The sequence below is a fragment of the Nicotiana tabacum genome, chromosome 2 (genome assembly GCF_000715075.1).
Source record: "Nicotiana tabacum cultivar K326 chromosome 2, ASM71507v2, whole genome shotgun sequence".
NCBI classification, from domain to species: domain Eukaryota; kingdom Viridiplantae; phylum Streptophyta; class Magnoliopsida; order Solanales; family Solanaceae; genus Nicotiana; species Nicotiana tabacum.
This window is the reverse complement of record NC_134081.1, coordinates 79,038,058-79,110,146: the sequence shown is the minus strand read 5'-3', so window position 1 is coordinate 79,110,146 and position 72,089 is coordinate 79,038,058. Positions and strand designations below refer to the sequence as shown.

Sequence of the window (72,089 nt, the reverse complement as noted above, 5' to 3'; positions counted from 1 at the left end):
TATAAAAGCTCGTATCCTGGAGGCGTCTAACTATACGAGGATGGAAAGTGCGGTCCTTGAGAAAGCCCCACATATCATATACTCTCCTGGCGCGGAAAGTCCGGGCCAGTAACTGCCCCTCCCATATGTGGGACGACCTATGATCGCCTGTAACAACAGTAGCTCCAAGCTGGTAGGTCTAGGATGCAAAGACGGAACCTCCATGTCGTCTACTGTAAATTAAACAAGATTAATTACATTATTTTACTTTAATATGTTAGTTTTATTATTTTATATATTTTTTTGTAAATTAAATAATTAATTTTCATAATTATACAAGATTTAATTATTAAATATTTACATATGGGTTCCGGGCTCGATATTTGAGGTCAGTAGTACCAAGATATCCTCAATTCTTGTGTTCATGATGAGAAATTTTTTTCGATTTATCACTCAACATGTCTGTTATTTTAAATGTTAGTTTATTATTTATATGTTAGTAGTTTTATTAATTTATATATTAGTTTTATTATTATTATTATTATATATTTTTGTTTATGACTCACTTATTTTTTACTATAATAAAATTAAATAATTAATTTTTATAATTATACAAGATTTAATTATTAAATATTTACATATGGGTTCCGGGCTCGATATTTGAGGCCAGTAGTACCAAGATATCCTCAATTCTTGTGTTCATGATGAGAAATTTTTTTCGATTTATCACTCAACATGTCTGTTATTTTAAATGTTAGTTTATTATTTATATGTCAGTAGTTTTATTAATTTATATATTAGTTTTATTATTATTATTATTATATATTTTTATTTATGACACTTATTTTTTACTATAATAAAATTAAATAATTAATTTTCATAATTATACAAGATTTAATTATTAAATATTCACATATGAGTTCCGGGATCGATATTTGAGGCCCAGTAGCACCAAGATATCCTGAATTTTTGTGTTCATGATGAGAAAATTTTCTCGATTTATCACTCAACATGTCTGTTATTTTAAATGTTAGTTTATTATTTATATGTTAGTAGTTTTATTAATTTATATGTTAGTTTTATTATTATTATATATTTTTGTTTATGACTCACTTATTTTTTACTATAATAAAATTAAATAATTAATTTTCATAATTATACAAGATTTAATTATTAAATATTCACATATGAGTTCCGGGATCGATATTTGAGGCCCAGTAGCACCAAGATATCCTGAATTTTTGTGTTCATGATGAGAAAATTTTCTCGATTTATCACTCAACATGTCTGTTATTTTAAATGTTAGTTTATTATTTATATGTTAGTTTAATATTGTATTTATATGTAAGTTTTATTATTATTATATATTTTTATTTATGACTCACTTATTTTTTACTATAATAAAATTAAATAATTAATTTTCATAATTATACAAGATTTAATTATTAAATATTTACATATGAGTTCCGGGATCGATATTTGAGGCCCAATAGCACCAAGATATCCTGAATTTTTATGTTCATGATGAGAAAATTTTCTCGATTTATCTAACATGTCTGTTATTTTAAATTTTAGTGTATTATTTATATGTTAGTAGTTTTATTAATTTATATGTTAGTTTTATTATTATTATTATATATTTTTATTTATGACTCACTTATTTTTTACTATAATAAAATTAAATAATTAATTTTCATAATTATACAAGATTTAATTATTAAATATTCACATATGAGTTCCGGGATCGATATTTGAGGCCCAGTAGCACCAAGATATCCTGAATTTTTGTGTTCATGATGAGAAAATTTTCTCGATTTATCACTCAACATGTCTGTTATTTTAAATGTTAGTTTATTATTTATATGTTAGTAGTTTTATTAATTTATATGTTAGTTTTATTATTATATATTTTTGTATATTTTTGTTTATGACTCACTTATTTTTTACTATAATAAAATTAAATAATTAATTTTCATAATTATACAAGATTTAATTATTAAATATTCACATATGAGTTCCGGGATCGATATTTGAGGCCCAGTAGCACCAAGATATCCTGAATTTTTGTGTTCATGATGAGAAAATTTTCTCGATTTATCACTCAACATGTCTGTTATTTTAAATGTTAGTTTATTATTTATATGTTAGTAGTTTTATTAATTTATATGTTAGTTTTATTATTATTATATATTTCTGTTTATGACTCACTTATTTTTTACTATAATAAAATTAAATAATTAATTTTCATAATTATACAAGATTTAATTATTAAATATTCACATATTAGTTCCGGGATCGATATTTGAGGCCCAGTAGCACCAAGATATCCTGAATTTTTGTTGTTTTCTCATGTTATTTTCTTACTATCGTAGACTAGAATTGGACAGAGTTTTTGTTTGAACTATCAGTTATTTTGACGTATTTTTTGGTATAATAGATACTTAAATGATTAATTTCAATAACTACAAGGATACTACGCTAAAGGGAATTACACTTTACTACGCTAAAATGGCACTACATGACAAATACAAGCACTATATTAGGCCACAAGATACCACTAGAGGGAACTAAAGTAACAATTTATCTATTTTACTAGTCTTTAAGCAAATAAATAATCTAAACCAGATAAAAACAATAAATAAATTTAATCACAAAACATTCACGAAAATACATATACCTAAGTAAGAAGTAACTTATTAACATTTTTTTAACAACTAATAATAATTTTTCTATTTTTACTAATTTTTTTAGCACACTAATATCATAGTCCGGATAAAAATAACAAAATAGTTAAATCGCAAAATAATCACAAAATAACATAGAACACATTAAAAATAACTAATATGCATTTCTTATACGAGTTTCAACAAAAACTAAGTCGAAATATCTCGATTTAAGGTTTTAGGAAAGTTGAAGATTTGGCGATTTAGAGCCGAAACGAGCAACCCACAACAAGAGAACGCCTTAGCTAGGATGTGGGACCGAAAATCTTAACTTTTTGTGGGACGGGTGGGGTTCACTCGATATTTTTTTGTGGTCAATAGGGTGGTTGGAAGCCCTAATTATTTTGGTTTTAATTTGGGGGGGGGGGGGTTTCTGTTTGGTGGGGAAGGGAAGGGGACGATTTATTATGTAGGTATAACATTGTTTATTAAGGTATTATACTATAGCGCCTTAATAAACGACACTATACTTACCCGTCTTTTCATATTCAAGTATAACGCCCTTTAGCCCTTTTAAAGGGCGTTATATCTTAACGGGCAAACAACCGTTAAGGTATAGCGCCCCTTAAAAGGACGCTATATGTATTTTGGTCACTAAATTTTTTTTTTCACCTAATTTTGTATCTTCAAGTCCAAAAACTCATTATTTTGGTTGCTGGTTCCCCTCCGCATCCCCTTCCGCCTCCAAACCAGAATTCTATAATGTGTAACTCCCCAGCATTATATGACCCAAAATCATACACTAAATCTTGTATTCCGTCACAAATGCATCGTGAATGCCGTTAACTGTTGCCGTTTGCTCTAACTTGGAAAATTCAGTTGTATTCAAGGAATGTCAGTGTGGTAATTTGTCAACAAAGAAAAGTTTGCAGGTCGTATGCGTCAGAATACGAAAAATAATACTAGTTAATTGAAAGAGATTAAAATAAAATAGTACTTAAACAATATCAGTGAGGGCGGAGGAGATCATAATTACACATGTTCAGTGTCCTAATAAATTCATTAAACTGGTCCTTTTATGCCATGTGACACAAGTCAAACTATTACTTGTAGCTATTGATCATTGAAGTTAGTGATGAGTAGCTTTTTTTTGGAGCTTTTAGTCGACAAACGAAGAAAGCGACAATCGAATTATTTAATTTTGGTTTCACTCAAGGCTTCTCAAATACGTGTCGTCTCCAGTTAATCATTAGAGAGAGATGCACTGTAACCAGTCTTAACGGATAATCCGTTAACCCGTTAAGAATATATATATATATATATATATATATATATATATATATATATATATATATATATATATATATATATATATATCATTTTCTTTTTATATAGTTTAAACTTACATGTACAATTTGAACTGATTGAGTGCAACAAAATGAGATGGGATAGACCTGAAAATGCATGCGAAAATCTACAATATTTCAAATGGTATACTTGGTTTCTGAATGGCTGAGCTATTACCGTTGGGCCAATTCGCTTGAGTTCCTGAATGGGCCGGTAAAAATCTACCTTAGAATATTTAAGATAAAATAGCAATTAAATAAAGATTCTCGAGCCGTCGTTAGTCGAGGTGGACCAGGAAGTAACGAGACTCATAGCCGAACAGAGGACGAGAGCCGTGGACAAGATGTCGATAACGATGCAGGACGACACCGTTGATGAAGTTGTAACGGCTAGTTTTCGAAATAGGACATTAAAGGAAATATTCTAGTGGATATTATTTGTACTTGTACTATTAAGATTTACTAGGAATATGTCTCATATAAATAGAAAAAGAAACAACGATATGAGACATGTGATATTCATTTGTAAGAACACACTTTGACAAAAGATTCTCTCTCTTACTAAGATACAAACACTACCTTTTCATCAAGATTCTTGTCTATATTATTCCATACTTTTTCATCAAATCCGAGAATAATTCGAACGTTCAAGGATTTGTCTGTCATTTATCATTATTAGGAGGAACAACCATCTAGTTCATCATTTATTGGGTGAATCACTCCTCTTATTTACTTAAATGTCATTTATTGTTATTCATTGTTATTAAACGATACATTATTGCTCATACTTTTTGGAATAGTTATTACATATTGTTATCACTTTTTTACCAAATCTATTTGACGCTAATCACGCTTTCGGAAGTCACATATAAAGATATTATTATTAACTAGGTTTAACTTACTATCCCATGAATTTAATTATTTGAACCAAAAGTTAAACTATTTTTTTTGGTCAAACAGTTCTCTCATTCCTGCTTTCCCTTCATGGACTATATTTGCTTCAAACTGGTTGACCTCACTTGAGATCTGTTGTTTTAATTAATATCTCTCTTGTAATTTGGCCAGTTACAACATTTATTACATTTTCAAATTAGTAAAGATTTTACTCAAAAAGCAAAAAATAAATTAGTGTAGTGACGAAAAAATTAAACAGAGTGTCATTGATCACTGATGTCAATATGAATACTTTCTAAGAGAGGATGTTTGGATCCCTTTTGGCAATAAATGCTCCAAAAATTGAAACTTGCGCTCCTACCTCTCTGAAACAAAGGGCCAGTAAACCGGAGCAGCCGAGCCCGAGCGTCGGTGATAAGAGTCGGAGCTAGCATATAAGTTACGGTTCACTTAAATTTAATAACTTTTGCTTAAATTATATATATATATATATTAAGAAATTTACAAATAAATATTTAACTATAAACTCACTTATTATTGTATATTAACTTGAGATTGTCGTGAAAACTAATAAATTTCAAATCCTATATTTGCCACCTCCGAGGTCCTCTTTATTTTGTATCCAAATAAGCAGCTCGAATCTCCAAAATATACGGCGGCTCACAGTGTATTTGTTCGAAATCTCAATTCGACTGCAGTCTGCAAATATAGCAAAGCCAAACTTGAAGAGATACATAGTGGATGAGAAACAAATAGTAGTAGAAAAAATAATTTTATTTGGAAGAAGAAAAAGTCTCAAATAAGTGTTATCAGATCAGCACCTAGTCGATAGCCTGAATATTCACTGTGGTGCAACGTGCGCGCACAAGGAAAAATAAAGGAAAAAAGATCGTCTAGGACCACACAAACAATTGATATATTTGAGTGTGATTAGTTATGCTATTTCTTATTTTGATGATTTGCCAAACCCTCTCGAGGAATCAGATAGGGACCAGATGTGATCAGTTCCCTTGATCGTCGTACAATCAATTCTACAGTTGTAAAAGCTGTTGCACTGTACCGACTAGCAGCATATATGTTACTTGAAAATTGAAAGAGAGAAAACAAGTTCTTAGGGGGAATATGACTGATTCGTAGGGGGAACAATGTGCAGATCTGATTCTCAGGAGTAATATCAACTCTAAGCTTGCCATCATCAAAAAGAGTAAAACTGATAAGTTATGTGTCCTTTGTTTTTATGATTTAACAAAATTCATGAGAGAACCAGATAAGGAACCCGAAATAATTAATTCATTTGCGTTCATAGTAACTAGTCAGATATCTGGTTCAACTCTCAATGAAATCAGTTAAGGGAACAGAAGAGGGAACAAATAGGGATCAATTCCACCGGTCACAGTACAAGTCAACTCTAACAGTTGTTAAAGCTGTTGCACTTAGAGGCGAATCCAGAATTTTAGGTTTATGGGTTCCTACAAAAGTTTTGAGTTAATATACAAAACTAAATGGATGAACGGACTGGGTTCCAAGCTAAATATTCTTATACATTTAATAAAATTTTCAATACAAATACAGGTTCTAGACAAAAGCTACTGGGTTCACAGGAACCCGTAGCTATTGAACTGAATCCACCCTTGGTTGCACTGTACACGCAATAGTACAACAGCACTGTTGAAGCGTGCAGTGTACTAGACACTCCATTGCATCATCTTTGATGACCTCACACACACATATTATCAACATGGGGCAAGGGATTTCATTCACTAACACTTGCAAAACCTAAAATTGATTTTCTTTCTCAAGTTTTAGTCACCACATCTCTCAAGAACAAGTTGCTACAACCTCAAGGACCAGATCCAAAGATTAAAGATATCTTAAGTCCTTAGGTTTATTGAGTCTTTGTTATTTTGTTCTTAATTTGTAATCATATATTACTTTCAAGAAGTGTCTTTGCACGATAGATTTTAACTACTATTCGGTTTAGTTTCTTGACTAGAGTTAGTCAAGGTTTGTTGTTTTGTAATAGAGTTATTGCAAAGGTCTTACAATAGAGTTATTGTATGGGGGAGGGATTAAGAGTTTAATTCTTAGATTGCAATATGTTGTAATATGAAGTTTGCTCGACTTAGTGGAGTTGAAATCCTACTACTTAGGGATGGCAATGGGGCGGGGTGGGGCGGGGCTTAACCCACAAAATTTCTAACTCGCCCCGCCCCGCCCCGCACAACTTAATTTTGAAAAAAAAAATATTTTTATCTTTTTTTGCTTTCAGTTTTTTTGATCAGTTTACTACTTTGGCGTCTACAATTATTTTATAATTATTATATTTATATACTTGTATTAGTTAAAGAATTATTTTCTTCGTGTTTATATATATATACATATATATATAAACACATATATCAAATGTATCATCTTTAAATATGTTTTAGTATTATATGAAATTTCATTCTTATTATTTTCTTACACTTTAATGAGTTCTAGTTAATTTTATATTTGATGCAATTTCTCAAAATTTAATTTCACAGAAGGAAATAAATCAGCTAGTAAGAAAGCTAGAATTAAATGAAAGCAAAGTTCAATTCAATCCTTCTAAACTCACAAACTTGGTAAATATTAATTTTATTCACAAAGATATAAACATACAGTGAGGATAACGAGTCCAGACATTACGGATAGTAATGAATTTTATGGCTTTGATTTAATTTTTTTTTGAATGAAAAAGTTTGAGACATCAAAATTAACAAGAAAATCTGATATTTTCTTTCCATAAGAACCAGAAACGTTCATACTTAATTTCATTAACATATTGGATCAATTTTTCTTCCAAACATAGTTAGTTTCAAAATGTGCAAGGAGAAAACCCACAACCCGCCCCGCCCTGCGTTAGATTTATTTAGAAAAGGTTCAACCCGCCCCGCTCCGCACCCGTACCCGCATAATGCCAAACCCGCCCTGCCCCGCCCCATTGCCATCCCTACCTACTAGGGTGGGTTGTGGTCTTTAATCCCTTGAGCAGTGAGGTTTCCACGTAAATATCGCGTGTTCTTTATTTATTGCCGATTTACCGTGAGAACAGATATGAAACCTAGTTCCCTATACTATTTGGTTTTTCAACCTGTTTCTTATTGTGGGAACTGGTAGAGAACGTGGTTCTTTATACAGTTTGGTGGAATCTTAGTTTCTATCAATTGGTATTAGAGCAGGTTCTTTCTATAAGACTAACACCTAGAAGGGATCAACATGGTTGCTCCACCAAACTTTATAGAAGGACAATCAACCTACAGACCACCAAGATTCAATGGCCAATACTATGGTTGGTGGAAGACGAGGATGCATGATTTTATCATGGCTGAAGATTCAGAGCTATGGGATGTTATCTGTGATGGACCTTTTGTCCCTATGAAGACCATTGGCGAAGGAACAACTACAGTTCCAAAGACAAGGAAGGAATATAATGATGCTGATCGGAAGGCCATCGAGAAAAACTTCAAGGCAAAGAAGATCCCCGTTTGTGGTATTTGACCAGACGAGTACAACCGCATCTCAGCCTGTCAATCTGCCAAGAAGATTTGGGAGGCTCTCCAAACTGCACATGAGGGAACTACTCAAGTCAAGCAGTCAAAAATTGACATGCTTATCACTAAATATGAACTCTTCAAGATGAAGGAGGATGAGTCTATTCAGGACGTGCATACTTGCTTTACTTCCATCATCAATAAGCTTCACTCCCTTGGAGAAATTATCCCAAGGAACAAACTCGAAAGAAAAATACTCAGTGTGTTACTAGGTTCTTGGGAGAGCAAAGTCAAGGATCTACAAAAGTTAACCATTGGTGAACTCATTGGAAATCTGAAAACCTATGAGATGAAAAAGAAAAAGGATCTTGGACGAAGAGAACCCAAAAAGGAGAAGAACCTGGTCCTCAAGGCGGACAACAGTGACTCAAGTGGTGATGATGTTGACATATCCTATCTTACATGTCCTCTCAAAAGAAGTTGATATCTTTAGCTAATATATTAATTAATGCTTACCAGTCTCAAAAATGATAAAATATTTTAACTAAGGAAATCAGAGAGATAAAACATGAGAGAGATGATTTGTTGGTTGTAGTTGCTGATCTGAAGGAAACTGCAAAGGAAATAAAGAAAGAAGATATCCTCTTAAAAAATTCAATGGAAAAATGCATGAACTCCTCTAAAGGAAAGGAAGTGTCAAGTAAGGCACACCTTAAGCTTGAAATGAACTCAAAAATATAAAATTGAGTCTTGTTGCTGAACTTGAAAAAAATAGACAACTTCAAAAAGATTATGCAGGGTTAAAAATGATCTAGATAAATCTCTGAAGCAGACCTGGTCCTCTAATACAATCACTTCCATGTATAAAAGTAATGGGGGAACATACAAGGAATCAGATTCCACAAAGAAAAGGCTCTGTATAACTCACATAGCAAGTATGTTATTGTACCTGATAACTGGCTTTGCACTCACTATGATAAGACTGGTCATTACAAAGATTCATGTAAAGCAAAGTTTCAGTCCCAACAGAAAAATAAAGTTTTTGTTGAAAAGGTATCTACTGCTAAGGAACTCGACTCTCTTAAAAAGAAATGTATGATGCATGTATGGACAAAAAAAATTTCGATTCGCCCCTTCCCTCATTACAAAGGACCCAAACTTGTTTGGGTTCCTAAGTCTAACCTCTGATTCTCTTGTCCAGGCAATAGTGAAAGGAAGTAGTCAAAAATAATACATGGATAGTGGCTGCTCTAATCACATGACTAGAAGAATGGATGATTTTTTTTCACTCAAGGCCCTGCAAGGTGAGAGTGCGTCCTTTGAAAATGGAAAAAGGGATATATTCTGTGAGTGGGAAAGATTCACATGATAAGGATGATCAAGATGGAGATTATTCAAAGGTCCATGGAGAGGTTATTGATATGGCAAATGGGAAGGCAGATCTAATAAGTCAAATCAAGGAGACAAGTGAAGGAGATGCAGCAGAACCTCCAGCTGATTGGGAGGAACCTGGTCCTTCCATCACAGCAATTGAAGTTGACACTGTAGTTGTTGGTGATGTATTAGGAACTCCTGATGCAAAGCAAAGATGTGGCATTCACACTTCCATTGATGTCAATGATGGGTCTCACATGGCGGAACCTGGTCCCTACATCCTGAAACCTAGGTGTCTAACTGGAAGCATAAAAGCTCACATCCTCTCCAAAATGTAATCACTCCTTTAGATTCAGACTAGATCCAAGACAAGAAACATGATTGCTTTCTCAGCTTTCTTGTCTCAAATTGAGCCGAAAAATATGAAGGAAGCATTGAAAGATTCCGACTAGATTGTTGTTATACAAGAGGGGCTCTATCAATTTCAGAGGAACAACGTGTGGCACACGGTTCCTCGACCCTCAGATAGAACAGTTATTGAAACTAGGTGGGTGTTCATAAACAAGCTTAATGAGTTTGGCAATACAACAAGAAATAAAGACAGGCTAGTGGTCCAAGGCTATAATCAAGAAGAAAGAATTGATTATGATGAAACTTTTGCTCTAGTTGCAAGAATAGAAGCCATTAGAATTCTCATTGCTTTTGCATCTCATGGAATTCAAATTGTTTCAAATGAATGTTAAGAGTACATTTCTGAATGAATATTTGAAGGAAGAAGTTTTTGTCAAACAACCACCTAGTTTTGAATGCCATGAGCATCCTGAACATGTCTTCAAGCTTGACAAGGCGTTATAGAGATTAAAGCAGGCCTCTCATGTATGGTATGAAAGGTTGTCCAGGTTCCTTCTGGAGAATGGCTTCACTAGAGGAAAAATTGACAACACTCTTTTTCTAAAGAAAAGAGGGAAGAACCTGCTGATTATGCAGTTCTATGTTAATGACATCATTTTTGGTGCAAAAAGTGACTCTTTGTATGAAGAGTTTGTAAAGCTTATGAGAAGCAAGTTTGAAATAAGTATGATGAGGGGAATTGAATTTCTTCCTAGGACTACAAGTTAAGCAAACCTCTAAGGGAACGATGATAAGTCAGCAGAAATACAAAAAGGAGCTTCTGAAAAGGTTTGAGATGGAAAGCTCAAAGACCATTGATACTCACATTGCTACTGCCACTCTTCTAGACATGGACGAACCTGGTTCCCCTGTAAATAAAACTATGTATCGGGGTATCATTGGATCTCTCATGTACCTAACAACCAACAGACCTGACATCGTGTTTAGTGTTGGGTTGTGCGCTAGATTCCAATCAAGTCCTAAAGAATATCACTTGAAAGCGGCTAAAAGAATTATGAGGTATCTCAAAGGAGCTCGGGACCTGGTCTATAGTATCCCCCAGGAGATAATTCAGACTTAAATAGGTATGCTGATGCTGATTATGCTGGTTATCTGGTGGACAGGAAGAGTACATCTGGCAAGGCACATTTTCTGGGATCATGCTTGATTTCATAGGGTACAAAGAAACAAAATTATGTGGATCTCTCTACTGCAGAAGCTGAATATGTGGCAGATGCCTCATGTTGTTCCCAACTACTATGGATCAAGGAACAATTAGTAGATTTTGATGTATTTTCTGACTGTGTGCCACTACTGTGTGACAACACAAGTACCCTCAATATGGCAAAGAAATCGGTTCAGCATAAAAGGATAAATCACATTGATGTGCGACACTATTTTCTGAGAGAAAATATTGAAAAAGGACTCATCTGCATGAAGTTCTGCAAGACGGAGGACCAGGTAGCCGATCTCTTCACCAAATCACCGAGCAGAAAGCACTTTGAAAAGAATCGACTCGAGCTGGGTTTGATCAAGTTGAACTAGGAACCTGGTCCCTCGATGACTGGCTATGAAAGGATGGTAAGGTGAATTGCTAAAAAGTATTTTCTGACAACTTCTAACTTAATTCTATATCGTTACAGGTAAACACGCATGGCAACTACAGGAAAAACAAGCAACTAATGACATTGCACATTTTTGGAATGATGATGCTCATATTTTCAAAATTTGACAAGGAACCTAGTTCTCATGACTCAAGTTAGTAGTTCCTCTTATACTCATATGCATTTTGAACTGCTAGTGTGCCACATCATTAATTGCCTCTGCTTCTTCTCATACCTCTTAAACCGACCCGACTACCCACCCCTATTTCTCACACCTTATTGTAATTGGTCCCTCTTTTCCCTCTAAATACCCTAAACCCTCTTTTTATGTCTTCCCTCTCTCAAAATCAACTATATCTTCATCACAATCTCAGTCTCCCAAAGACACTAAAGAAATTCATGTTGTGACTCCGTCTCACGAAGCACAACCATCTGAATCGGAGTGTCGGTTCCTGATATGATGGATGGTATGATGTGTCTGGTGTTTCTAAAACTCAATGTGCTTAGGGGTTTGATCTGAATATTTCGTCAACATCAGGAAATACTCCATCCTCTTTTACTGATACTGCATTGTTGGGCATTAGTGTGGGTGAGATAGGTGAAAATTCTTTGACTGTTGTTGTTGTGGAACGTCTAGTTGGGGATTCCTTGTCTAGTGATGTGGGTACTAGGACTCAGGGGGGAGAACGAGGAAATGGGGACCAGGTGTCTCAAAGTGACCAAGCACTGGTTAGTACTACATGGGACCTACAAAGGAACCTAGTCCCTCTGCCCAAGAGGAATTCTCTACTCCTACATGGGATGAAACTCCAAGCTCTACTAGACAACCCCAGGACAGTGCTGACCTTACCTCTTTTGCTCACCATGTTATAGTCTATTTGGAGGTTGTGTACCCAAAGATAAAGTCTGTGTCGATGGAAAATTCTGGTGATAATGAGGAGGACCTCGATAATATATTTCTAGTCTAGTTTATTACTGCTAGGAATGGTGGGACAACCACAAAAGAATATGTTCCTAAATGACCCACCACTAGGCAGCATACAAAATTTCTCTTGACAGTGCATTGAAGAAGAATAAGGAGAAAAAAGAAAAGGATAAGGCTTGTGAAGAATAGACTCATTGATGAGGAGGATGTGCCTCCGAAGAATGTGGTAGAAGTTGAGGATGAGGAAACGGCTCAGGAACCTGCTCCTCTTGTCAAGAAAATATCAAATAAAACAGCTTCTGTGAAACCAAAGAAGGATGATAAAGTTGGTGATGAAGGAGAAGTTGAAAAGGAGAAAATTGTTGAGAAGAAGAAGCCTCCCAGAAAGAGGTCAAGTAGCAGTAAGGAACCTGGTTTCTCAAAAAGGGTAAAGGTTGAACTATCTGAGCTTGAAAGGAGAGCAAACTTGAAGAAGCAGAAAGTTCTATGGGTAAGAGTTTTTGACTCTGAGATTCTTGATCGCTCTGGAAGCCTCCTCAAAGCCCTTGCTCCCTAGTCCTTCTGTTCCCTCAGTGTCCCCTATCTTACCCCTTTGCCAGCTCCCTGCCTAATCTTATAGTGTCCCTTTGTTATCCGTCCCTTATGATTGTGGTACTCTAGTACTCTTTAATTTGTGTATGTTTTGTAACGTTGGTTCTGCTACAATGGTTCTTTTCCCTTAAATTAATGAGCATCTTCGTCCTTTTAAATGCATGTTATACTCTTGTGTTCTATTTTTAGCTATGTTATGCACACAAGTGGCATGAGTTAACTTTGCTAGACTTATTTTTGCGTTTACTTGTATAATTCTTTTTAGGATACCAAAAGGGGGAAGAAAATTGAAGGGGAGAAACAGGTTCTCAGGGGGAACCATATGAAGATCTGGTTCTCATTTTTAAGACAACATGTTTGGGAAACATTTTTATGCAATATCAAAATTTATCAAGTTTTCATACATTTATTTTTCGTCGTATTTCTCTCATTTCCAAACGAGACAAACTGAATCCATGAAATCTTTTTTTTTCCTTAGAAAAAATTTAGGTTCTAAAGAGAAGAAACGTAGTACAACATTTTCCTTCTTGTATATTGTCGAAACCTATTAAGTCAGTCATACGGATTGGTCAACATAACAATACTTCGATCGAAAGGTATCTGCGTAAAGTCAGGCCGAGGTCTGAAGAAAGGGCTTCAGGATTCGAGCTCCAAGTCCGATCAAGGATCAGTTCGGTATCATTATCGGGCCCATGATCGAATCGAACCACGAGATAAAAGGTCGTCGGAGATGCACAGACCGACCAACACCCACCCCGAATATCAAGACTCTGAGTCAGGATCGAACTCGAGTCAAGGCCAATGGCTCGACCCGATATCGAGTTCGAGTCAGTATCGAAGCTCACAGACAAGGCCGTTACAGCCGCACTAAGGGAGAGAATCCTGACGGAAATTAGGAAAAAGACAATACATTATGGGCTCTCCATTACGTATTTTTTATTGTATATAAAGTAGGATCCTTCTACTATAAGGATAAGATGAATGGTAAGCAGAGGGACACATTGTAACAAAAGGCTTCTTTTCATATTGAAATATATCACTTTATATTTCACTTTATCTTATTCGTTCTTTTTGCTCACTATTCTCGTCCTCATAGTCAAGAATACATGTATTTCTATTTCTCTATACGGTTTATATCAAATTATATCACATATCCTTAGAACCATACACAAATTTAACTCTATCTAATTTTTCCTGTAAACACTTCTATTTAGATGCTAATAAATATTTATAAATATTTAATTATGAATCCATCTATTATTGTATATTAATTTGAGGTGAGTTCATAAACTTTAAATGGGAGATATGTCGCTGCAAACAAATCATTTAAATATTGAAGAGAACATGTAAAAGTGACCTCTTTTTATGTTTACTCCCAGTAACACAAAATTTACCTATGACTATCTTCCCTTTCTTACCGAGATCTCGTGATAAGTACTACTACTAAATCATTTCCAGTTTGATCAAGGCCAGTTATTTTGGAAGACACTAGACTAAAACGCTACTTTGTTCCTTCTATTTATTCCTTTTTCAAGAATATAAAAATATCTAATATCTAAAATTATTTTAGAATTAAATGGAAAGAAAATCCACATAGGATGAACGAATAAAACTGACGAATATATGGTTGTTTCTATCCCAAGTGGATGTGAAAACGGCTAGTTAAGATGATTGGGAATATTATAGCGTCATATTCTATAAACAAGTATATTTATTATCTGAACTTCAGCAGATACTACTTAACAATCATTAATTGTGGATTTACACTAATCATAAAGAAATTGGGACTCTTCGATTATTTAACTCGTTCATTATTTCAATGCTTCTGTACCGTTGTCTCACTACGAAAATATTTACGACTCTAATTGTCTTTGTCGTAACTTTCTAGGAGTAGGAATGTTTGACTATTATCAAATGAAATATTAAGGGTGTGTTTAGTACGACGGAAAACGTTTGGTTGCACAAAATAGTTTGAAAAATATTTTTTTAGATATCACATTTTTCTGAAATTAGAGGAAAATGACTTACCTAAAAAAAGTAGGAAAATATTTTTCAAAACTCCACCTACTCTCACGTCTAACCCCAACCCCCTCTCCCTTCTCTCACCTACCCTGCACCCCTCTCAAAAAAGGTTTTTTTTTTCTTTTTCATATTTCAGTTTTTTTACTTTTCGATTTATATGTTCAAAATTTTGCGAGGTCCAAAGTTATGAGTTGATAGATTTATGTGTTTGGAAGTTTGCGGATTTAGAAATAATAGAGTTTACGGTTTCAAAAGTTTGCGGGTTCGAAAGTTTAGCGATTCAGAAGTTTAACAAATTTATGGGTTATGAAGATTGTTGGTTCGAAAGTTTATGGTTCATGTTTATTATATCTAAATTATTTATGAATACTCTTGAGAAGTTATTTTCCTTAATTTGCATACCAAACACCGGAAAATGAATAAGATTACTACTTATTTTTCAAGAAAATATTTTCCACGGAAAATATTTTCCGTTATACCAAACATACCCTAAATGTCATATCATTTTCGGTTGCCTAAATAAATATAAAATATTGCTATGACTTAAAGAAAATATCACATAACTCTATAAGACATTTCCTCTAGATATACACTCGTATGCTTCACCACTACAAAGTCTACAATATGTATATTCAACGATTATTGGTTCATCCGTCAAGGTTTAAAGCAATGGTAGAATTTTTCGCTCATTTTAATTGTTTGGTTATATAAACAAGGACAAAAAAGAAAAAGATTGATTCATATGTAGGCCTGTCGTTAGGGATATATGTTAATGGTTCGGCCGATAATTTAATTTTTTTGTAGTTTTGCATCATATTATTTTTCAATTCTCTACTGTATATAATCAAAACCTACAATTTTCTTTAAAAAAATATAATAAGCAGTTCGATTAGATTTAATCCGATTAATTTAATCGATTTTCAAAGAACCATCACCATCCTAATTATCGTCTTTCAGTGGCCTATATGTTTGATTCTTTCCTCGTGGGAACATGCGGGGCCTCATTGCAAACTTTGTGTAAATTTCCATTAACTTTTTTTCAGCATTGCATGTGTGTGTTGACGTTTTGCTACTTTTGGTGCTTTTTTAATAGTGACGCTAAGCTTCAACCCTTTCTACACGGACATTAAAGGAGATTAATGTAGCATATACACAAACGTGCATGCACTATCGTGATCTCTGAAAAAGTTCGCCCCAAAGTAGAGTTAGAGTTGAGTACTTAACGGAAAATTTAAGATTTGAGCTTTATGAATTCAAATATTTCACAAAATGTCATCTAATTTAATAGGTTCGACATATATTATTTGTACTTTTTAATAATTTTAAAAAAAATACATATACATAATTTAAGCCAAAGCTACTGAGTTCAAATAAATCCATAACTCCTTCACTATGTACGCCCCCAATTATTAATATTATATTTGTTCATAGGGTTGGGCTGACCCTTTAACGGCCCGATTCGATCGAAAAAACCTTGTCCAACCTGACCAGGTAGGTAGTGGGGCGTATTAGTTTGAATGCCTTCCTAAATTTACTAGAGAATTTGGTTCTTTGCCTTACTCTTTATGCGTAAACGGAATAAATAATAAAAACAGAGACAACAACTTTTACATGAAAAATCACTCGACTCACAAACTTCAGCTCAGACAAAGCTATGTTGAGCTGCATGGCATGCTTAGGTTTGGAGGTGTATGCAACCCTTGCCATATGCTGAATCATCAGACCGGGAAGGCTTATGACTCTACCTGTATCCAACAACTCCACTATAGTCATATCAAGCAGGGTGGCCTCATGCCTCCTCTCAGATCTCTGCATAATACAGGAGTTCACAAAGTGAAACAACAATTTATGAAAAGGAGTCATGTCGGTCTTGTACATCTTTTGGGGAGCATCCAACTCAAACTTTTAGAAAAATTTTCTGGTAACTACAATGCATGTGTCCACATCATTGTCAATAAGCAGGACACTTCTTCTTCAGATAGTTGTCAAATCGCAGAAAAGGAATGTTCAGTAGGAGCCCAAGCTCTTTAGCATCAAACTCTATATCAAATGCTCCTACAAAATTTTTTACTACCTTGCCATCAAACTGGAAGTTTGAATAAAACTCGACCACAACAAGCATGTGGGAAAGGGCTTAACAAACGTATGTATCCATCCCTACGGGTCAAGTTTTTCAACCAACTGGGCCATGCTCTTTTCATTAGTATTTGAAAGTATCTTCCCATTCAACTCTTTTCTATTTTTGAACTCAGTCAACCTGTCAACCACAACAGACTCAACCCTCTTCTTCTTCCCTTTGCTGGTCTTCTAAGATGTGGCAATTGCTTTGGTGGGTTTAACAATAGTCTTTTTCACTAGTGGTTTCTTGGCCTGCAGTTAAAGACCAGGTTCATCCTCTTCATCCAACTCAACTACAGATTCAACAGCAGGAATTTACTTTCTTATTTTCTTGAAACTCCTAGACTCCTTGATCATTTGTTCATCAATAACTTTTCTTTTGTTCCTGGTGAGAGAAGTCATAACATGAGGAGTCACTTCTTTTTTTGCCTGGGGAATTGGTCTTGTAGATTTGATAGAGGCCTTCATGCCATTTTTTCCTACCTCGGATAAGGGCAAATCGTCCTCATAACTATCAACCTCCTCATCTCCAACAAAAGGAGTTAACGAAGGCCTAGGTTCATTAGACCTTTCCTCTTCACGAACTTCTTTAAATGGGCCATGATTATATTCTCAATAGCCATGAAGCCTTCAGATTCCTCACTGGCATTCTCCTCTTCACTTTCAGATTCAGTACCCTCACTTTTACTTTCTTTTTTATCTTCATCACCCTCACTCTTAAAGTCACATTCTCCTTCACTTTATTTTTCTTCTTCGGTAAAGTCTCCCACTTGCTCACCTAGTTGTTCTTCTATCTCACTCTCTCTTTTTCCTCACCCGATCTCCCATATTCTCGCTCTTCTTCTCATAAGTACTAATAGCCCAGTACCCTAACCCACTAGCCAATCCGCTAGGTTAATCGGATGGACTGGTTTTTCCCACCACCAGCGCCGTCCAGCATGTCTGGTAGCCACCTATAATTTATATATTAACTACTACTAGCATCTTCTGTATTGTGTTGTGTGATAGTGTTGTTTACACAAAATTTAATATATTAAACATGTATGTATATTATAATCTTAGTAGTAGAATACTAAAATAATGGTTAAATAGCTAGTTTCGTAAGGAATATATCACATCATTGTTTAACATATGATAGTTAAATTAATCTGAATACATGCTTAGAATTATGAACCTAGAAGATGAGAATATATACATCATACATTGAGTTGAAAGACACATCATTAATGGGTGAGCACGCATAATTTTATGCAAAACAAACCCACTACAAGTCTATAACTTATTATAAATTGACACATTTCATTTTTAAAAATCGTTTAACATAAGTCAAAGCAAAATTAACAAAATTAATGTGTGACAGAGGAAGAAAAAGTAAATTTCGTGACATGTCGATATAGGGAAAATTGACACCGCGTAACATGTAAGAGGAATTAGCAAATTATTAGCCTTAAAATATGCTGGCAAAGGCAACCCCAAAGAAATTGACATTGTATAGTTAAATCTATATATATATAACTCCCTCCCTACGTATCTTTTTCATCTCCCTCTATATTTTTCTCCTTATATTTCTTCTTCTATCTCTCATGTTTCTCTATCATGGTTTAGCATAAATTATTGCAAAGTATGCATAAAAATCAGTGGGATAAAAAAGCAACTTTGATCTCACATCATAGAAATTTTGAAGCAAAAACTAAGAGAGAAAATAGAAAAAAATAGAGTTTAACTTTGTTTCTCTTCTCTCTCTTTTTGTTGTTGGATTGAATGAGTGAGTGTAATTGAAATTGATTAAAAATACCTAAACGGGGCTATATATAAAATTTGAGCAAGAGTAGAAGTGATTTAGACTTATTTCAGGTAAAAAAATCATACATAGAAATTCAATTGCGATATGTGTATATCACATTGTATATCGTGTACATTAGTGTATATCACACACAGAATTTATGGACGTCTGTGTATATCACATTGTATATCGTGTATATAATACAGATTTTCATGGATATACAAAGATACACATGATATTCATGAGATACCATTGATGTACATGGTTATATACACAGAATACAACGGAGATACACAGGTGGAGTCGTCTTGAGGCTTGAATTTTCAATCTAAAATGTGTTATACAAAGAAGAAAAATAAAATTTTGATATACTTTTTTGATATACACATTATTATTATGTTATACACAGTGATATACAAATAATATAATTATTATTGTGTTATATATATTTGGATATATAGATAAAAACTAAAAAATAATTTAGAAAAATTTGAGAGATTATAACTACTATTGAAGAAAATGGAACTTAATTTCTAGGATGATGGTTGCTATTAGAGAAGAGAGAGAGTTTTAAATATTTTTTATTATTTTTAAGGAAAATAATTTTGATGGAGCTTATGTTTAGGATGATGGTTGTACTCATAGAAGAGAGAGAATAACTTTATGCTACCATATGTCAAATGCTAAAACGTAGGTTTTTTTATGCCAATGTTGGACCTAGTTGTGCAAATTCCCTGTCAAAAAGTAAAAAATAAAAACAAAAAGAAACTAAAGAAAAAGCCCAAAATTCCGAGGAACTGAGTTGGGCTCCACGCACACATTGTATTCAGCCAAGACAAACAAAGCCGGAGTAATAACTAATAAGTCTGCTGGTCTTGGTTAAATGACACAAATAACCTTGAAAGAAGCTGGTCCTAAACTTCTTAACTTTTGGGCAAGTTATCTGATCAATGGGCAAAAACGTAAGTTTAACAAGTTTTGTCACATAGGTAAATTTTGGCTTTTGATTTTGAAGGTTTACGGTCAAGTGACTTTTGCCTTAAAGGTCAAAAGTTAAATGACAATCCCTTATGGTGTCCTATTCCTGTCATTTTCTTATTAACCTTGTAATTGTATAGTATCCAATTGGAATTTCAGGTTTTCTGTAAATTTCTCCAGTTGCAAAATTCAACTGAATATGTGTCTTTTTACATGCACCTTTTCAATTATTATATATAATCACGTTAATCCATACGTTATTATATTAATTAGTAAAATTTAGCATAGATTAAATTTTTGCATATATACTCTCATATAACATAGACTATAGAGTCTTCCCTTCTAATAAGGTGTCATTGATTATTTAAAAATTGATTAAATAATTGGATCGTTTATTTGATTTTTTCAACAAAATCATAGAATTTAATATAAATCTATAATTATCCTGAATAATTAGGTAAATTTTTTATTTTATAAAAAAATTCAAATCGAATCGAATAAATTTATATATATAAAAACATGGTGAAGCATTAAATTTTTCTTTACGTTGGGCCTTGAGTGGATTCAGATGGAAATGACAACAAGCAATAAATTTTGATTGTTAATTTCAAAAAGCTTAGTTTTGATTATTCACAATAAAGTAACTAAAATTAATACTACTTTGATAGTATAAATTTATGACGGAATCAAACATCCTTATCTTTTGATAGTCGTACACATTGTAATCGGAAAAGGGCTAAAACTGCCCCTAACTTATTCGCTTGAGTTTAAAAATATCATCCGTCCACCTATTTTGTAAAAACTGCCCTCACTCTTAAAAATCCGGCTCATTCATGCCCTTATTTCTGACGGACCTTTGCTGAATATTATTATATATGACGTGGAAATTGTTTATTGGTCAAAATTAAAAATCCCACTCTAACCTAGATATGATCCGTAAATAAACCACCGACAATCCATCTTAGTCGTTCCAACCCGTTAAACCCTTTTTAGCCCCTCAAACACCGAATTCATACCCGACTCATGATCCAATCATTATTTTGGTTTTATTTGTCAAAAATTCATATTTTTCTTTTTATTAATTTATTATTTAGTACCCTATCCGTTTCCATGTTCATATTTTCCAACTTAATCAGCCAACAGTTTTCCAACCAAATCACCGTCGTCGAACTGTGAAGCTAATTTGCTCACACGATTTCAATTAACTCTAAAAAGCTACACGGTGGCACAACAAATATAACTTTGGCAAAAACATTAAATCATAAAATCTTAAAATGAACTATTAATTTAATTCCAAAGAATACCAGATTTTACTCAAAAATTGATTTAACAGAAAAATATTAATTTAAAAAATTAAATTAAGGCCAAAAAATCTGAGTGGGAGAGAAAGATCCGTGGATGTTGAAGGGTGAAGATCATAAAGTTGAAGCCGACTGTGGTCCTCAGTCGGCAATGGTGAGTTATTGTACTTTGGCCATGGAGGAGGATGATTAGAGAAAATGTAGAGTGGGAGGATAGGGATGGAAGAAGAGAAGTTGAGAGGCGAAGTTAGGGCATTTTAAAAAGGGGTCATGAGTCGGGTATGGATATTTTGGGTCATGGAGTCGGTTAATAGGGTGTGGTGAGGTTTTAATTTAAGCCAATAGGAAATTGACACATAATAAGTAATAATTTTTTTTTAATCTTAATCAAAATAGGGCCGTTAGTTTCCACGGTATGAGTGGGCCGGAAAGTTGACGTTAGGAGTAATTTTTACAAAATAGGTGGACGAAGGGTATTTTTAACCTAAGCGAATAAGTTAGGTACAATTTTAGCCTTTTTTCGCATTGTAAATCCATATTAATTAGGCTAGTTTTTTTTTCCGGTAATTAATTAGGCTAGTTTAGTTTTCTATAATGATAAGGTGGGTTGCTCTGATGGTAAGCATTCTCCACTTGTAAGTTCAAGTCACCCAAGAGCAAGGTGAGTAATTTTTGAACGGAATGATGCCGAGAGTTTATTGGAAACAACCTATCTTGCCGGGGTGTTGTTGTTGCAGTTTAGTTTCCCATACACTGAAAACAAACATACAAAAAACTCGTCATTACCCATCGCACCCACAATACTCCACTTTTCGCTCATTTGTTTAGTGTGTCAAATGGAGAAACTGAGGAAAATGGTGAACCACATAGCCTATACACCACCCCAAGACAGGTTCCATACACTCTCCACACTCCAACTCTCTCTAATCCCTCTTCTCTCATTAGCTTCCACTCTCTACGGCGTCGCACTTCCCCTCCGTCATCGCCTTTACCAACTTGGTCTGCTTCACAAAGACAGGTAAATAGATCTCCCCTTATTATGGTTTTGCTTTATATGGGACTTTGTTTCCTCAACATGTAGTGCTTTTTAACTGTAAGGTTGCCGGTGCCAGTGATTAGCGTTGGGAATTTAACTTGGGGAGGTAATGGGAAGACTCCAATGGTTGAATTTCTTGCACTTTGGTTGGCTGCTGCTGGAATTTCACCTCTTATTCTCACAAGGGTACTCGCTTTTTTTCCCCCCCTCTCTCTCACTTTTTTTAGTAGCTACTTTATTTCATTATGTATGATGGGGTTTGATTGAACATGAAGTTTGAGATGTTAAATTGACTTGTACATTATATTAGTGTTAGTAGAAGAAAATATCAAATTAATTCTGTAATAGCTAAGAAGTTATAGGCCTCCGTGTCTTTGGTCCAGTGGTAAGAGCGAAGCTCGTGATGTATGGGTTAAGCTCACGTCTCGTCTTCGAACTGTGCTGCGGACAACTTTCGAACCATGCGCCACTGGCCCTCGGAGATTTCTCAGTTATCAAATTTTGAAAAGAGAAAAAAAAAAAAAAAAAAAAAACTAAGAAGTTAGTGTGATAAAAAAAAATCACATGAAGATCAAAATTTGAATACTTAAATAAATTTGAATTCTAAAAGTTGTGAAAGTTGTATGAAGTAATCCTATTAATGGAAAGATATCCAATATTTCTGAATGTAATTACAATGACAAGAGTGTCATATAAATTGCAATATAGGGGGTACTTCATAATATTACTCCATATGTTTTGTTTTTCATGTAATATTTTTGAAAATGAATGAATCCATCTCCTTTTTTTGACCGCACTCAATTTGCTTGATATTCCACGGATTTATTATTAGCACAAGGGAACCTTGTTAAGAGGCCACTTTTCTGGTTTATTTGAAGTGGATGATCTACTGTTACATCTGGTCTTTTATTCTCTCTCTGTGTTAATCTCGTGTCGGACTTAGTGCCAAAGTTTTTCGAACATTTGTTACCTAAATCTTTCAATATAGGAAGAAATATTTTGAGCCTCTTATTTGGTTTGTTTTTGGTGTTGGTTTGTGGAACTCAGTTGTACAAACACAAGGCTCGTATTTTGCGAAAATGTTTTCTTCTGCAGGGTTATGGTGATGCAGATGAAGCAAAAATGCTCCAAAGGCATCTGTATGGGATACCTGTGAAGATTGGAGTAGGTGCAAACAGGGCCGTTACGGCTGCCAGTTTTCTGAAAAGATATGGCCACATCAGCCCTTGCAAGCATGGTAACACGGATTTGGACAGACTTTTCTCTGATAACAAAAAGGGAAATAGTTCTTATTGTGACCAAATTGGGGTTGCAATCCTAGATGATGGAATGCAGGTCTGTGCCAAAACTGCAATTTTAAGTGTTAACCACCTATTAATCAAACATGAACTTTGTTGTTTATATTTAGTAAAATTAATTCATGTTATTCTTGGGTTAAATTGAGTTAAAAATGTTTCCCATCTTTTCTTGGAATATGTATACCTCTCGAATTCCTGCTGTTGTGCTTAGTTGCAAACCTTTCTTCTTCTTCCCTTTATAATTATAACTATTTGATCTTCCAAACAATTCAAAATTGGATACTCTTTTTATTTCAATCCCCAGACTTTATATCCCGACCTAAAACATGGCCTTGCTTCTAACTAGGATTTATTTAGGTGTATGATTGTGGGCTCTTTATTTTACTTGTGACATTAAACTTGTACTCACATTTTGTTAGCTTTAAAAATGCGAAAGCAGCATATCAGTTTGTGGCGTGACGTCGAGATTGTAATGGTGAATGCAATGATTCCATGGGGGAACCATCAGTTAATTCCACTTGGACCATTAAGGGAACCTTTGACTGCACTTGCACGAGCAGATATAGTTGTAATCCATCACGCGGACTTGGTATTAACACTCTCTTTCTTCTCTGTATCTGAGATAGCTTCATGATACTTGTGAAGCATGACATTTGATTAGTAAAATTACAAAATCAAATAGGACCACTGACGTCCATTTAATATGCTTGAGTCACGCAGGTCTCAGAAAAGGACGTTGAGGCCATAGCATCAGAAATTCGAACAGTAAAAAATTCTTTTCCTATATTCTTGAGCAGATTGGCACCTTTATACTTTCTTAAAGCTCGCAACATGTCTCACAAATTGGCTTTGATGGACATCTGTAATACACTTGTCTTATGTGTCTCAGCAATTGGATCTGCTGAATCTTTTGTTGAGACAATAAAGAAGGTACAGGTTTTGAAAAAAATTCTCTTGTTTGATACTCATACAACCATCTATTTTCCTACCTTTTTTTGAAGCTTTGAGGTGGTTGAGTTTTTATTCAACTACTCTCGTTTGTTTTATTACCACAACTTATTATTCTCTCTTATGGTCTAAAAAGTTGTTAAAACTTTGCAGCTGGGGCCAACATATGTTGATCAGTTAGGCTTTAGTGACCATCATTTATTTCAAGCTAAGGTATGTGACATCATCTATTTTTGTTTGGCTTCTCTCTTTACTCCCCTGTTTACTCATAGACTAGTAACGTGGACATTGTAATTGTGAAGGTCGACATTTTAACGTGATTTATCTCACATCATGGCATCCATAGATCTGTCATCCACCTGTTTTCCCTGCTCCACCTGGATTCTATGAATTGATGTTTGTGCTAGACATTTTCATTTATTTTTATTTTTCAAAAACTTAAGTATTCACTTTAGTCCGTAATAATGTTAGGATATTGATATGATCAGAATGAGACTTCGGAATCTTCAATCAGAGTTTTCTATGAAGCCTATTGTTGTTGTAACGGAAAAGGTAAGTGGATCTTACAAAAGGTATCATCTTTTATTTTTTTGTTTCCTGAAAAGAGATTAATACATGATCAGAACTCAGAAAAGTGAATACATCTTGCGAATAGGTATGATTCTTTTTTCGTTTCTGTAAAGAGATAGCGCGATGTTGAGAATTTGGTGATTAGCAAAATACATTTGACAGAACCAAGTTATCTGGAGTTTATACATGCTGACATAAACAAGCTGGTACAGTTAATATAGCCAACATATTTTACTTAAATATTTTACAGAATCGGAAATGCAAATAAGTATAATTCTGATCCCAAGACAACTGCATTTACCCTAGTGTCTGTACTTGCATCTATAGTTTTTAGCAATTTGTACATAGCAATGGTCCAATCCTTCTGAGACTTGCTCATGTGGTAGATGGCACCCTTGTTTTGTAATGGGCTCGGCTGGCCGAGGTAGCCCTAGAATGGAAGGCATGAAAACCCCTCGTTCTTCCCTCGTGGTGCTTTTTGTTAAAAAGATGTTAACTATCTGTCGACATGATGGCTGTGTTAATTTAAAAAACATAGACCATTAAATTTGTCGTTCATGACCTTCCTCTTGCTATTGAGAAACTATTGTCAGTGGGTATGGAATTGGTAGTCAGTTTTAATTTAAAGAGTTCAAATTAAGCCCTCACTTGTATAGTATGATTCACGTACTCAGTAGCCAACAATTATTACGATTTTCTCACAATCACTGGTCTTGATTTGCTAGGACTATGATAGAGCTCCCGAGGTTCTTACGTATTTGGATCCATATGAAGTGTTGGTGCTTTGCTCCTGCTTGCAAATTCTACCTCATAAAGGAAGCACAGAAGAAACATTTAAGAAGTGCCTGTGGCAGCATTTGGAGGTTGGCTGCAAGCTTCAATTCTAAATGCTCAGAGTAGTTAATCTCAACAAGTCGCGATTGAGGTGATTTCTACACTGAGAGCTACATTGAGGTATACATTAAATTTATAAGATTGAAGTGTGTTTTATTGAATAAGCAGAGCTATAGTAGCGGTGAATAGAAGGAGGACGGATAACAAAAGGAAAAATATGCATTTTTCCTGCTGTGGGAATGTGACTTTGTCAGTTTGTCCCGGGAAGATGTTGCTTACGGACTCTGAGTTAAAAGAAAGGAATCCATGTATATATTGGCATCAGATTTCTTTAATGGACTCATTTCTGCTCAAACTAAAGATTAGGCCCAGAATCACATGGGCTTTGTGAAACTGAAGATTTTCTAGGCGTCGACACGAAGGTGGGGTCTCAACTTACTGAGTGGAAGATCCATCTCGAAATTGCATCAAGTTGACCTGGAAAATGATAGTATTTGATTACTATAATTGGAAGGCTCCAAATAGACATTAATTCCATTTTCCACTATGGTCGAAAAAATAGCCTATTCGATGAAACTGAAATGTGAAACAACTAAAATAAAGAGGCAGTGGAGCCGACATAGTAGAAACTAAGACGCATATTTCAGCTTCAATGAGGAGTTTACAGCTATATGATGGACCACGCTTACATTCCATTCTTCCAATTTTTCTGGTGTTTTAGGAGAAAAAGAATTTAATGTATTTTGATATGCTGTTATTGCGCAAGTACGTATAAGTTTGGATAGAAGACTAAGAATTACTCCCTATTATGTTTAACTTAAAGAAAGGTTTGAAGACTCAAAGTCTCAAACAAGATGTACCCCTATTAATACATGTCTTCTCCAAAAAGTCATTTGAAAAATCTATTTTAAGCGCACAACTTTTTTCCAAAATTATTTTTCGATAATGTCCCATAAAAATATATAGTTAATGGTTTCTATTAATCTCTTGGAAGTTTACTTAGAGATAACCAAAAAAGAGAATATGATGTTTTGAATAATAAATTATTTATATAAGAATGATGTCTTAGCATACATGGATTAGGCAAGATGATGCGTGTGGGAAAGTAGCTTTGAGCTCTTAAAATTAATAAAAGAACCAATATGGTTGGTATGTGATGGATCCCTCTTTATGGCAAAAAAGGGTAAAGTATTATTCCACTTTGATCTTTGAAGAACATGTCGGTGTTTTTATTTCTAATTAATGAACGACACATTATTTAGACACAACAATTCGTTTTCTCTATTTTCGCTCTTTTATTCTTATTCTTTTTCTCGGGAATGGATATATACAAGATGATTCGCAGCAAAAGTTGATCCAAAATTTAAATTTAATGAGCTCGGTCTTTAAGATTTTTATGAGTTTAAATATAATATTTACTGAATTTTTCTAACAGGACTTTTTATATATAATTGTCAGTTCACATAGAAAATATTAGATTAAGATGTATGTGGAGCTAAAGATATTTGATGAAACTAAAACCACCAAAAGGAGCTTTTGATTTAGGTCCAAAACGTGTGAATCTGATTCAAGAATCATCAGCTTTACAAAGATCACTGCATCATTTGAAAACTAAAAGCTATCCCATCACTTCAAGTTCATTCGAGTCTCCTAGAATCGGTTTTGTTGTCTTTTTGTCATTTCTTTAATGACAAGTACTTAGAAGAAAAAATAAGTTATATTTGAAAAATTATATTAGAATAAATAAATTTTATTTTAAAAAATTAAATAATCAATTTCTAAGTAGTTTATATCAAAATTAAAATTAATAACTCAAATCAACATAGGTGTATTCTAGAGCAAATTCAATGAGTTTAACTAAACCTCCCCTTGCTTTCTGTTTGATCTATTAGTACATATACGAAAAAAATCAGACTCAACTTTAGTAAATGATATAAAGGCAAACACATGATCTATTTAATTTTTTAGTAAAATTGAATAAACAATTATTATAATAAATACTAATATCTAAACTCATGATTAATAGTACTATATATTCCAATAGTCTCTGCACATATATCCTCTTTACTTTCTTTATTTTGGACGAAGTAATTACGATTAGTTACTCGAGTAAAGTTTAGAACAGAGTTCTTATACATAAGCAGATACAGACACAAAATGGCATCTCCTTCTTAGAAGGGCAATAAGATAGACAAGCTGTTCCAAGCAAATTAATTCCTTATCATTAAAAAAAATAAAAAATAAATAAAAAAATCAACTCGTTCACACAACAAGTTTTGTAACTTGTAGGCTACCTCTGCGTCTTCTTCTTCTTTCAACAACACCTAATCATGTTTATATATACTACTCTTTTCAACCCATTTTTCCAGTACTGAAGAAGAAAGAGCCATAAATCATTGGTCCCTATTATTAAGTCTAAATATTATTGACATATATCAATGGCTTCTCCTTTCTTCTTCTTCTCTTCCTTGTTTTCTTCTTTCTTTCTCTTATGTTTTAAACTATGTGTAGCACAGTCAGTGCCAGCGGCTTACATGTTTGGTGACTCGCTTATAGACGTTGGCAATAACAACCATTTTGGTACAATTATTAAAGCTAATTTTCCTTACAATGGTGTTGATTATCCTGGTGGAAAACCTACTGGAAGATTTTGCAATGGGAAAAACTCTGCCGATTTTCTAGGTAAGCAAATACTCATCTATGTTAATATGATCAGTACGAGTGTTAATTTCACATATAGTCACACCATAATTGTAAAATGGTGCTATTAGACACAATTCAGTCTTGTAAGTGGATTTTGAGACTTAAGAGTACTTTAGACTGATCGATATTTTAAGGTTTTACTTCATGCCTCAAATTGAAATTCACCTTCTATTATTTTCGAGCTTCGCCATCATTTATAATTGTCCATCTTTCTCTTCTGTCGTGGTTTCAAGCAAAATAACAAGAATTATATACGTATTTCCGGTTAATTTGAAGCTTCTCCTGTCCCTTCAAATATTTGAAGGAATTAAGCAATAGCACCTAACTCGTATTTCCATCTCGTCCATGATTGTTTGGTGAAAGGAAAATACGTGCACTTAATGTTGATTTTACTTGATAGTAGTTTTTTTATTTTATTTTATACAAACATACATTTTTGTGCTACCACGCATTCTACTGTATGTTGATATATATATATTTTTTAATTGTAAAATGGCACTGTCACTAGTGGGGTACTGTAATTAGTGCATGGAAAGCAAACTCTTCGAAGGCTTAGTTTTTTACAGGGTAATTTTTATTTCTTAAATTCTGTGCTAATTAAATACCTTCATATAAAATAAAACGAAAGTAGTATAAAATAAAACCTTAATAGATTATTCTTTTTTGGAAATGGGGGGTTAATTGCTTCTTGTATACAAACACAACTGCGGCCACTATCAACTTGATGGTGAAGGATCGATGCGTTTTGGGTGATGGAGCAAACTTTATCTTTTTCTTTATTTTGTCATAAAATATCTCTTCTTTTATCCCTTTTCTTGCTTGACATCCACTATTGTATTGTTTTATGCATGTGGAATTATGGATGCAAACTTTGAAATATGACATTACTTTTTCCTTTAAAACATAACGTAACTAAAAATTCTCTTTCTAAAAAAAATTGTTTGGCAGCTGAGAAATTAGGAGTACCAACGCCTCCTCCATACTTGGCCGACAAGAACAATGTGTTCGCCAATGGTGTAAGCTTTGCCTCTGGTGGAGCTGGAATTTTTAATGGCACCAACGATAACCTTCTTGTAAGTTAATTCACGTTTTTTGAATTCCTTTTTTTTTTCTCTCCTTTAAACGCAATATCCCTGAGTGCCTCTACTACCATTAAAGTTTATGAATTTTATAGCTATTTCAAATTAATATACAATATTAATTGGCTTCACAATCAATTATTTATAGATATTTAGTAGATTTCTTTATACATATTTCATATAGGGTCTGAGCAAAAACTACTAGGTTCACATGAATCCGTAGAAAACATGAGAAATCCGCTTGACTAGCATATGCTAATTACAAATACTAAAATTAGAAATCATTGTGTTATGAATTTGAATTTAAGTAACCTCCCAATGTTTATATTACAATTGGTCATTTCTTGTTTTACCCTATTGTTTTATAGAGGAAGTACATGAAAATAAAAAGTTATTGGGCCTCACACCTAGGCTCAAAAGGTCGATGAAATGAACTAGAAGTCAAAATGGCACGGGTTAGTCAGTTTTCAGACTGATAATTAAAAAATAGCTAGTATTTATAAAGTCATTGAAAAATAGCTACTATTTTGATGTAACACGGAAAGTTCCAGCATATTATACTGGAGATTGGAGCACATGTGTATGAACTTCCAACATATTAGCACACGGAAAATTCCAGCTTAATATACTGGAGATTGGAGCATATGTGTATGAACTTCCAGTATATTATGTTGGAACTCCAACACATTATGGAATTTAAGCATGTTATGCTGGAAGTTCACATGTAAAAAATTCGAACTCCAGCATATTATACTGGAATATTTTCGGATTTTGAACAGTGTTTTTATTCAGATTTATCTTTTACATAAAAAGTGGCTAAATTTTAATTATTTTTGAAACTGTCGCTATTTTTCAATTACCACATATAAATCTGGTTATTTTTGAATTTCTCCCTTAATAGAAAAGATACTTGGGCCGCATTATACAGCACTCCATTAGCCCATTATGTCTGACTCGCACACGATGAATTACAAACTGTAAAACAAATCTGAATGAAAACAAAAAATAAAAAATGCGGTGAACGTGGATCGAACACGTGACCTTCAGATCTTCAGTCTGACGCTCTCCCAACTGAGCTATCCCCGCTCGATGATAAGCATCTTCTGTTTAAAATTTTTAATTCAATGAATTAATGTCTGAAATTAGTCAATTCGATGATAACATTCATATTAACAATTATTTTCTTTATTTGCAGAGTAAAGCACTTCATATGTCACAACAAGTGCAGTTTTTCTCCATTGTTCAACAAAGATTGGTGAATCAATTAGGATCTGATGCTGCACATAAGCAACTGTCAAAGTCTGTTTTTGCTATTGTAATTGGAAGTAATGATATGATTAATTATTTCAAATCCGATTCAAAACTCCCTAAGACTACAGCACCCCAGCAATTCGTCGATCAAATGGTTTCCTCTGTACAGGGCCAGCTCAAGGTACACTTTCTACCACCAATTTCCAAGTTGCATTTTAAATTTGATAAACCTTTACTCACACAGCGTTTACCCAAAATCATTGAAATATGCAAGATATATAACACACATTTGTCACTTAGTTATAATTAACTGATATGTTCATTAATTTTTTTAGTTTAGTGGAAACACTGAGTGTCCATATTTTGTTTTATTTTGGATTCAGCAATTGTATGGTCTAGGTGCACGAAAATTTGTGATTGTTGGGGTAGGATCAGTTGGATGCATGCCATTGCTAAGATATCAAAGTGCCAATAAATCTGGTGAATGCTCCCAACAAGCTAATTACTGGACAAACAAATATAACCAAGGACTTCAGTCCGTGCTACAAGGGTTGCAGTCTGAACTGAAGGATTTCAATTACTCATATTTAGACACATTCAATTTGTTGCTCAATGTCATCCAAAATCCAGCTACTTACGGTAATTCTGATTCCAATAATTGCAATAAGTAATTCTTATTGTCGTTAAGAGACTGAATCTAGAATTTTAAATGAAATACTACTGCACCTGTATATAGGTCATCCGAAATACAAAACATGAGAGATTTTTGTTGTCATTTTCTTCTATTCAAACTGTAACTGATTATTTTGTATCGTTTGCTCGGCATCCTAGATTATTCAGTATTGATTTGGTTGAGATGATATATATACTTTTCAGGTTTTAGTGAAGTGAAAGCTGCTTGTTGTGGACTGGGAAGACTAAATGCTAATCTCCCTTGCACCCCAATTTCCACGTTCTGTTCCAATAGAAGTGGCCATGTTTTTTGGGATAGATATCATCCAACTGAAGCAGCTGATCGCATAATTATTGACTCAGCTTTTGATGGCAAACAATATATCTTTCCAATGAACGTCAAGCAACTGATTGCCTTGTAGTTTACAGATGGAAAGTCCTCAAATTTGCAATCAATTTCATTCCACAGAAACAAAAAACCAAGTCATCTATACAGGATTTTTCTCATATATGCCATTATTGTATTACACTTTGTTGTAATTTCTTGCAACTATCTAAAGAAAAAGCTTTACATTATTATATTTTTGAGCGACAAATAGAGTATGAGGAGGTTAGTGAGTACTCATACCTTATCCCTACCCGAGGGAGTAGCTGTTGGCCCTAGCGCGAATAACTATTTTAATGGATGGTCCCTTCACACATAATCATAGGTTTCGGATTCGAACCTTGAAAATATTTTTGTTTTGTTTTGGTAGGGACAGTTATATGCACTACATGGTGCAAACTTGAATTAGTCGGGCAGTGGATCCACGATATGAGATGGCTAAATTAAAAAAAGAAATATTTGTTGGCGATAATCAGTTCCGTCATATCTGGCCTAGAAGAACAATTTGTTCCTGAAAGGTGTAGGCTTTGCCTCTGATGGAGCTCATTAATGCCACCAATAATGATCTTCTTGTAAGACATCTTACATATATAGTTTAACTTGGCTTTTTTAATTTGCGAATTATATGTTCAGGCGATTAAACTACCATCAGCCAATCTGAATATAGTGCCATGAGATCGTAACTCGTTTGATATTCCCTTATTAACTAACTCACAAGAAGTATTGAAATGAATAAATAAAAATTCTTGTACCTCACACTTAAAAAGGAAGAAAAATTGGTTTCAAAAAAAATTCTTGAGCTGTGTTGGGTCATAGCGCATTAGACCATTATGTTGGGAACTTTACATAACTGTCACAATTTAAAAGAAATATAACAAATTCGTAGCATGAAATCCAATATTACAGATGTAGCAGAAAAATATTTATATTTGTAGCACACAATTCCATTAAAATAGGAATATTAATTATTAATCTCTAAACATAAGCAATTTAGAAAGTCAATAATTCTTTGTACCAAAATCATGTCTTTTTTTCTCTTTATCTATTAGCTTTCCTTCTTCTTCTTTTTTTCATCTTTTTAATTTTATTTTCTGCCGAAGCCAATATATTTTCTAAATTTGTTCCATTCGTTTTCTTTTTAATTATCTTTCTTAAATTTTTCTCTTCCTTCTTTCTTCCTTTCTTAATATAAAGATCTTATTTTGATAATAATATACGTTAATCTTCCCTTCTTAACATAAAGATCTTACTTCGATAATAATATACGTTAATATATACAAAACGTATATAAAAAATATATATATTGAATTAACACATATAAAATATACAAAAATATATACATAAAAAATACATCTTCAATTAAAATGACACTTAGACATGTGAAATATACATAAAAAATATATCTTAAATTTAAAAACATATATATAAAAAAAATACATCCTGAATTAAAATGGCACTTGACATATAAAATATATTTGAAATATACATTAAAAATATATCTTAAAATAAGATGACACTTCACAAATAAATATACAAAAATTATATACATAAAAATACATTTTGAATTAAAGTGATACTTGATATACAAAGTATAAAATACGTATAAATCAATACATCTTGAATTTAGGTGGCATTCACATATGCATCGGATTTTAAAAAATGGAGTGAAGAAGATGAATGTTGGGCTTAATTTTTGTAATACGCTAATAATGAAAAAAAAGTGCTCTTTACGGAATAAACAATAAATGATGTTATTTTTTTAAATAATAGTTAAAAAAGAATCAAGTGTGTAAAAAACTTCATTATATATATATATATTATGTTTGCTTCACAAATGATATGGATCGTGAATCCATATGCTGGGCAGCATTGGACCAGACTACATCAGCCCATTATGTGTGCTTCACACTGTCACAGAAGATGAACTGAGTGCTGAGGTCTATAAAACCGAAATAACATTGTAAAAGTTAAAAACGTATGCGGTGAACGTGGATCGAACACGTGACCTTCAGATCTTCAGTCTGACGCTCTCCCAACTGAGCTATCCCCGCTTGTTATTTTGAAATCAAATATTTTCTACTTATTCAATAATCTGTAGAACCCCCATGACACGTCTTACCTTTGTTTGACCTTTTCTCAAAATCTAAAGAATTAATACTCCCTCCGTTCCAATTTATGTAAATCTGTTTGACGGGTACGAAGTTTAAGAAAAAATGAAGACTTGGAATTTGTAATCCTAAACAAGTCAAAATGGGCCCAGAGTATTTGTGTGGTTATAAAAGCTTCTCATTAATGGTAGAATTATAAGTTTAAGCAAAATTGTTTCCAAATTTAGAAATGGGTCATTCTTTTTGGAACGGACCAAAAAGAAAATAGGTTCACATAAATTGGAACGGAGGTAGTAGATGAATTGACTTCTGTCTTAGACGTACAAAATGAGATAGCACGACACGCGACAGCCTAGAAATCACACGAAAACATTCAGTTAAATATGACAAACATCCATATGAATATGCGATTAAGTTGCTGATTTCTTGTTCCTAAGCTATTCAATAAGTGACCCACAATTGATGTTTACACAAGACCAATAAATACATGATATGTGTTTATATATAAACTTATTGTAACGACCCGACCGGTCGTTTTGCTTTCTAGATCTCCATTCTCCTAATTGAGACTCTCCGTATGTGCTTTTACTATTTTATAACTTACGGGGATGGTTGATTTAGGTTTGGAAGGGTTCAGATTGAAATTGGAACACTTAGTTCCTTATTAGTGGCCTAAGATAGTCAAGTTTGACTTGAGTCAACACTTTTAGTAAACAACCTCGAAACATGGATTTGATGGTTCCAATAGGTCCGTATGATAATTTTGGACTTGGCGTGTGTTCGGATCGGGTTTCGGGTGATCCGGGAGCGTTTCGGCGCTTAATGTTGAAAGTTGGCTCATTGAAGGTTTTCTAATTCTTTAAATTTGGTTTGGAGTAGACTTTGGTGTTATCGAGGTTCGTTTGGGATTCTAAGCCTGTAAATAGGTCCGTATGGTAATTTATCACTCGTACGCATGCAAAATTTGGTGTCAATCCGAGTTGTCTAAGTATGATTCGACAAATTCAGAGTAAGTTGAAAAGCTTGAAGTTCATAAGTTGATTCAATTGGGTTTTGGGGTGTGATTCTTGGTTTGGATGTTGTTTTACGTGTTTCGAGGGTTCGAGCAGGTCCGAATTATGTTTATAACTCATTGGTGCAGTTGGACGGGGTCCCGGATAGCTCGGGTGTGTTTTGGACCGCTCAGAGCTAAGTTCAAAACTGCTGATATGCTGGTTCTAGTTTCCTTCTTTACGGACGCGGAGGTGGTGTCGCGTTCTCATAGAAGGAATTGGGGGGCTTGGCAATTTACCCTACGTGTTCGCGATCAACATGTAGCGTTCGTGAAGCTTCAGGACCTGTGGCCTTCGCGATGGCCATGTCACGTTCGCGTAGAAGGATTAGGGAGGGGGGGGGGGAGGGGTTAGTGGGTCATTGCCCTTTGCGTTCGCGAAGGGCAGGTCATGTTCGCGATGCTTGGGCTGGTCTAGCCTTCGCGATCGCGTGGAACCAGTCGCGTTCGCGGTGAAGGTTTTCAGGGTCTGGGCAGGCTTTGCCTTAGCGATCGCGAGGCCCTTTTCGCGATCGTGAAGAAGGGTCGACTGGGTAGAATCTTAATTTAAAGTCGGGACTTAGGCTTATTTCTCTCATTTCTCATTGTGTTGGCCAAATTTAGAGCTTCTTGGAGAAGGATTTTTATTAAGCATTATAAGGTGAGTGATTTTTACCTAATGTAAGTTAAATACATAGATTATGAGTAGATTTTAACATGTAAAATGTGAAATTTTTTGGAGTTTGTTGAAAACCTAGGTTTTGATAAAAATGAGATTAGACCACGAAAATAATTATGAAATTGGGTAGAAATTATATATTAGTGTTCGTAAGGTTATGAGTAACATTTATTTACGAAAATTTTCGGAATCCGGGCATGTGAGTCTCGGGGTGAATTTTAGGAACCTTTCACAATGGGTCGGGTGATTACTCTAATAGTTAAATTATGAACTTTTGAGCAAATATTGATTAGTTTGTATAACCTTTGGCTAGTTTCGGATTGCTCGGCACCGACATAAGGCTTTTAGTATAATTTGTGGATCGCAAAGTGGACTTAAAAATGAGGTAAATCTCTTGCATAACCTTGTAATAGAGAATTAACCCCATAGGTGTTAAAATTATTATTTGCTACTAATTGTGGGTGCTAAGTATGTACGAAGTGACGAGAGTACGTACGTAGCTAAATTTCATGTTATGTCCGGGTAGACATATGACTTTATTATGCAATTACTTGCACTATTTGAATTCAATTTGATAGTTTAATTTTTTGTATTAATAAGTAAAATTTGATTAAAGATTATGCTAAATCGAGCGTCATTACTTAGTGATTTGGCGGAATATTTAATTATCGACGGATATTTATATTATTTTATGGGTTTACCTTGGAGTTGTAAACACTTCATTCGTAGCTAGAAGAGTTTCTCTTTTCCTGTGGATCGGGCTGGACGCTTTGACAATATTAATATGTAATGTGATGCATCCATGGATCGGGCAGTACAACCTCGGTAGTGTATGTACACGATTATTATGGATCGGGCCGTACGACCTCGGCATAACTTGTGCTTGTTGTCTCTAGGAGTCTGATTACTCTTGATATATCCTTCATGACTTGAGAAATTGTAATTACTTGCGGGCCCTTACTTATTGAGATTAGCATGTGATATTTTAGGGACTTTTTAACTTGTTATTTTGTTAAAGAAACACTTATTTATTACCTCTTATTCCATTATCATTATTGCATTTCATGCCTGTTTATAACTCTAGCACTTTATGTATATTGACCACTAGTAAATGTCGATGTCGACCCCTCGTCACTACTTCTTCGAGGTTAGACTAGATACTTACTGGGTACACGTTATTTACGTACTCACGCTACACTTCTGCACAAATTGTGTAGGTTCTGAGGCAGGTACATCTGGTGTTCGTCCATGCGCGCATCCGCATTACTCGAAGGCCTAGTGGTGAGCTGCTTTTCATGCTCCGTTTTGCAGCACCCAGAGCCTTCTCTTATTATATTTACTATTTCTGTCTATTCTATATCAGACAATAGTTTTAGGGAGTTCTGTATATTCTCTTAGATGCTTGTGCACTTATGACACCGGATTTTAAAAAATTCTAGTAGATATTTATGGTTTTGATTATTATTTGTCACGACCCAAAAATCCCACCACAAGCATTGTGATGACACTTAGTCTCTAAGACTAGATAAGTCGACTATAACAACAATTCAAGCCATTTACTGAACATTTTGTTCTTAATCAGTGTTACGGAGACCGCTTATGGAGTGATGGAATCCCTTTAAAATAGGGTGCTACGATAAACCTTAATTTAGCCGGTGTTTTCGTGAAAATACCTAGGGTCTGTTTGGAAAGCTATCCGATAATTGAAATTGGTGTAATTACTAGAGTAGTAATTATACAGCCTAGTAATTACGATGACCTATTTATTTGGCATAACATAATTACATTGTAATTACAAGCGTACTGTTTGGTTGCGCAAGTGTAATTACACAATTAGATTAAATTTTAAATGAAGAAATTATCGAAACTTAAAAGTTAATATAATAAATATTTGCATATAAATAATTTTTTATAATTATAAATGATATTAGATTTGGTATTTAAGATGCATATTGTTTCTTGAATATACACTAATTAGTAATCATATATTTATAACTAATATTATAAAAATAATTGATATATATTTTTCAAATTAATAATATTTAGTATAATTAATTATAAAAACTGAAAACATACATTTTGTAAGAACATCATGGAATGCATGTTTGATAAAATAAATTAATATTTATAAATATAATTTCATAACATTATAAAATTATTTGACAAAACTAATCTATTAATTCTAACTAAAAAATAAATAATATGCAATGTGAAATAACAAGCCAATACTACTAAAACAAGTAAAGTAGAACCATAATATAATACAATTTCAAAATCCAAAAAAAAAAAAAAACATATGTCAAATTCCAACATAATAAAAATAAGTTCCAATACAACTTAAGATTAAAAAATATAATAAGTTTATAACCTCATTCAATAATTAAATTTTACTTTAATGACATTACTCATTATATGCCAAGTTTGTTAATGACTCATTATTTATAATATTAGGAGGTGTAGTTTGAAAAATTATAATAATAACATAGTTACACTAAATGAAGAAAATAAAATATACGAGCAATTACATAGAATCATGAGAAGTAAAGGTAAATAAAATAATGTACAAAGAAAATATATTTTAAAATTTAAAAGTAAAAATAAATTTAAAAAAATTAAAATAAAATAAATTGAAATAAAAAGTTATAAATAAAATAAATAAAAATAAAAATAAAAAGGAAAGAAATTAAAATGTAACCTTATAATTACACAGTGCAATTACCATCAATTCTCCTCTCGCCTTGAGAATTGGAGAGTATAATTACACCTATCTAAGTACACCCAATTCCATGCTGGCTAAGTACTTAGACAAACATGTCAAATAATATAATTACACCCAAATTCAATTCCTAGGTGGCTTTCCAAACATGCTCGTAATTGTTTTTGGGTATGTACATCTTAAGCAATTGGATTTGCCAATTACGTTCACTTTGGTTAAACTATAAAGAAATAAAAGTACATATATTTTAGGGAAAATGACCAAATATATTTTCTTACTTTTGGATATTGTCTATATTTAATCTCTGTTATATTATCCGACCAAATTTATCCCTATCGTTATACTATTCGGCCAAATTTACACCTATCATCAACAAGCTTAATTGTAAAAATTATCGCTCAGTCCGTCAGGCGACTCAGAATCTCTCAAATCATTTTAATTAAGTCACTTATTCTTCTTCTTAATCAACTATTTTTGAAATAATTGACATTTACCTGCTTTCTTAATTGAAAAAAATAAAAGAAAGAAATATTAAAAATAATACAACGGTTAGTAAATAAAGTATAGTAAATTGAAGAATCTAAATTAGGTAGCTTGTCTAAATTCCGAAAGTATTTACAACATCCCAACTTTAATGAATTCGTTGCACCAAATGTATAGAGACTTTACAAGTATTAGTGATAGAAGTTGAAGTTCCTTGGAGATTTTACGTTGTCGAATTCAACTTCGCTGTAATCAAATGCCGACGCATTGTGCACTCTTAAGTTAGTCGATCGAAATCTATACTAACCAAACAATAACAAAATATATTTGAATATATCTATACATACATGATGATTAGCTGCATATAATACACAATAAATAGACCCACTGAATTCTATGGTGTGTATATAGTTGAAAAATAAATAAAATTTTAAACCAATTCTAAACCCATTATCACAAAAAGAGAAGTGGGTACATTGGTAATTAAAATATTCATGAATAATTTGAATAGTCTAATACCTTTACCATTCACATTAATAGTAATTTATGAAAATAGTGCAGCAAGAAGAACAACAATGAATTTAAATAAAAGGAAATTGTGAGATTTTAGATTATTCAACAAATCAAGGGGTAATTTTTAAAAGTTTGCTGATGGTAGAGGTAAATTTGACCGAAAAGTATAACGGTATGGATAAATTTGACCAAATAGTATAGTAAATATTAAATATAGACAATATCCGAAAGTAGATTAGTATATTTGGCTTCCCTATATTTTATCGCATATATAGTCTGAGCCTTGCTTTTTCAGGAAAATTAATACTACTTACTAATATTTCGATATTCCCATGATTTCATCTTACATTTGTTTTTTGTTCTGACACAGGATTGCGTTGCCACTAATGGAGATTTAATTATTCTTTTGACTTATTTATGAATATTTATCATTGCTAATAATAATGGCATTAAACACCTTCCAGATTTATCTACAGCTTTAGCTCCTTAAATAAACATAAACATCTTATTGTCCACATCATTTGGAGTCAAACAAGAATGGCTGCCTTCTCTTCTGACAAGACTAAGCTGCTATGTTCATTTGGTTTAATTGCACTTGTCTTGCTTTTGCAATTGAATATGTCAAGATCACAAAAGGTCACGGCCATGTATGTGTTTGGTGACTCTCAAGTAGATGTGGGGAACAACGATTATTTTCAGACCATCTTCAGGGCTAATTTTCCTTTCAATGGCATTGATTACCCTGGTGGCAAACCAACTGGAAGATTCAGTAATGGGAAAAATGCTGCTGATTTTCTTGGTAAATAATTCTATCTTTAGGCCTTAATTAATTTGGTGATTTGAATTTCTTCCAAATATATTTTGACGTCAAAAAACAAAAAGCATTTATTACCTTTTTCAATTTTATCCTTACTGCTCTAATTAATACAATGTTATTTAAACGTTAGATATATATATAAAGAGTTCTTATGATTAAACTATCCAATAATATAAATGGAAAGCAGGGATAGTTTCAAAGACCTCTCCTCACATTTTCCTTTATCATACCGACCTCACTCGTGATTTATTTCACTATTAGAAATTCGGCAAAAATCGTTCAAAAAAATCGACCAAAGTAGGTTGGTAATGGCCAATAACCGTCCAAAACGCGACCATTAACATGTGGCCAGTATTTTGAAGGTCGAAAAGGCATACCGACCAAAGTTGGTCAAAAATTACCGACCAACTTTGGTTGGTCAATTAAAATAATAAAAAAAATTGCCGAGAAAATCGATAATTTTTTCCGACCAAAGTCGGTCGGTATTTTAATTATGTAATTAAAAAATGCACCCTCTGGGAATCGACCGGGGTCTGTACTGTGGCAGGATACTATTCTACCACTAGACTATTGGTGCATTTTATTTTAAGATTGTCTTTTATTTCATTTATACTTTTTAATTGTATTTTCGCACGAAAATAACCGACCAATATTGGTCGGTTTTATTAAAAAATAAAATTACCGACCGAATTTGGTCGGTTTTTAAAAATGACCGGCCGAATTAACCGACCGATTGCGATCGGTTTTTTAAATATTAATTTTAATTTATTTTAAATGAAAACCGACCGAAGTGGGCCGGTTTCGTAAAATAAAATTAAAAAATAAAATATTTTAAAAAATCGACCAACTTTGGTCGGTTTTTTGGCCAGTTTTTTGACCGATTAAAATTGGCCGGTAGACCGCGGTCGGTTTTTGCTGAATTATTAGTAGTGTTCTCTTATATTAATTTTGGTGTAATAATTCTTTTGACCTATTTATCATTGATATAAAATAATTATCCTTTTTATATCACTTTATAACCAAGAGAAATGTAATTAGTGTGATGGAGCGAAATGTGAAGTGATCGATGATTATCCCTTAGAAAGTAAAATAACTTTATTCACTTCACAACCTCTCTTCCAAAAATGTAGCTTTCAGTAACTTGTTGGCTTTTTATGTAACAGCTGAAAACGTTGGTTTACCAACACCTCCACCGTATCTATCGAACAAGGATGGCCTCTTTATGGAAGGTGTAAGCTTTGCCTCGGGAGGAGCTGGAATTTTAAACAGCACCAATGGAACTCCTTTTGTAAGAGCATATCTATATACGTGTCGTTTATGTTTTTGATAAACTTATTTAGAAAATTATTTAATAAAACTAATAATTATATACTACTTCCTCTGTTCCAATTTATGTGAATATGTTTGACTGGACACAGAGCTTAAGAAAAAATAAGACTATAAGTTTATAATACCTTTTTGTTTTTTAAAGTGACAAATATTCGGGAAGAAATACTTTTTACTAATGTGACATTATTTATTATTACTTGAAAGTTAAATATTTTTGCTTCAACTACGATTTTCAAAGTTCTTCTCAAATTATTATTTAATATATAAATTTTATTTTATAAAATTCTGTTTTATACTGAAAATTAGATATTTGACCCTCGATCGTATTCAGATCCACTCGTTATTTTCTTGATGGAGAAAGTACTACTTTGAAAGTTTATTGTCTTTGTTTTCTAAACCATTCATTAAGAGGAGTTGGTGTTTTATCTTTTTATAGTATAGTGAACCTGCAATCATGGGTGAAGTATATGTTGAATTCACCCTACGTATGTATTAGGTATATAGTAGCATCGTGTTTGCCTTTTCTAATGAGTTTTTTATTCTGTACTTTTCCTTTGTCATAGAATGGGACGATTCACCTCTCAAAACAGGTAGAGTACTTCTCCGAGTTGCAACAAAGGTTGATCCAAAAGATAGGATACAATGCAGCACAAATGCATTTGTCAAGTTCTCTATTTCCGATTGTTATCGGAAGCAATGACCTATTGAACTACTTCACATTCAAACTCCCTATGACCAAGCCACCACAAGAGTACATCGATTTAATGCTATCCACCTTTTTGACCCAGCTAAGGGTAAGTTCTAGCATCTCTAGCTTTTTTGTTTATGTCCAACTGTTTATTTATTTTTTTTTTTGTTTTTCATCCTGTCCTATGTCTGGTATTCACGGTAAGCTCTCAAGTACTAATATTAATTTGCATCATCTAAGGCCGATTAAAGAAGAAAACGCTCCTTATCATGAACCTTGGTAAAAAGATCTTACCCATCCTACCATAAGTCTTAATAGTATGTTGAAGATATTTAATTAAACAACAGAAAAAAGAATGATGTGATATAACCCCTTTTTCTTCTAATTTTTGGGTACAGGTTAATTATATATGTAACACAATTAACCATTCGAAGTAATATTAATTGGTTTCATTGCAGCAATTACAAGGTCTAGGTGCACGTAAATTTCTGATTTTTGGGTTAGCACCCGTAGGGTGCACTCCAGCGCAAAGACTTCTGAAAATTACTGAGGGTTATAAATGCAATGACGAGGCCAATTATTGGGCAACGATTTATAATCAAGGTCTACAATCGATGTTGAGAAAATTGAAGTCACAGCTGCAGGAGCATTTCAACTACACCTACTTGAACACCTACGATTTCTTGGTCAACCTCATCCAGAATCCAACAAAATACGGTATAATCACAAGTTCATTATTCATTCAGCCATTTTTCTAATATAAATTGATAGAATTATCGTTAATCAGTATATTTAGCATGTTATTAGGATATTATATATGTTATTTATTTTCAATATATCTACCCTCACTTATGATTGAAGATTATGAATAATTGCTAATTATTGTTATCTTCTGTTGATTTGATAATGCACCTACTCTAATATATTGTCACTGTATAAACTAAACCTTTTTAATCTGAAAAAAATTGCAAGATTTTCATATTTGTATATCATGCAATTACAAATATGATTTATTTTTCAGGTTTTCGTGAGGTTAAAGCAGCTTGTTGCGGGAAAGGGAGATTAAGTGCTGATGTTCCTTGCCTTCCTATTTCAATATATTGTCCCAACAGGAATGATCACGTTTTCTGGGATAGAGTTCATCCTACAGAGGCAGTAGCAAAGATTCTTATTAATACTCTTTTCAATAATACAAAACAGTATGTAACCTCAATGGATTTACCCAAATTAATTGCTTTGTGAAAGTAAGACTAGAATAGGTCAATCTACATAGTTATACAACATGGTACTTGCTTGGTGTAGCTTATCCAGAAAAACATATTAATAACATAAATAAGAATTATTCGTGGGAATGGATACATGATATCTGTATGCTATTATCTGATTGAATACAGTATGATAAAACCGCTTCAAGTACTTTCGATTACAACGAGGAAAGGGATAATGCAATCTCAATCGCAACAATAAGCTTACTCTACTATAGATTCTCGTACATAGTCGACTTCTTGATAATTCACCGTGGGAAGTAAAAGAATTAATTAATTATTGGAAGTACTCATATGTTATTATTGAAGGTGCTGATATGTCAATCAAAAGGCCCAGACGACAAATATGTGGACTCCTAGACGACTTTCATAACAAACGTGACTGTGAAAATCCATATTTCTATGTTGTTTCATATAATAGAAAAAATCTAAATTAATAAGACATTTTAATCGGTTTTAGTTAGTTATAAGTTATAACATTAAAGTTTGATCGAAGAAAATGTCTAATCTTCTAAAACCTCTAATCGAACTTATTTGCGAACAGAATGTGACCTGAAACACTCAGATTAGATGACCAAGATTAAGCCTGTATACGGGTAAAAACAGGTCTCACGGTACACTCTGGCCTCCAATAGGGTAAACCGAACTCGAGATATGATTGCGAAGGATCGAAATCGAAATAAAGGTCTCGTCGAGTCAGAATCCGGAGGCACGTTGTCTGCCTTCGAGAATATCGGGGTCATGATTCGAGATCGATCCAAATCCTGAAAGACTTTGGAAGACATTGTCGGGCAATCAAGCACGACCAACAGAAGGCCGTAATATCCGAAACCGGACGAATATCGCGACGTGGATCCCGACATATATCGATAAAGAACCAGCAATCAGTTAAACAGAAGATTTTTTTACCTTTTATAGAGTTGTACTTAGAGTACGATTCCCCAAAGTAATATATTATTATTTCCACTGTTATTGTTAGCGTTTTCTCTCGTTCATCAGAATTGTCCACTGTGAGCCCGGATCGAGGGCGAATGCTTTACCAAGGTTGGAATCATCCTCCTCGCGTGGTTTGAAATTATTGTATCTTTACTTGTCCATTCTAACTCAATTTATCGTTTTGTATCAAATTAATTCGCATATCCTTAAAACCACTTACAAATTTAATTGTTATCCGATTTTGAGGGTAAACAGTTTGGCGCCCACCGTGGGGCTAAGGATAATAGTGGCAATTTGATACAAATTTTCGTAACACACTATACTTCATACTTGTTCTTTGAAGTGTCTTTGATTTCAGTTCTAAGTTTAAAATGTCGAACTCCCAATATGTCCCTCTAAACACGGATGCTGAATCTGGCCACCATGGCGAGAACAACAATATGGTGCCCGGTAACGAGGTGCCCCATGCAAATCTCAACAGAATTTTGGCCGCGGACCTGATCGACGCCAACTCACATGTGGCCATTAACATGAATTTGCCCACCGATCCTGAGAATAGCGTCCTCGGGGGAGTCCAATCGGTATCCCAAAATACTCGTGATGGTGAAGGGGATGGAATTAATTTACGGGTGATTTTCTAAATGCTGCAGGCTCAGAAGGCAGCGATAGCCCAACTACAGAACCAAAGTCGCGCTCCCAGTAAAGTTGAGCCTGAACCGTCCCGAAAAAATACTCGCAGAAATGAACCAGCCGCAGATAGGCTAAATGAAGCTGAACCCGGGACCAACCCTGAGATAATAAAGATGCTTGAGAAATTGACAAAATGGGTAGAAACGGAAGAAAAGAAGATTGAAGCCAATGACAAGAAGGTGGAGACCTACAACTCCAGGGTCGACCAGATCCCCGGAGAACCTCCGATATTGAAAGGCCTAGACTCCAAAAAATTTGTTCAAAATCCTTTTCCTCCGAGCGCGGCTCCGAAGCCGATCCCGAAGAAGTTTTGCATGCATAAAATTCCTAAGTACAACGGAACAACTGATCCAAATAAACATGTGACCTCGTATACGTGCGCCATCAAGGGGAACGACTTGAAAGATGATGAGATCGAATATGTATTGCTGAAAAAGTTCGGAGAGATCTTGTCAAAAGGAGCTATGATATGGTATCACAACTTGCCCCCCCAATTCTATTGACTCATTTGCTATGCTTGCAGATGCTTTTGTAAAAGCGCACACCGGAGCCATCAATGTCGAGACCAGGAAGTCGGACCTTTTCAAGGTAAAGCAAAGAGATAACGAGATGCTTAGGAAGTTCGTGTCAAGGTTTCAAATGGAACGGATGGACCTGTCATCGGTGCCAGACGATTGGGCAGTTCAGGCCTTCACCTAAGGACTCAGTGATCGAAGCTCATTGGCTTCGCAGAAGTTAAAGCAAAATCTGGTATAATATCCGGCTGTAACTTTAGCCGATGTGCATAGCCGGTACCAATCAAAAATTAGGGTCGAAGATGATCAGCTTGGGGCCCCTTCCAGGTCTGTTTATCCTTTCCGAGCTAGTGACAGATCCAAAAGAGACATTGATCATGAACCAAGGTCAAGTAGAGATCGGTATCAATCGTACAACGGTGATTATATGGGTAACGGGTCTGGACAAAACCCTGTGATAAGTGAAAGAAGAAGCGATCGAGGTCAAAATAACTAGGGACTCATGAGCAAAAACGGTTTCGATAAGCCCATCTGGTCTAAGGAAGCACTGAGGTTATCGGAGTACAACTTCAACGTCGATGTTGTTGCTATCGTGTTTTCCATCGGACGCATCAAAGACATCAAGTGGCCTCGACCTATACAGTATGATCCAGCCCAAAGGCATACCAACTTAATATGTAAATATAGTGGCACTCACGGCCACAAAATAGAGGATTGCCGACAATTGAGAGAGGAAGTAGCCCGGTTATTCAACAACGGACATCTCAGGGAGTTCCTGAGCAATCAAGCAAAAAACCATTTCAGGAATAGAGATTCTAGCAAGCAGATCGAGCAGGAGGAGCCTCAGCACGTCATTAACATGATCATAGGTGGGGTCGATGTTCCCACAGGCCGATGTTGAAGCGCACCAAAGTATCCATCACGAGGGAAAAACGGACTCGAGATTATGTACTAGAAGGAGCCTTGTCTTTCAATGATGAGGACGCTGAAGGTATCGTACAGCCTCACAACAATACACTGATAATATCTATACTCATAAACAAATCTCAATTTAAGCGTGCGTTAATTAATCCAGGTAGCTCGGCTAATATCATTAGATCGAGGGCCGTGGAACAACTAGGTCTACATGACCAAATCGTGCCTGTAGTCAGGGTTCTGAACGGATTCAACATGGCATGTGAAACCACTAAAGGGGAGATAATATTATTGGTGAACACTGCCGGAACCATCTAGGAAACAAAGTTCTGCGTGATCAATGGAGACATGAGGTACAATGTTCTGTTCGGGAGACCATGGATTCACACTATGAGGGAAGTACCCTCGATGCTGCACCAGGTGCTGAAATTCCTGACGCCAAGAGGGATTAAAACAGTTTACAGAGAACAACCGGCCGCAAAGGAGATGTTCGCGGTCAACGATGTGATCCCGGTATCCGCACTTTTGACATCGAAAGGTCTAGGTCTGGTGGCCAGAGATGAAACCAAATAGCAATTACCTATACTTGCCTCGATCGAACCGGAGAAGTAGGGGATAGATGGGGGCAGTGACTAAGGAGTTCCCAGATCTTTCATAGTCCCCGATGATTCCGACTCCACCAAATCAACAGTCAAAGAACTGGAGCAAGTCATATTGATTGAACACCTGCCTGATTGTAAGGTACACCTGGACACAGGGCTAAGTCCCGAGCTCAGGAAAAAACTCATTCAATTCCTTATAGCTAACATAAATTGTTTCGCTTGGTCTCACCTCAATATGACAGGGATTACGCCGGAGATAATTACTCACAAGCTAAGCCTGGATCCGAAGTTCCATCCAGTTAAGAAGAAAAGGAGGCCTCGGTCTGAAGTCAAGCATGCATTTATCAAGGATGAGGTATCTAAACTCCATAAAATAGGGTCCATCCGGGAGGTTATGTACCCGGATTGGTTAGCAAACGTAGTAGTAGTCCCTAAAAAGGAGAATAAATTAAGAATGTGCATAGACTATAAAGACTTAAACAAGGCATGCCCCAAGGACTCTTTCCCTCTTCTAAACATCAATCGCATGATCGATGCCACAGCCGGCCACGAGATCCTCAGTTTTCTCGACGCCTACTCCTGGTACAACCAAATTCGGATGGACCCGGGTGACCAGGAAAGAATATCCTTCATCACTAAATACGGTACCTAATGCTATAACGTAATGCCATTCGGACTAAAAAATGCCGGTGTCACTTACCAATGCCTAGTAAATCGGATGTTCGAAGACCAAATAGGAAAATCAATGGAGGTTTACATTGACATATGTTGGTTAAGTCCTTGCGAGCAGAGGACCATTTGAAACATTTATAGGGAGCCTTCAACATATTGAAGAAATACAATATGGAGCTGAACCTGGAGAAATGCGCATTCAGAGATGGGTCCGGGAAATTCCTCGGATTCATAGTGTCCAACCGGGGAATTGAGATTAATCCTGATAAAATCAAGGCCATCAAGGACATCACCATTGTGGATAACGTCAAGGCCGTTCAAAGATTAACCGGACGCATAGCTATCCTAGGGCGATTCATATCGAGGTCCTCCAATAAAAGCCGTCGGTTCTTCTCACTATTGAAGAAGAAGAATAACTTCTCGTGGGCCCAGTAGTGTCAACAAGCCTTGGAGGAACTCAAGCGGTACCTTTCGAGCCCACCTTTGCTACATACTCCGAAGGCAGATGAACGGTTATACCTGTACTTGGCGGTATCTGAGGTAGCGGTAAGTAGAGTCCTGGTCCGGGAAGAGGAAGGTGCGTAATTTCCTATCTATTATATTAGCAGAACCCTATGCGAGGCCGAAACTAGGTATCCTCGTCTAGAAAAATTCTAGGAAGCTAAAACCATATTTTCAATGCCATTATGTATGTGTTGTGACTACTTAACCATTAAGAAATATTATGCATAAGCCCGAGCTCTCGGGATGATTGGCCAAGTGGGCCGTGGAGATCAACAGGTAAGGTATCGAATATCGACCCCTAACCACCATCAAATCTCAAATTTTCACAGACTTCATGGCTAACTTTACGTCGTTCCTAATTCCTGAGGTTGAGAAAGATTTGTTGTTGAATTCAGGGATCTCTTCCGGAAACTGGACCATCTTTACGGATGGTGCCTCGAATGCAAATGGGTTCGGAATTGGCATCGTGTTGAAGCCACCGACAGGTAATGTAGTTAGGCAATATATTAGAACTATAAAATTGACTAACAACGAGGCCGAGTATGAGGCTATGATTACCTGAAAATCAGAAAACTTCCCTCGGATCCAAAAGAATCGGGAGCTCTGTGTGCAAAGGCGGCCCGATTTCGCTTGTCCGAAGACGATACCCTATTCAGAAGAGCATTCGATGGCCCACTCTCCATATGCCTAGGATAGGGAGACACCGAGTATGTTTTGAGGTAAGTCCACGAGGGCACCTGTGAGAACCATTCGGGCGTCGAGTCATTGATTCAGAAGATAATCATAGTCGACTACTACTGGTTCGACATAGAAAAAATGCAAAGGAGTTCGTGCAGAAATGCGACGAATGTCAAAGGCATGCTCTGATGATCCATCAGCCCGGAGAACCATTGCTTCGATCTTGTCACCCTGGCCATTCATGAAAATGGGGAATGAACATCATTGGTCCCCTGCCTTGGGCACCCGGTAAGGCTCAATTTATCCTATTTATGACTGATTATTTTTCTAAGTGGGTGGAATCCCAGGATTTTGAGAAAGTCAGGGAGAAGGAGGTTATTGATTTCATATGGGACCACATAATATGCCGATTCGGAATACTAGCCGAGATCGTGTGCGACAATGGGAAGTAGTTCATCGGCAGTAAAGTGAGCAAGTTTTACGAGGACAATAAGATCAAAAGGATCTTATCGACGCCCTATCACCCTAGTGGAAATGGGCAAGAAGAGTCTACGAACAAAACCATACTCCAAAAACTCAAAAAGAGGTTGGCCGACGCCAAAGGGAAATGGAAGGAAATCTTGCCCGAAGTCCTATAGGCGTATCGTACGACCTCAAAATCTAGTACCGGGGCCACCCCGTTCTCGTTGGTCTACGGTAACGAAGCTATTATACCGATCGAAGTAGGAGAACCGAGTCGCAGATTTCGATTTACGACCGAAGAATCAGACGACGAGGCCATGAGTACGAATCTGGAACTTTTAGATGAAAGGCGCAAGGCATCCCTCGTCCGGTTGGCCGCCTAAAAACAACGGATCGAAATATATTACATTAGAGATCCAACCTTCGATACTTCAATATCGGGGACTTGGTGTTAAGAAATGTGACACTAAGCACCCGGAACCCAAACAAAGGGAAGGTGGGATCGAATTGGGAAGGTCCATATCAAATTATAGAGATCACTGGCAAAGGATCGTATAAACTCAAAACTGTGAACAGTGAATGGCTATCGAACAACTGTAACATAACCCACTTAAAATGATACTACTGCTAAGGTACGACCCCATTCATTACCTTTCTTTAAATATATTACGGATTGGAATAACACTTGTAGGTAACGACGAAGGAATGATGCAACATGCCCTCGAGTTTTATTAACTCGGAATGGCCTTAGCCTTTAAATTCGGGCAATGCCAAATAAGCTTCATGCCCTTGAGTTTTATTAACTCGAAATGGCCTTAGCCTTTTAAGTTAGGCAATGCCTATAGTCCCTGAGTGAAGTGAATGTTCGAACTCGGATTAAGGTGGCCCTTGGGCTGGATATCTTTAAGGGATCATGTGTAGGAAATTCCTTGAAAAATGCAAGTGACGTTTTTGAAGACGATATGTTTATATGAGAAGAAGAGTCTCCTTTTTTATTCATATGCATAATAGTTGTATATGTATACACGTTTTGTGCCAGGGCTTGAGTGATTTGAGCGGGCACGATTCATTTGACCGTTTGGCCCTTACAATAAATCATGTTGATCGAGGCCCTTCAATCACAAAGTTGAAATGCCTTATTAAGTCTGATATCCGAGGATATTGTCTTCACAGTGTTCGAAGTTGACCGATGAGAGGCCTCGAATGCTGTCGTGATCATTGTCAGCCGTTCGTAGCCCGCCTTTGATTCTAAATTAGCACGATTACTTGTTGCCTCGTTAAAAACCTTACCGGAAAACCTATTTGGAACAAAATCGGTTCAAGGGAAAAAGAGTGCAACGCGTGCTTTCAGACCTAGGATCTTGTGTCATCCTTTGTAAGTTTCCTGTAAGTGTCAATTTGACATGTATACAAGAAAAATATAAGAAATAATTGGGGTCGTACCTTAGAAATAATATCGTTTTAAGTGAGATATATTCCAGTTGTTCGGTAATTGCTCGCCGTTCATTGTTCCGAGCTTGTAGGATCCTTTTTCGGTGATCCTGATAATTTGGTAGGGTCCTTCCCAGTTTGTCCCCAATTTTCCTTCGTTCAGATTTCGAGTGTTTAGTGTAACTTTTCTTAATACTAAGTACCCGACATTGAAGTATCGAAGGTTAGCCCGTCGATTGTAAAACCTCTCGATCTACTGCTTCTAGGCAGCTAATCGAACAAGGGAGGCTTAACGTCTTTCATCCCATAGCTCCAGGCTCGTATTCATGGCCTCACCACTTGATTCTTTTGTTGCATATCAGAACCTGATACTTGGCTCCCCGACTTCGACCGGTATTAGAGCTTCTGTGCCATAAACTAAAGAGAACGGGGTGGCCCCGGTACTGGATTTTGAGGTCGTGCGGTATGCCCATAGGACCTCACATCTTCAAACGAACTCCTTTGCATCTTCTTCCATGTTGATCCAGTAATAACTGGTTCTGATTATTTTTCGAACCAATGATTCGGCGCCTGAATGATTTCCACAAGTACCCTCGTGGATTTCCCTCAAAACATACTCAATATACCCCGGCCCTAGACATTTTGCAAGTGGACCATCGAATGTTCTTCTGAACAAGGTTCCGTATTCGGCAAGGCTAAATCGGGCTGTTTTTGTGCGCATGGCCCTCGATTATTTTGGGCCGGATGGCAAATTTCCGGTCCTGAGATACTCCACGTACTTGTTCCTCCAGTCCAAAGTTAGGCCTATCGAGTAGATCTCGGCGTGGCCTCCTTCCACCACCGATCTCATAAGCTGCACGACTTCTCCTGAATTGAACTCGTTATCTTCGACCAGCGATCCCAAGTTAGCGAGGGCATCAGCTTCTCTGTTTTGATCCCGAGGTATGTGTTGCAAAGTCCATTCTTTGAACCGATGTAATGTCACTTGTAACTTGTCTAAGTATCTCTGCATTCGTTCTTCTCTGACCTCAAATGTTTCATTAACTTGGTTTACCACAAGGAGGGAGTCGCACTTGGCTTCGATCACTTCTGCTCCCAAGCTTTTGGCTAATTCAAGGCCTGCAATCATGGCCTCATATTTGGTGCATTGCCTGAATTTAAAGGCTAAGGTCATTCCGAGTTAATAAAACTCGAGGGCATGAAGCTTATTTGACATTGCCCGAATTTAAAGGCTAAGGTCATTCCGAGTTAATAAAACTCGAGGGCATAAAGCTTATTTGACATTGCCCGAATTTAGAGGCTAAGGTCATTCCGAGTTAATAAAACTCGAGGGCATGCAGCTTATTTAGCATTGCCCGAATTTAGAGGCTAAGGTCATTCCGAGTTAATAAAACTCGATGGCATGAAGCTTATTTGGCATTACCCAAATTTAGAGGCTAAGGCCATTCTGAGTTAATAAAACTCGAGGGCATAAAGCTTATTTGGCATTGCCCGAATTTAAAGGCTAAGCTCATTCCGAGTTAATAAAACTCGAGGGCATGAACCTTATTTGGCATTGCCCGAATTTAAAGGCTAAGGCCAATACGAGTTAATAAAACTTGAGGGCATGAAGCTTATTTGGCATTACCCAAATTTAAAGGCTAAGGCCATTCCGAGTTAATAAAACTAGAGGGTATGAAGCTTATTTGGCATTACCCGAATTTAAAGGCTAAGGCCATTCCGAGTTAAAAACACTCGAGGGCATAAAAGCTTATTTGGCATTGCCCGAATTTAAAGGCTAAGGCCGTTCTGAGTTAAAAACACTCGAGGGCATAAAAGTTTATTTGGCATTGCCCAAATTTAAAGGCTAAGGCTGTTACTAGTTAAAAATAATCTAGGGCATAAAATCTTATTTGGTAGCGCCCGAACTAAATGGGATACGGCCATACTAATACGGATCGGGGACGTCCGAGACGAGTAACAAAAACAAGGCCTTTGAAAAATTTCTTTCTTTATAACTGGTTCTAAAGGTTGCCCTCGACAAGGTTATAAACCTAAAATATTTCGGGGGAAATTATCGGCAACACCGAACCCCTACAATGCCTTAACCTAAAGCAGTAATAAAGGCAAGTTTTTTTGGACTTTCGAACATAACCTAAGTTATTTTATGCTAAGGCATTCCGGCCCTTGTGAATACAAGTAGTAAAGCAAAGGGAAAGAAATCCTTATATATACAATCATTTTACAAAGGCCATAATGGCCCGATTCAGAACTCCATAATGGCCAAAACGACCTCAAAATAATTCTAAAGGCCTAAGCGGCCTGGTCCTCATCGGGGGTAGCATCTTTATCCTCAGGATCTTCCCCGCCTTCGAATTTGGTTAAGCTCTTGGAATCTTCCTTGGGAAAAGCCAGCTTTAGGGCCTTGGCTTCTTCCACTTTGGCGTTCCCGATTTCAGCCAGTAGGTCAAAATTCTGAGCATGGACTCCATCGAGAGCTTCCCTTCGAGCTTGCCACCTTGCATGCTCAACCATACTTTTAGCCTGCGCATGAATCGCCTCGACATCAGCCTTGAATTGGGCTACTTCAACATAAGCCTTGGTCTCGGCCACAACCACCTCTGATTTGGCCACCTCGAGTTCCTTGGCTAGATTCTCTTGACCAGAAATTGCCGAGTTTAGCTGATATTAGAGCTTCTAGATATTCTTGATCTACATCAAGTTTTTCTCTTTTGCAGCCTGAAGCCGGGCCGTGGCTGACGCCAGTTGTGTTTGGACAACTTCATTTTCCAAGGCTAAGAGATCCATATTTTTCTTAAACTCCTCGGCCTCAGTTTGTATCGTGTCTACTTGCGCCTGGAGCTGCCTGATTTGTTCAAGCCTTTGTCGAACCTGCATGATCGGATCATTAGCCACTGAATCCAGTTCATCATCATTATCTTCGAGTACTCAGTTTACCTGCTCGGCTCACTCGGCATGCTCCTTCCGAGCCGCTTCTAACTCGACGTAAAGTTTCTCACTCAGAAGCTTATAGGAGTCCCTCTTCTTAGTAAGCTCCTGAACCTCGGCCTCGTGTTGGGTTAACTCCTCCCAGAATCGGAGGAAAGTCTCATGGTGCAGTACCGAGGCTTGCAAGCATAAATAAAGGTGTTAGGATTATTTGCAACTTTAAAATTTAAAATACATAATTAGGGGACGCTCAAAGTTACCCGATTCAAAGCCTTCTGAGCTTCATTGAATAAGCAGGGCGCTTTCACCGTGTCCATCATGACCATGTCCTCTTTAGTCACCAAGCACTGAAGGTAGCTAGCAACCCCCACGGGGGCAGAGAAAACCTAGGCATCTTTTGGGACAGAGAAAACTATTGATCGCTTTCGGTTTGGGTTAACGCTCAGGGCCGGGAACCGATTCATCAACTTTAGGCTTGAAGAAAACCCACTAGCCTCAGATGATGGTACCTTCTTCGGCACCGGCAAGTCACCGAGCCCAGTAACGTCTTCTGATGCAATGGACTCTAACCCATCCAAGAAGTTGTGGATATCTGTCGCCCCCTCGTAAGAATGACCTTCTATCATACCAGCTTTGTGGATCATGGCATCTAAAAACTGAGGAGACCCGGTAAGGTCAATCTCCCCCAAGCACATCTTTCGAGGCACCTTTCTCTGCTCGAGATATGTCGGCCCCAGCCTCCCCTCTCGACTTCCCTGGCTTGGGGCAAAGTAGCCGCACCCTGTTCCGGCTCGGAGATCTCGGCCAATGCCTTCACAGCAGCCTCCCCGGATTGAGGCAAAGCGGTTCGCACCCAAGCCACTAGCTCGGAATTGTCTTCTTCTTCTTCTTCGGACTCATCCCTCAGTTGGCGGATTGAGTCCGCTGAGAGGACGCTTGTACTTTCCTTAAGTTTAAGCTCGAGCCTCCTCTTTGGTTTTTTCTTTTCCGAGTCTATAGAGCTCGAGGACCTTTTCATTTTCTTTTCATCACTTTGCCTTGGAGCAGTACTTTCCTCATCATCGGATGGAGGCACATGGCAACATATTTTGGGAGACCTACAAAATAAAACAGAACCGATAAGAATTGATAGCGCAAGGAGAAAGTCAAACATTATTGAATCAGAAAAGGAAACTTGCCATGATTACGGGCCTCCAACTGACCCTTTGATAATTCCATCCATGCACGCTCGGAATATGGTCTCTGTGACACAAGGTCCTCGACCCATTCCTTGGTTGAGGAATGACATCCGGCATCCGGGCCACAGCTGCACCACAAAAACACCGATAAGAAGGGAAAGAAGGGGAGAAACAATAAATAAAATTTCTAAAGCAAAGTTGTACTTACGTGTTCCATTTCTCGGGAAATGACATGTCCTCGGCAGGGATCAAGTCCGAAGTCCTTATTTGAACGAATCGGCCCATCCAGCCTCGGTACCGAGCCTCATCTATACTCGAGAATGGGGCCTTACTGGCCCGTCGAGCAAGTTTGATTAATCCCCCTCGATTGAGTTGGGGACTGTACAAGCGTATAAGATGATCTAGGATAAAGGGACACCCCTCGATTTTGTTCACAAAGAAACAGAGAAGAATCACTATCCTCCAGAATGAGGGGTGAATTTGACCGAGGGTCACCTCGTACCTCTTGCAGAAGGAGTTAATAACCGGATCTGAGGGACCCAGTATGAAGGGATAAGTGTAAACACTTACAAAAACCCTCCACATGGGTAGTAATTGCTTCCTCAAGCGAAGGCACCACCACATGCTTATCGGCCCAGTTGCAATCCTTTTTTACCTTGGAGAGGAGATCCTCGGTGATCGAACATATATATCTCGAGACCGGCTCGCACCGACCTGGTACCGAAGAAGATTTTTCGATCTTTAAATCAACAACGGTCAGGCACCCTACAGGAACGAACTCTTTAGGGTGGGGTTCTGCCGCATTCCCGTCACCGACGGAGCGTGATGAAGAGGCGACCTCCTTTTGTGGGACAGTCTTAGAAGTTTTCTCTATTTTAGGGCAGAAATAAATAAGAGCAAATTAAGAAGGTACGCTTAGTGGTTTGCAAAAGGTTCAAGAAATCTGGGTACAAAAGTTGGAGAGTAAAGAGATTTTTGAAGAACAAGGATAGAAGGAGCTTTGAACATAAGGTTTGAAGGAATGAAAGTTGGGATATTTATACTCTGCTAATGACGGTTCAAAACCTGTGATGGCCGACCAACAACTGACATGCATTTAATACCTTGGTAACTGGACCGACAGGAGGTTTCAGTAACCGTTTGTCACTTACGTCATGATCCATCGAAGCGGGATTTGGAAGTTCACATCGTTTCTCGTCATCTTCTCTCCGAAAAATGAGGGGACTATCTGTATACGGTCGAAACTGGGTTCGCCTTTTCTGTAACCAATCGAGACTGAAATACGACAAGTTAAAGCTCGATCTTGAGTTATATCGAACCAAGGTGCGAAGATATATCGTTGAGCTCATGACCCCGGGACCGAACGAGAATGAGACCGAACAAGATCGAGGGAAATTTGCCGAGCCAAATAACAAAAGGCCAAAATATCGAGGTTTGAAGTTCGACAAGACCATCAGATTTGCCTTCGATTTTACCGAAGGCACTATCGATCCTGCTTCTAATAGCCTAGGAGAAAAGCTTTGCCAACTTATCCGATATGGATCCGTGATTCTCGCCATTAACCAATCATTATGGCATAAATCACGGGATTAAGTCAAAAAAGGGGTCAATGGTCTAAAAAAATTAAGGACTTATGTTTTTGATAAAATAATATCTTAAAAGAAAGATCTCTTCTAATATATAAGGTGGACTTGATAGTTCATAGGAAGACATTGTAAAATACTTCAAAGAACAACAAACTATTTTTCCAGCTTTGTTCTTATCATTCTAGTTTAGATAAGATCACATCTAAATTTGTAGGAAGTTAATCCTACGAGGCTTAAGTTATTCGATCTGCATGGTTTGTATTTATTTTTCTATTTATTCTTCCATATTAAATCTAATTTCTAGCTTTGTATCAAATTAGATCATGTATCCTTAGAACCGCGTATAAATTCAATTATTATCCGATTTTGGGTGTAAATAATAACGATGACGACATCTATATTAAGGAAGATCTTTAACAATTCTAAACCTTACAAGTGACTTCTAACACACTTCCCCCCAGTAAGATCTTTAACAATTCATGTGAGGCTTGATTACATAATTTTCTCTACTTCTTTCCATCTTCAATTCTTGAATCCTTTTCCTTTAGCAAGGCTCCCATTTATTCCTTGCAGGCTTTCTTGGCCTCTGACATTTCTTTTTATATCTTCTCCTTCATTCCCTGAAATAAAGTTAGAGAAAATATTAGATTTAATGCCTTTTATTTTACCACGGTTTTTTATTTTTTACCTTCAGCTTGATATCCATCACATTTAGCATATCTGATTTGCATTTATCCAGTTTCTCATCCATTACCCTCTCACAATCTTCCTATATGATCACTCTATCTTCATCTATCTCCTTGACTGCACTCTGAATTCCTTTCCACGCTGAAGACGTGGAATGTTTTTAGAAGCATCAGTATTCTTTCTATTAAAGGTAATAAATAGGTCTTTGTGACTAAATGCTATTTTTGAATTGTGACTGAATCCTAAATTTTAAATAATCTCAATAGGGACGAAGAATACACATACCGAAAACACCAGTCCCTCAGCTAGGGCTTCAGCAACTTTATGTATTGCTTGATTTTCATCAAGTTTAGCAAAAAATTCAAGATTGGTGAAGGATTCGCTGCCGATCTGATCCTCGACCTTCTTGTCCATTTTTTATGCAACCTTATTATGCTTCTGAAAATACAAAAAATACAACTGAATCGACTCAATTTTGTTTACGTCTTTGATATTGTTAACGTAAGCGATTCCCTTAGAAAATGAAGATTGAAGTAGAGTTTTGATGAACATAAAAGAGAGAGAAAGTCATACATTGTTTTAAAAAGTATCTGGAAAGAATGAGAAGTTAAAAACATCTTTACAAGGATGACTTATAACTATTTATACAACTAGCTATCTACACAAAATGACAAACTGTATAAAGTATCAGCTATACATAAAATTAAGTACATCAGCATAAACATGAATTGAAATGACTCTTCTAACCCCAACCCCACCCCCACCCCCCTCAAGTTGGATAGCGTGAAACAACACCCAACTTGGATAAAATAGAAGTAGGCAGCAAAGAATGATCAGAGACTGGGACATAATCAGATGAAACGGGAAACAAAGAAGTAGGTGGAAGGGAGGCAGAATCAGAAAAGGACGGGATGGAAAAAGATGGAACAAGAAATAGAGGCGAAGAACTATTAAGACATGATTGTGACAGAGAGGAAGTAGATTTGAAAGGAAAAACGGGTTCATAAAAAATGACGTCCCTTGAGGCAAAGTATTTTTTAGTTTCCAAGTCATAAACCTTGTGAGCCTTTAGTTACAACGGGGAAGACGCGTAGACTCATGGAGCTCAATCTAATTGAACCATCTATTATTCTGGTGAAATGGACCAGACCTCCAATCTTATTTGTCAAAATTAACACTGATGGATCATATATTAATGGAACATGTGAAGGAGGAGGAATAGTCAGGGATGAAGGTGGCAGGTTCATTATGGCTTTTATTCTATCCCTGCGACAAGGCACAAGCAACTAGGCTGAAGCATCTGCTCTCTTATATCGTCTTAAATGGTGCATCCAAAAGGGTTACAATTTAGTTATTGGAGAAACTGACTCACTCCTTCTTCAAAACTGTATCAAGAATATTTGGCACACTCCCTGGAGAATTGAAAAGGTCGTAAAGGAGATAAGAAGTCTGATTGGCAACAATCGCATCATAACAATATATTGCTTTAGAGAAGCCAACCAAGTTGCTGACAAGTTAGCATCTTTGAGCCATACCGCTGAAGATGTATGTATATACAACCAATTCAATACGCCCCCTAGACAAATTAAAGGTTTGGTGAATACTGATTAGATGGAAATTGCCATCCATTCGAGTCAAGAAAAGAAAGCATGGTGCACTCACTTTCGAACCACCTTGAAATATCAGCTTTATTGCCACTTTGCTTGGATTTATGAATTTTTCTGCTCAATCAATAGTTTGGCTGGCCCAAACTAGAAATATACTCAAAAAGGCCAGGTCTAGCCCTCCTTCTTCAAATATAATTCCCTCACAAGTGGCAATAAAATTGTGACTCGGTTATTTTGTTTTTAAAAAAATACTCATAGATGTACTCTAGGCATTAATTTATCCCTGTGAACTTCAGCGATGGATGTGTAGCAGAGGCATCCGGAACTTTTAAGATTAGAGTAGGAAGGATCAGTACCATGAAGCAAGTAGAAAGGAGTTTTTCTATGGATGACTGAGAAAGGTATTCTACTGATCAAATACGCAACAGTGAGGAGGAAATCACCCAAAAAATGTAAAGGTAGGTTGGATTGAAACAATAATACTCTACAAACTTCAAGCAAGTGCTTGTGTTTTCTCTCTACCACCCCATTTTTTTTGAGGGGTGGCAGAATATGATGTCTGATGTAGAATCCCATTATGAGTAAGAAATTTGGAAGCTTCATTACTACTTTTTAACTCAAAAGGGTTGTCAGATCTGATCGTTTTAATGGTTTAACCAAATTTGGTTTAATCATAAAAATGAAGCTTGTAAGGATAGAGAAGGCACTTCCTTTAGTAGCAAGCGAGTCCAAGTGGCTCTAGAAAAATCATCCACAATAGTTAAGAAGTACCTATGACCCCCTCCCCCCTCCAGTTGGAGTATGGTAAGGCCCCCACGTAGCAATATGAATACGTTCAAATACAAAAGAAGTGAGTGTTGTAATTTTATGAAATGGTAACCTATGCTGCTTTGCCATGGGATAAATTTCACATACAAAAGAATTCTTAGGAATAGAAATATTAGGAACAAAATGCATAGACTGTATTTTAAGAAGGGGGACATGAACTAATCTTTGATGCTACAGTGCTAATATTTGTAGGAGAAGTCATGAAAGCAGTCCTATTGATGTTAACAGAGTTTTCATGTACAACAATATTCACAAGTGAATTGAAAGAATTAAAGGGAATAAAATTAACAGTTCTCTTGACTGGATGAATGTGGGAAGAAAAGTTGAGATGTAGAGTACATAATCTATCTGCAACTCTACCAAATACTGATGAGTTTTTCGGTGAATGGCCTTGCAATATACAACATGAATTTGAGAAGGATAATACACAATACAGTTGAAAACAAAGTTTGTGAACAGATAATAGATCGAATTTGAAACTCGGGACAGAGAGCACATTGTCCAGAACAACATCAAAAAGAATTTGAATACTGCCCGTGGAATCAATTATTATTTTGTAGTTATTCGGCAGCGTAACAGAATATGATTTATCTAAATGCTTCAAGTTGAACAAGGCAGATTTATCAGAGGTCATATGGTGAGAAGCTCCTGAACCTACTATCCATCTAACAAAACCTAATTGACATGGGTTACACAAATATTTACCCACAATACGAGAAGAGTTTAAAGCTATGATACCTGTGAAATTAGCGGAGCACTCAAAAAGTTTCTCATACTGACTAACCGGCTAGGACTTAGACAACATGGCCACATAGACATTTGCTTGAAGTGTCGGCATAAAACTCGAAGAATAAGAGACAGAAAAACTCGCCGTAAAAAAGCGAAGAATCACGGAGAGATAAAAATAAATCGCCGAAAAATAAATCGTCAACGACAAATTTTACCATAGTAACCACCAATCCAATCAACCAAAAACTCTGATCCATGAAGAAATCATGGATAAAAACTCAAAATATACGAAGAATCCTAATCACCGATTGAAGTGAATGCGAAAAATTCCGAAATCCTCCTCAAAGCACCAAAATTAGACAAGCCTAGACAGAAACTCCGATAACTGAAAATTATAGACTAAGGGTAACAACGGACGAAATCGGATAGCTCGACCTATAATTATTCATACAACTAGCTTTACACAATGGCTAACTATGTAAAATATCAGTTATACACCAAATTAAGTACATCAGCATAAAACATGAATTGAAATGACTGTCCAACAGATGAAACTTACCTTCACCATGCGGCCAATGGTGTTTCTGAACGCCAGAGTTCCGACAATGGCAGACTTAATTGGTGATACGAATAGCTTGGCTAAATTCTTCAGCAATACAGAAGCAAGATGTGAAAGAAGGGACATTTTTGGATTTTTGGGTAAGAAAGGAAATTTTTGGGTAGATTTCATATTTCAAAATTTGAGCTATTTTATGCAAAATCCTGATCACGCAGCATGCGTTTCCCTCCCCTAACGCCCCCTCCCACCCCTCTCTTATGCATTCAAAATATCGTGGGTAATGAGTATTGATTTCCGATTATTTTTACGGTAAAGTCACTAAAGTAACTTAAATTTTACACTCATGGTCACTAAGTTTATTTGCAACATCAAAATCAAATAATTACTTTTAGGGTGAAAATTATTTATATCCCCCAAATTTGTTTAAAAAATCAAACTCATCCTCCAACTTTGAACAATTGTTATTCTCCTTCTTCCATCCTAGCTATGTCTATTTTACCCTAGATATTTTTAATTCCCCATATATGTAGTACCCTTGATATTATATCTTATTATATAATTTTATTTAAGTTTATTAACAATATAAATATAGAATAAGCACATTATGAATTTATTACAAATCTACAACTATTTTTATGATTATTATTTTAATATTACGTGTATTAAATATGAATATAACATGTGTCTATGTATGTGTGTGTGAACCGAGAAATCCATTGGTCGAATAACAATATTTTTACAAGCTCACTATGTGTGTGTGTGTGTTTATTGTTATTAATAGAATTCATTTCTAAATTATAATATAGAATTCATGTAAATTATAAATAAATAACTTTTAAGAATTTGTTATAAGATTCACCTTTATTTTTCACGCATTATTTTTTTTATGCATTGCATAATTTACAAAATTCTCACACTCTTTACTCTCAATTTCGTTAAAAGATCGAGCTTTGATTGGTATTAATAAATTACTAATACTACCAAATTATTTATTATATTTTTTTTTATTTTTCTCATTTCATTTTATTATTAAACATCATCAACTTATATAGTTGATTATTACTTCTCACTATTTTTTGTTTTGTAAATAATATTTTTTTTAATCTATAAGTAAGTACATAACATAGATTAAAAAAAAATATCACTATATTAAAGAAATAAAAAAAGGTAAAAATTTATAGAGGGTAAAATAAGTATTTTAAAAAGTCAAATATGATATGGGGACAAGAATAATAATTATTCATTGTTGAATGATGAGCTTGATTTTTAAAGCAAACTTGAGGGATATAATAATTTACACCCTTTTTTACGGTAAAGGGTCAAAAATGCCCCTCTACTATTGAATATTGTTTAAAACTACCGTCCGTCATAATAATCAAGCAAAATATCCCTATTGTCTTACTATTGAACAAAAATACCCCTATCTTAACGGACGTGTCACGTGGCAGCAATTTGATAGAATTGGTTCGACCGATTTTTTTTTGTAAATTTACCCGACCCAATACCCTTAAACCCATCTAAAAAAGGACCTATATAAGTGATACATGGCTAAACAATACCAAAACTAAAAATAAAAAGTGGTGAACTTCACCTTTAACACCAAAAATTACCGCCGGCAACCAAATCCATTATATTCCTGCAACCAATCCCTACACACAACAAACATAACACATGCTTAGTACTAGAATCATCGCCGACAGCTAAACACATTTACTCCTATGCTGTACATCTAGCATTCTTCTAAATCGCCTTCGACAACCAACAAATCGGGAGTAAAAAGTAATCCAAATGAAGATGTGGATCGATAGGTCTCTTCCCGTTGCTTGGACACCGACATCTCAGATTTCAGTTCGTTTCAACCGTGGAAAGTCTTTCAAAATGCTCTGAATCTTGTTGTTCTAGCAAATTTTGCTCCATCGGGATTCTTCCCCCCCAGTTCAGATTCCTTACTTTGTGAAAACTCACATTATTTCACTATTTCAGATTTCATGAATCTTAAAAAATAAAATACGGCAAACTTGACATTGGCGGCCATGGAGGTTCCACCCATTCTCGGCCATGATATGATGTCTGAGTACTTTATTGGATAATGGCCAAAGTGGAGCAGCAAATTACATATTTGGTGGTAGTAACTTATCCGAATTTTGAGGATAGATATGGTTATCATTTAGATTTGAGAAGATGTTTCCTCTTTTATTTGATTTAGAAGAATTGGGTTTTGATTTTGTTAAACAACATATGTGTTTGGAGAGGAAAGTGTGCGCTGGTTGTTATGGCTTTATCGATGGTGGAGTGTAGGCGGAGGTGAGTGCAAAGGATTGATTAAAAAAAGAGACAAACGAAAAAATGATTTAGACTTATTTTTTAGCTAGGTGTTAATGCGGTCTTTTAAGTGTTAATCGATTTTTTTAGGTGGGTCAGGTCGGGTAAGTTTAGATTAGTTGTTGCCATGTGGCACTTCCGTTAAAGTGAGGATATTTTTGTTCAATAGTTAGACAGGAGGGATAATCTTTCTCCATTAGTAGGACGGAGGGTAGTTTTAAACAATATTTAATAGTAAATGGGTAATTTTGACCCTTCTCCGTTATTTTTATGGTAAAGTCACTGAAGTAATAAATTGTAACACTAAATTCATAAACTTATTTTTGTAACAGTAAAGTCATTATACAATGTGTTAGTTCCATATAATACAAATTACCATAGTGGCAAATTTCTGTAACAATCTGACCGGTCGTTTTGAGAATTAGTATTCTGTTCAGTAGCTTAAGGTCTCGAGCAATTTCGTATTATGTATTATCACTAGCGTGCGTGGTCGAGTTCGGATTTCGGATGATTCGGGATCAATTTGGAAGAAGGATTCTTGTTTTAGAAGCTTAAATGGTAAGAGTTGACCGGAGTTTGACTTTTATATAGACATCTCCGAAATAGAATTTTGATGATTTCAATAGTTTCGTATGGTAATTTTGGACTTAGGCGTGCATCCGGATTTGGATTTGGAGGGTCGTAGGATAATTTGAAGTATTTTGGTGAAAATTGAAAAGTTGATGTTTTGGAAGGCTAAGAGGTTTGACCGAGAGTTGACTTTGTCGAGAGTTGACTTTGTTTATATGGGGCTCGGATTGCGATTTTGAGAGTTGGATTAGCTCCGTTATGTCATTTGAGACTTGCATACAAAATTTGACGTCATTCCGGGTTGATTTGATATGTTTCGGCGCGAGTTGTAGAAGTTAAAAGTTCATAAGTTCATTAAATTCGATTTGAGGTGCGATTCATAGTTTTGATATTATTTGATGTGATTTGAAACCTCGAGCAGATCCGCGTTTTGTTTTGGAACTTATTGGTATTTTCGGATGTGGTACCGAGAGTCTTGGGTGAGTTTCGAATAGGTTTCGGTTGTGTTGCGCTCGTTTTTTATATTTCGACTTCGTTTCTTCAAGCATAAATAGTATCACATTAAGAAAATAAGCTCTAATTTTTGTTTTGATTTAAGAATTAGATCCGTATCATAATTACGGAGCCATAGCAAAATGAATCGTCGAATTTGGACATCGTATGAGAAAGTCATGCTCATTTTAGTGTCAGAGAAGAGAGATGGTGCTGGTGCTTCGCAGATGCGAAGTTGGGTCCGCATCTATGACCCCGCAAGTGCGAAAAATGGTACGCAAAAGCAGAAATTACAGCTGAAAATGCGCAGGTGCGGATCTTTTGTCGCAAAAGCGAAAATCCCTGAGCACAAAAAAAATCAGACCGCATTATTTTGGTATTTTGAGCATATTTTGAGTTCTAGAGCTTCGATTGAGGTGATTTTTGCGGCGTTCTTCTCATCTTTTCATGGGGTCAGTATCTAATTATAATTTATATATTTTAATATTATTACAGAAATTTATTTTTAAATTAATCCATATTTTGATTGGAGAATTGAGGGTTTTTATCAAAAGCTTTTCTAAAGAGAATAATAGGGTTTTGAACATCGATTCGGAGTCGGAATTGGATGAAATTAGTATGGTTCGACTCGTAATTGAATGGGTGTTCAGATTTTATAAATTTTGTCAGGTTCCGAGGTGCGGGCCTAGGGGTCGACTTTTGGGTTGATTTTTAGTTTTTGATAAAGATTGAAGATTTATTATCCGAAATAGTTTCTTATGAGTTTTATTTATGTTTTGAAGTTATTTTGGCTAGATTTGAGCCGTCCGGAGGTAATTTCACTTGAGAAGTTCATTTTAGAGTAACAATCTAGCTTTTTTGATGTAAGTATCTTGCCTAACTTTGTGTGGGGGAACTACCCCTTAGGATTTGAGTCTTTGGTACTAATTGTGTCATGTGAAGCCGTGCACGCGAGATGACGAGTACGTGCTTGGGCTTATTTGTGGAAATTTGACCGTTTAGGGCTCTTAGGTTCTTATGTTCAGATATGAAGTTGTTTTGTTATGTTAAATTCCCCATTCACTAAATTCACCTTATGTGTCTTAATTGGAATTAATTGTTCCATATTTTGCTCTTATTACCGATTAAACTCTTATGTGCTTTAACTGAAGTTGTTACTTCTTTTATTGCTATGCTATCCTTTCCGTAATTGCTTATCCTTAATTGAGTTTGTTAATTCTCTTCTGTAATTGCTCAACCCTAATTGAAGATTTGCGATCCCTTATCATTATTGACTTACCCTTAATTGGAGTCGTTGATTCATGTTATCCCTCATATCATTGAATTTGTCTTATGTGGTATCTTTGCTACACAATATCTCTTTCTTGTTGAGTTATTACTATGTTATACCATTATTTCCTGTTGTACCTTTCCTTGTGAGTTCGTTCTTTCGTATCTCTATGTTCTGGAGTTCCCGAGTTGATTTACTTGCCGTATTCTTGTGTTTTTGTCATTGTTGCATATCTACATTTGGGACTACGAGGCGGTAGCTTAGGAGTGTCCATGTTGCATATTTACTTTTCGGACTACGAAGCGGTACCTCGGGAGCGCCCCTGTTGTATATTTACTTTGGGGACTATGAGGCGGTACCTCGGGAGTGCCCCTGTTGCACATTTACTTTTGGGACTACGAGGCGTTACCTCAGGAGCGCCCCTGTTGTTTATCTCTTTCTGCCGTGCGATTGTTATTCTGTTGCACGAAGTTTCTGTCGTGCTATTGTTACTATTGATATATGCACATGCAGTGTGACAGGGCGGTCTATATATGTGGGTTTGCGCATGTGGAGAGATAAAGTGGGAATGTTATTATGCACGTACGGCGAGACAATGACGTCATTTACTTTATTATAGTGCACGTGGCGAGACAAGGCAGGCTATGTTGGGAAATAATTTGTGCTGACTTGTGATGGCCTGGGGGCATTGTTATTGTTGTTATTTGTGTAATGGTGTGCCTACCCTGTGTGGGTTATACCATGTACATTTCGTGGTGATTGTTTCTTATGTGATATTCCTTGTCTCTACTCTTACTTGTTGACTTGAATTGTGGTAGAACACTTGCACAAGCATATACGTAAATAAATCACCCATATCGGTTAAGAAGATGAATCCTGATGTTATTGACCATTTACATGTACTCCCGTGTACTTGCCTTCTATGTGAAAGTTATCTTATTGGCATGTGAGTTGTCTGTGCAGTCATGAGTCATTATTATTGTTGGCACGTGAGTGATCCGTGCAGATATTAAATATTGTCACTCTTTTGGCACGTGAGTAGTCCGTGCGGTTATGAATTTGTAATGTGGGCACAAGAGGCCAAATGATTTGGGTTCAAGAATTGGGACCCATGATTTGTGATTATGAGGTTTGGTACCCTGTGGAAATTCCTAAATATATCTTGTATATAAGCAATTGTTCTTGTTGAAAAGCGGTTGTTCATAATCACAAATCATGGGTCCCAATTCTTGAAATCAAATCATTTTCGAGCATCGACGAGGACCGGGATCGAGGCTGGCATGGTTGTTTTGTCTGAGTGAGGACCTCGGATTTGATCCCGGCCGAATTCAGACAATTCCCCGAGAAGTGGAATGTATCACGTAAGTAAAACTTTCCTTCGAATGTTGATTTCGTGTTTATCTCTCTTTTTCTCATTGGTATTCATAATGGTGCAGATGTCGCTTGAGTCCCAAATGCTGCCCCTTGACTCAAGGAGTGGGTCGAACGTATTGTCTCACAGATGCCCTACCCCGAGCGCTCGTGGCGCAAACTCTCGAAGGTCCGTCGGGAGGCTCGTTCCCATGGTAAGATCTTTTTTCCCGAACATGTTGTGTTAGGATTCTTCTCTCAGCATTACCTTCTTATTATTTTTCCTTTATTTCCCTTTTGAAGCTAAAGTATGGTAAAGCGACAAGGTTTTAGGAAGACATGAGTAAGGATGAGAAAAGGCAAGTGGGAAGGTGACCAGAATGGATAAATCCTCGGGATTAAGCTCATGAAAATAAGAGGGTTGATGATTTCTCTAAATTATAGAAAGCTCAGTATAATCTGAATGAACTCAAAGGAGTCTAAGACTAATAGCATTTAAAAGAGATGGAATATTGCCCTGATAGTAAAATGAGGGTATATTTGTGATAAATGAAGGATGACGTTTGGACCTTCGATTAAGTAATGACTTAAAAAGGATTTCATGAATTGTACGGGATTAAAATACCCATGTAAGGTGAGTCATTGGGATACTGTGAGATACGCTTATTAAAGTATGGTATCTCCCCAGGTGGATCGGTCTAATCATTTCAGATGCTCCCCAATATAACATGGACCCTAGCGGCAGTGTTACATAAAAGGTTAAGTTATCAAGGGTAGATTATAGATCAATATTGAGGTGAATCAACAATGGATGGATAAAAGTTATAAAGTATGAGATGAGATTAGGCCGTCAGTCTTAAGATGAATAGTAATGTGGAAGCATTAAAGGACATAAATTTATACATATTGGATAAGCAATGAAAGTAACCTGAAATTTGGTAGCAGGCCTCAGTAACGAGAAATCGAGGTAAGAGTTATGGTATAGTATGACCTACTTAGATGTGGTAAAGTCATACGGATGGATAACCGGGTCTATGAAATACTATATAGCAATATTAGACAAAATACTGAGCGAAGAACTTCAGTAACAACTAAAAATCGGAGGAAAAAGGAAAGAAAAGACGCATAAGCGCACTTACAAGGTCAGAGTCGTATAGGCCGCATGATAGAAGGTAGCGACAGTTACGAGATTAGAAGGATTCCGACTACAAGTCGTGGTGTGAGAAAAAGGCTTAAAGGGGGGAATGCCCTGGCCTTTGGATTTATTCAAAGAACAGTTGCCTAAATGGCAAAAAGAGTATTAAAGTATTCGGAAGAGTTATGGGTTATGAGAATAATAAGTGCATCAGTCAACATTCGAGGACGAATGTTCCAAAGGGGGAAATGATGTTACACCCCATATTTTCGTACATGGAAGTACGCTATAAGTAAATTAATATAAGCTCGGAAATGAGATGGTACATCCCGCATTTTCATATGTTAAAATTTCGTAATAAGCTAATCGACGTAAGTTCGAGAATGGAATTATTTTGAGGTTATAAGTATTTATGCTATATCAAAACAAGTGATGAGTAAATTCGTGAAGGTGAGAGGCTAAGCGAATCAAAGAAAAATGAGTTTTGTCGAAGTTTTGGCAATTTGTGGATAAAAAATGGTCCAAGCTATAATACCCGGTATTTATGGACTAGTACCATACAAGGTACCGCGTGGCCATGATAGTAAGGTGTACAAGGTATGTTAAAAGTGAGTAGTATTTTTAGTAAGTTGAGATAATTCTTAATTATTGGGTAATGGGATATTACCCAATTAATTAAGAAATTTTTGTGGCTAAGCTTAATCAAGACTTTTGGATAAGTGTTAACTCACTTCTCAATAAAACACGTATCCATGTCTTAAGAAGAGTACTACTGTATTTGTAAACTACGCGTGTTCCCATTTAATGTGACACATTACTCCTATTCATTCCATTTTTTTTACGATATTCAATCTCACTTTCCCCCTAACTTAACGTCATCTTATTCTTCTTTACTTCTTTCATTATACTACAATTCCATGGGAGCCCATATGGGTTTCAACGCATTACTAGCAAGTTACAGGTTTTGTAACACAATTTGGAATTTATATAATAGCTGCATAAGACGCAATTCTAAGAGAACACGGTATATTCTTTCTCAATAATATCATACGGATTTGTCCCTACTCCAGGTATGTTAAGGCTATCCCTTCTTTCTTTTGGCATGGTCCAAATGATACAAGTGAAACGTACAAAATATGCAACTTCCATAAATGACTCTATTCATAGAAATATTAGGGGTGTCTATATTCTTGATTCCCATGTGAATTATTATTATATATTTTGTTCATGGGTCTTAAAAAAATACGTATTTGATAAAATTTATCCGACATGCATATTATTTTTATGACATTCCAAGAAAATCTTATTAATGTATTTCTTAAGGCATATTATTTTATGATATTCCGAGAAAATATTATTAACGTATTTCTTATGCATTTCATGCATTTATGCATATACATTGACCCATGACCATAAGGCGTTATATACGCGTATATATGTATATTATATGTATATGAAATATGGGAAAAGGTTATGGCGTTATATACGCACCACCACATGATCAGCTGGTATACATTTATGATTTGCCCACAGTAGCCGAAATGATATTATGGGATGACCTCAGAGGCTTGATAATGTTATGAACGCATATACCTATGCATGGTATGATATTTATACGCATATGCATGACATTATAAAAATGAAATGACTCACAGAGCTATGCACACGTACATGTCGAGTCTTTTACTCCATGTTTCTCTCATGTCTATTATTTACTAATTTTCATTCCTTACATACTCGGTACATTATTTGTACTGACGTCCCTTTTTCCTGGGGACGCTATGTTTCATGCCTACAGGTCTCAATAGACAGATCGAGAGTCCTCCAAGTAGGTGATCAGCTCAGCAGAAGATATTGGTGCACTCCATTTGCTTCGGAGTTACTTTTTTGGTCAGTATGATTTAGATGTGTATGGTTTGGTATGGTGGGGCTCTGTCCCGACCTTTATGACAATTATGTACTCTTAGAGGCTTGTAGACATATGTCGTGTACGTGAAAGATTGTACGGCCTTGTCGGCATATGTTTTGAATTTATAAATGATGATGTTGGCCTATTAGTCCCGTATGTCACGTGTATATGATGATGTAATAAGAAAGGTACATTACGTTGGTACTCGGTTGAGTAAGGTACCGGGTGCCCGTCGCGGCCCATCGGTTTGGGTCGTGACAAAAGTGGTATCAGATCAGTTCTGTCCTAGAGAATCTATAAGCCGTGTCTAGTAGAGTCTTGTTTATGGGTGTGTTGTGCACCACACTTATAAGCAGGAGGCTACATGGCATTTAACTGTCACTCTTTCTTCTTACTCTAGATTGTGTGGTAGAGCTCATTTGTAAGAACTCAATTTCTTAAACTCTATCTTATTCATAATACGACGATGCCTATATCCAGAAAGACAGTTGGTAAGGGATTGAATACGACTGTGGAAGAGTTGAGTCAGAGGAACTCGATTTTGCATCATGTTTATGATGAGTAAATGTAAGGTCTCCAGTAGATCATGTGTGTACTAAGACGTGTGAGCTTTTGGATAAGGAGCCTTAAGGCAAGAATGTCGATCCACCCCTATGGTGAAGGGTAATGAGAAATTTAGAAGATAGATACAAGTTTTAACAAGTAAAAGAAGTAAGGTGAGGAAGGGTACGAGGCGCCCAGTTAATGAAGATTATTAGTATTTACAATTCAGGCAGAGGAATATAAGCATTTTGAGTTACCGTCAATAGTAACAAAGGTATGTACAATTGGTCACACCCATTCCAGTTATGCCCTATGGGGGTCAACAAAAGTAGTATAAGAGAAGGACGAGATATCAGGATCTGGCTGGGGTTAGAGTAACCCAAAATGATGGATGAATCCTTTTTGAGTTAGTTGACATTTCCGAAGGGTATTACAAAGGTGCACTCTAAAATAGTACAGCTAGATATGAGCACTACAAAGATAGGCACTGGTAGCCTTGAAGGGATAAATATTACCTTAGTTTGGCTCCCGTCCCTAGTAGAGGGAAAACGTTAAGCAACCTGAAGAGCCACTGGATGGAGCAAAGGGGAGCAAAAAGCAAAAGAATGTCTTGTTGATATTTTTATAATAAAGTGATAGACATAAATGTTAGCGAAAAATAAGAAGAGAGTCAATAAAGTATTATGAGTAAGATATGATACATGGATGACAACGGTAGAAAAAAAAATGACAGTATTACATAGTCTATAATCAAGTGAAGGAACAGATGGGAGGTGACAGGCCTTGAGACAACAAAAGAACATAGGCCATAAAGTCATGTCCTCATTTAGATAAAATAAATAAATCCGTGACTCTAACATGATTACCAGAAGGAAAAAGTTAGATCCTAGAATAGAAATCAACATGGACTGATGAATAAGATAAACTAAGCATGAACTGGGGGCTGAGTAATAGTCGGCATCATGAGAATTTCAGATATTTGTGTCCCGGCGATAATAGAATGGACGACAAAATAATACCCTTTAAAGGTCATTCAGGAAGACGCTTCCCTAAAGCAAGCAAGGTGAGTAAAGTTAAGCTTAAGGGACTGTATGTGTCAGTTAC

The 72,089-nt window shown here is 35.9% G+C and overlaps 3 protein-coding genes and 2 non-coding genes across 9 annotated transcripts; 3 read left to right on the top strand and 2 right to left on the bottom strand.

The window, feature by feature from the left end:
- The first annotated feature begins 22,235 nt into the window (after positions 1-22,235).
- Positions 22,236-27,003, top strand: LOC107800260 (putative tetraacyldisaccharide 4'-kinase, mitochondrial). 5 transcript variants are annotated; one of them, XM_016623408.2, is made up of 9 exons: positions 22,238-22,501; positions 22,582-22,705; positions 23,567-23,854; positions 24,257-24,406; positions 24,538-24,747; positions 24,919-24,978; positions 25,237-25,317; positions 26,061-26,260; positions 26,338-27,003. In XM_016623408.2, the coding sequence occupies exons 1-8, from the start codon at positions 22,320-22,322 to the stop codon at positions 26,220-26,222; spliced, it is 1,257 nt and encodes a 418-aa protein (XP_016478894.1). In that variant the 5' UTR covers positions 22,238-22,319; the 3' UTR covers positions 26,223-26,260; positions 26,338-27,003. The 5 variants fall into 5 exon arrangements, with proteins under 5 accessions (XP_075091130.1, XP_016478894.1, XP_075091109.1 ...); XM_016623409.2 differs by having other exon boundaries at positions 22,242-22,501; positions 23,615-23,854; XM_075235008.1 differs by having other exon boundaries at positions 26,061-27,003.
- A 1,345-nt stretch (positions 27,004-28,348) lies between these two features.
- Positions 28,349-32,453, top strand: LOC107800261 (GDSL esterase/lipase At5g55050). Its single transcript, XM_016623412.2, has 5 exons — positions 28,349-28,851; positions 29,821-29,945; positions 31,147-31,383; positions 31,586-31,841; positions 32,079-32,453. Exons 1-5 carry the CDS (start codon positions 28,608-28,610, stop codon positions 32,294-32,296), a joined length of 1,080 nt encoding a protein of 359 aa, XP_016478898.1. The 5' UTR covers positions 28,349-28,607; the 3' UTR covers positions 32,297-32,453.
- TRNAF-GAA (transfer RNA phenylalanine (anticodon GAA)) lies at positions 30,965-31,037 on the bottom strand. The gene has a single exon. It is a non-coding gene; the product is annotated as a tRNA-Phe (tRNA).
- A 1,784-nt stretch (positions 32,454-34,237) lies between the features above and the next one.
- On the bottom strand, positions 34,238-34,310 carry TRNAF-GAA (transfer RNA phenylalanine (anticodon GAA)). Its single transcript has one exon. It is a non-coding gene; the product is annotated as a tRNA-Phe (tRNA).
- Positions 34,311-40,266: 5,956 nt separating this feature from the next.
- LOC107800258 (GDSL esterase/lipase At5g55050-like) lies at positions 40,267-43,903 on the top strand. Its single transcript, XM_016623407.2, has 5 exons — positions 40,267-40,587; positions 41,769-41,893; positions 42,498-42,728; positions 43,081-43,339; positions 43,644-43,903. The coding sequence occupies exons 1-5, from the start codon at positions 40,326-40,328 to the stop codon at positions 43,862-43,864; spliced, it is 1,098 nt and encodes a 365-aa protein (XP_016478893.2). The 5' UTR covers positions 40,267-40,325; the 3' UTR covers positions 43,865-43,903.
- The last annotated feature ends 28,186 nt before the right edge of the window (positions 43,904-72,089 follow it).

Bases quoted from the DNA above. Each gene is read 5' to 3' on its own strand.
- LOC107800260 (XM_016623408.2), top strand. From the start codon at position 22,320: ATGGAGAAACTGAGGAAAATGGTGAACCACATAGCCTATACACCACCC. The intron at 24,748-24,918 runs GTACAGGTTTTG...AAAACTTTGCAG, and splicing joins TTGTTGAGACAATAAAGAAG to CTGGGGCCAACATATGTTGA. The intron at 24,979-25,236 runs GTATGTGACATC...TAATAATGTTAG, and splicing joins ATCATTTATTTCAAGCTAAG to GATATTGATATGATCAGAAT.
- LOC107800261 (XM_016623412.2), top strand. From the start codon at position 28,608: ATGGCTTCTCCTTTCTTCTTCTTCTCTTCCTTGTTTTCTTCTTTCTTT. The intron at 29,946-31,146 runs GTAAGTTAATTC...CTTTATTTGCAG, and splicing joins GCACCAACGATAACCTTCTT to AGTAAAGCACTTCATATGTC. The intron at 31,384-31,585 runs GTACACTTTCTA...TTTTGGATTCAG, and splicing joins CTGTACAGGGCCAGCTCAAG to CAATTGTATGGTCTAGGTGC.
- LOC107800258 (XM_016623407.2), top strand. From the start codon at position 40,326: ATGGCTGCCTTCTCTTCTGACAAGACTAAGCTGCTATGTTCATTTGGT. The intron at 40,588-41,768 runs GTAAATAATTCT...TTTATGTAACAG, and splicing joins AAATGCTGCTGATTTTCTTG to CTGAAAACGTTGGTTTACCA. The intron at 41,894-42,497 runs GTAAGAGCATAT...CCTTTGTCATAG, and splicing joins GCACCAATGGAACTCCTTTT to AATGGGACGATTCACCTCTC.